General features: G+C 49.3%; 3 protein-coding genes and 2 pseudogenes across 3 annotated transcripts in view; 3 read left to right on the forward strand and 2 right to left on the reverse strand.

Annotated features, from left to right (window-relative positions):
• Thoc6 (THO complex subunit 6) overlaps positions 1-3,297 on the forward strand; it is a 5,025-nt gene extending 1,728 nt beyond the window's left edge. The window contains exons 2-13 of the mRNA XM_021149502.3: positions 982-1,097; positions 1,184-1,248; positions 1,337-1,440; positions 1,529-1,566; positions 1,648-1,696; positions 1,799-1,870; positions 1,957-2,059; positions 2,343-2,392; positions 2,466-2,528; positions 2,610-2,720; positions 2,804-2,938; positions 3,031-3,297. Coding sequence (XP_021005161.1) covers positions 982-1,097; positions 1,184-1,248; positions 1,337-1,440; positions 1,529-1,566; positions 1,648-1,696; positions 1,799-1,870; positions 1,957-2,059; positions 2,343-2,392; positions 2,466-2,528; positions 2,610-2,720; positions 2,804-2,938; positions 3,031-3,111 — 987 coding nt within the window. The 3' untranslated portion in view covers positions 3,112-3,297. The remainder of the gene's footprint in view (positions 1-981; positions 1,098-1,183; positions 1,249-1,336; positions 1,441-1,528; positions 1,567-1,647; positions 1,697-1,798; positions 1,871-1,956; positions 2,060-2,342; positions 2,393-2,465; positions 2,529-2,609; positions 2,721-2,803; positions 2,939-3,030) is intronic.
• Positions 3,298-3,375: 78 nt separating this feature from the next.
• Positions 3,376-11,200, reverse strand: Bicdl2 (BICD family like cargo adaptor 2). The gene is made up of 10 exons (XM_021149501.3): positions 11,148-11,200; positions 9,641-9,935; positions 6,309-6,524; positions 6,065-6,181; positions 5,834-5,980; positions 4,970-5,167; positions 4,707-4,856; positions 4,227-4,357; positions 3,904-4,024; positions 3,376-3,810 (listed from the first exon to the last, which is right to left on the reverse strand). The coding sequence occupies exons 2-10, from the start codon at positions 9,920-9,922 to the stop codon at positions 3,649-3,651; spliced, it is 1,524 nt and encodes a 507-aa protein (XP_021005160.1). The 5' UTR covers positions 9,923-9,935; positions 11,148-11,200; the 3' UTR covers positions 3,376-3,648.
• A 15,440-nt stretch (positions 11,201-26,640) lies between these two features.
• Mmp25 (matrix metallopeptidase 25) lies at positions 26,641-43,251 on the forward strand. Its single transcript, XM_021149881.2, has 10 exons — positions 26,641-27,260; positions 27,668-27,800; positions 31,750-31,885; positions 31,982-32,268; positions 38,697-38,873; positions 38,974-39,058; positions 39,692-39,774; positions 40,065-40,217; positions 40,297-40,554; positions 40,739-43,251. The coding sequence occupies exons 1-10, from the start codon at positions 26,997-26,999 to the stop codon at positions 41,005-41,007; spliced, it is 1,845 nt and encodes a 614-aa protein (XP_021005540.1). The 5' UTR covers positions 26,641-26,996; the 3' UTR covers positions 41,008-43,251.
• On the reverse strand, positions 28,887-29,792 carry LOC110284193 (large ribosomal subunit protein eL36-like; annotated as a pseudogene).
• A 7,442-nt stretch (positions 43,252-50,693) lies between the features above and the next one.
• LOC110283959 (calcium-binding protein 39-like pseudogene) lies at positions 50,694-52,414 on the forward strand (annotated as a pseudogene).
• Positions 52,415-52,617: the final 203 nt, after the last annotated feature.

Consider the following 52,617-nt stretch of genomic DNA (forward strand, 5'->3'; position numbering starts at 1 on the left):
TCCAGGAGGTCCAACACTCGACACGCGCACAAACACACACACACACACACATACACACATACATACACACGTACACGCACAAGGCAGGAGCAAGAAGATCTCTCTGGGACCAGCCTAATCTACATAGCGAGTTCTGGGCCAGAGAGGTGAGAACCAGGGGTGGGGTGGAGAAAGAGAGAGACACACACAGAGACAGAAAGAGAGAGACAGAGAGGAAAGGGGAGAGGGGGAGAAAGGAGAGAGAGGTGCAGTAGAGGAAGGGGGCTGGGCCCTCCTGGAACTGAGGTGCAGGTGGTTGTGATCTGCTGCCATGTGGGTGCTTTGGGGATCCTCTGCAAGAGTGGCGCACACTTCCCTGCTGAGCCATCTTCCAGACCTCCTCCCCCGCACCCCCCGTTTTTTAAAGATTGATTATTTTGAGTCACTTAGATTTTTGAGATAGGGTCTGAGATATTTCAGGCAGGCCTGAGGTTTGTCACGTAGTGGAATGTGTCCTTCTGCTTGTACCTTCAGAGTGCTGGGATCACAGGCTACATGCGTGTGCTTGCTTTATGCAGCGTGCCATCTGTCTGTTCAGCCAATGGGAGAGGAGGCTTGGTCTTGCTCAAAGTCTTAGGCATGGCTCCTCATTTTTGTTTTTGTTTTTGTTTTTGAGACAGGGTTTCTCTGTATAGCTCTGGCTGTCCTGGAACTCACTTTGTAGACCAGGCTGGCCTCAAACTCAGAAATCCTCCTGCCTCTGCCTCCCAAGTGCTGGGATTAAAGGCGTGCGCCACCACCGCCTGGCAAGCTGTGGCTCCTCGGTTCTTTTTTCTACTCTCTTCCTGGAGTCACTCTGTATGGGCTGATGTCTGTCATCTTGGCTGAGATGGGCTGAGAAGCCTGGGCGGGGGTGGGGGTGGAGATGGGGGTGGGGTAAGCAGAAGTCTGTAGGAGGTGGCCCCAGACTTCTTAGACTCTCTTGATCACCCTTTTCCACAGGCTGAGGTATTTCAGGCCCTGCAGCGACTGCACATGACCATCTTTTCCCAGAGTGTCTCCCCCTGTGGGAAGTTTCTGGCAGCTGGCAACAATTATGGGCAGATTGCCATCTTCAGGTACCCTCAACCCTGATTCCCACCACACAGGAGCCCTGGCACTTGTGCCTCCTTGGCTTTGACTTGGCTCCCTACCTCTCTTTCAGTTTGTCTGCAGCCTTAAGTTCAGAGGCCAAAGAAGAAAGCAAAAAACCGGTGGTGGTCTTCCATGGTGGGTATAGCTGTTGAGAGTGGTTCAGGTGACCTCAGGAGCGAGAAGGGCTCACAGGGGCTAATGAGAGTTTTCTGTGTCTCTCTAGCCCATGACGGGCCTGTCTACAGCATGGTCTCCACAGATCGACACCTACTCAGTGCTGGAGATGGAGAGGTCAAGGGTTGGCTTTGGGCAGAAATTCTCAAGAAGGTAAGAAGTCTGGAGCCTAGGGCAGGGCTGGGCTTCCCCACTTCAGAGGTGTGGGGATCAGGGTTTCCTCCTGTGTTTCTCCTTGAAGGGCTGTAAGGAACTATGGCGTCGCCAGCCTCCATACAGGTGAGCCAGGACCACGGTGGGGGAGGCAGGTGAGGACACAGATACTTTCTGTGATTTTGACCCTTCTCTTCCTCCACCTAGGACCAGTCTGGAAGTACCCGAAATCAATGCCTTGCTGCTTGTCCCCAAGGTCTGAGCTCTTTATGACCATTCAAGAACAAACATTGATTCTTTACCTATTCCCTACCCTGATGGACAGGGGCTTTCAGCTCCCTCCTGTTTCCCTCCACAGGAGAATTCGCTCATCCTGGCTGGGGGAGATTGTCAGCTGCACAGTATGGATCTGGAAACTGGGGCCTTCACAGTGAGTGGAGGTCTGCGGCCAGGGCAAGTCTGGGCCTGCCCTGTGTTTCCTGCATCTCCTGAGCCATCCACCCCTCTTCCCTGCAGCGGGCCCTCCGGGGCCACACAGACTACATCCATTGCCTGGCACTGAGGGAGCGCAGCCCTGAGGTATTGTCCGGTGGTGAGGATGGAGCTGTACGGCTTTGGGGTAAGGAAAATTCCAAATACAGGGAACGAAAGTAAGCCAGGCCTAGTGGCTCAAGCCTTTAATCCCAGCACTTGGGAGGCAGAGGCAGGTGGATCTCTGTGATTCTGAGGCAGGCTGGTGTACATACTGAGTTCCAGGACAGCCTGAGCTATGTAGAGACCTTGTCTAGAAAAATTAAAAAAAAAAAAAAAAAAAAGACAAAAAATGAGAAAGTGGGGGTGGGGTTAGGAGGGTCTCAGGCTTGTGGCTCACCAGGAGCCTTGGTGGTTTTATTTCCTCACAGATCTCCGTATAGCCAAAGAAGTCCAGACCATCGAAGTCTACAAGCATGAGGTGAGGAGAGAGTGCGCCCTTGTCCCCTTCCTCATCCGTCCTCAGACGCCCTCACGTCTTTCCTCCTTTGCAGGAGTGCTCGAGGCCCCATAATGGGCGCTGGATTGGCTGCTTGGCCACTGACTCAGACTGGATGGTAAGCTGGGCAGAGTGTCGGGTGGAGTGGCCACTGAAGGTCCATGGCTCACAGTGACCGGAGCCTACCACCTCTCTGCAGGTCTGTGGAGGGGGCCCAGCCCTCACCCTCTGGCACCTCAGGTCTTCCACACCCACTACTGTCTTTCCTATTCGAGCACCACAGAAGCACGTCACCTTCTACCAGGACCTGGTGAGACCCCATCTTGATCCTGTCCCACTATCCAGTGCCCCCACCTAGACCTGACCCCTGCACCTCCTCTTTGTCCTCCACAGATCCTGTCTGCTGGCCAGGGTTGTTGTGTCAATCACTGGCAACTGAGCGGGGAGCTTAAGGCCCAGGTGCCCGGCTCCTCCCCAGGGCTGCTCAGCCTGAGCCTCAACCAGCAGCCAGCAGCCCCAGAATGCAAGGTGGGTCTTGGAATGGCTGTGGGGGGGGGGGTCTCTCGGGGCCTGTAGGATGGGCGACTTAGCCAGGTATGTCTTGTCTTCTTTACCTTTAGGTCCTGACTGCATCGGGCAACAGCTGTCGAGTAGATGTCTTTACCAACCTGGGCTACCGAGCCTTCTCTTTGTCCTTTTGACATCATGACCCTGTATTTCAGGAGCTAGAGTGATGCTTGTGTTTTGGGATGGGGTTTTAAACTTTAGCTCAGGCTGGCCTGGAACTCATTGGCTTAGCTTGATCTCAAACTCCTGTATGAGATTTAGCTCTGTGAAGCGTTACATTCAGCTTTTGTTTTCCTGTCAAAATAAAATTTTAGGCTTTTCTTGTTTGCATTTTATTCCCCAAAAATGGAGACCAATTAAGTATAGTGATATATATATATATCTGACTTATCCTTACACATAAATACCCATCCCCACCCCTCTTGTACAGATGTGGCAGGACCTGGCGCTTAGAAAAGATAGATCTATTTAGATTCAAAAAATAAACAGCTCTGCCCCCGCCACCCACCTGGGGCACCTGCCCCAAAGCTGGCCCCTGCACCCAAAGTGCCTCTGTCCACCTCTTGGGGCATGGAAGACTTCCCTTGGAAGTCATTTTAGACCCCATGGCTCCATTGGCTGTTAGGAAATTGAGCTCCAGAGTGAGAAAAGGTAGCCCTGGCCCCCAACCCTCAGGTCCTTCGGAAGAGGTTGCTCAGAAAGCCTCCACTCTGCCCGGATCCCAGGCGCAGTGAAAAGCGGGTCTTCGCACGTCTTGGGGCAGCTGCAGCCTCACTGAGCTCTTTCTGGCGCTGGGAGCGCAGCTGCTGTCCAATCACTACCTGCATGTCGTCCTGAAGGTAGGAGGCAAAGCAGGGTGAGTATGGGGGTGGGATGAGGTCAGGATACCTGTCCACCAGTCCTCCTCAGGGTCTGCCCTCTCTTACCTGCCAAGCCTCGAGCTCCTGCGTCAGCGCCACCTTCTGGCGGATGGCGCGCAGCAGTTCCCGGGACAGAGAATCCCGCTCTAGGGAGACACGACTGAGCTCCAGTGACAGCTTCATGGCCCTGAGAATCAAAGGGGTAGAGAACGTGGTCCGGGGGGGTGCTGGGGCCTCCTGGACCTTGGTGAAAGGGGGGGGGGCTGAAGCTTCTGAGTCAAGATGAAGGCTATACTCCTGTCAGGATGGTGGAAATCAGGGACCCTGAAGGATCAGACAGAGTACAAGCCCCGCCGAGGCAGTGGGGGAGAAGAGAATGCCAGGCTCACTTGTTCACTGCTTCATCCCGGTCAGAGAGCGCACAGCTCAGGGCTTCCTCTGGATTGTCCTGCGCTCTCAGCTCCTTTTGTCTCTGCAGCTCATCCCGCAGCGTCTGTAGCTCTGTGCGGTGCAGCGTGATCTACAGGCCAGGAAGAGGGCAAACTGGTACAAAAGCCTTGAAGGACAACCTGCCCTCCCACAACCTGGGACTGCGTTATAAACACCGCAGGCAACTCAGCCTGTGTTCAAACTCAGAGTGAATCCTTTGAATCAGGCTGGTGGGGGTGGCGCAGTAAAGGAGAGGTAGGGTTAGCCTTCAACAGGACAGATGCAGGGAGAAGTTTAGGGAGCAGTAGAGCCCCTGAGGCTTCCAGGGGGTACAGACTAGCTCAGAAAGACTACAAATTCATGGAGGAGGGGGCTTGACAGAGGAGATGGCAAAGAAGTGGACACCTGGGGGCTTTGTGTGCAGTACCATGCTCTCCCACCTCATCCTGCAGCCTGGCCACTTCTGCCTCCTTCTCCTCCAGTATTTCCACTGGGCTCAGGGATGCTCGTTTCTTGGGTGGCTCCAGGATCTCTTCCTGTATTGAAGGCTGGGGACTGGATGTCTCTTGAGTCTCAGGGGACAATATGGCCTGTTTGTCAAAGGAATTGGTCAGTGATGTATGTTACCTCTGGGAAAAGGAGGAGTAGAGCCTGCATCCTTCATAAATGATTTGAATGTGGGGCTGGTAGGCTGCAAGCTCACCTGAGAGCCTCCACATTCATTGACTTGCTGGTCTTGGTCTTGGTCACTGTCAAGGCTGTGGGCGAGCTCGGTCTGCAGGGAGGCGCCCGATATCTCGGTGTCTTGGAGTCGCGACTCCTCCTCCAGCTCTGACACCCGCCGCTGCAGCCCCCTCAGCGTTCTCAGCGCCTCTCCAGCCTCGAAGCGGGCGCGTTCCAGCTGCAGGTCATACAGATCCGTCCAGCTGTCAGCAGGAAGCTGGCCCTCTGTGGTGGGCCCACGGGGCTCCCGAGGGCAATGCCCGGGTCTGCACCCCGGTGGAGTAGGCCTGCTCTCTCTCCTGAATCACAGTTACCTAGAACACACCTCCCTTTTGCAGGCACCAATTTCCTCAGCTATAAAGCAGGGTGTGCCTGGCATAGTCCTCTGCCCAGGTCTGGCCTCATCAGGTCATCTCACAGAGTAGGTCCCCTCCCCTGAGCAGTCTTCCTTCTAATTCACTAAATGCTTTGATCTAGCATTTATTGATTCTCCTGAGTCCTACAGTCTCACCACAGTCCTTTGAGGTGTATGATACCACCCCATTTCACAAATGGGGAAACTGAGGCAGGGTGTGGCTAAGAAGCCAAGCCATCTGAATTCAGACTGTCCTTCTTTTTCACTCCTTTCCACCGGATCCACAGCCCCAGACTTTTCTGTCCTGAGTTCTGGCCTTGGCCTTCTTCCTGACCTGCCAGGCTGTCTGATGCACTTTAAAAGTGCCTGTCCTTTGCTCTATACACTTTCTTGGGTCCCACTTGCCCTCAGCGTCCTGTCCCACATCTCCCAGACAGTCCCAAGGTCCTTGCCCAGCTGGCTGGCCCCTCCCCCAGCCCCTCTGATCACCTCCAGCTTGTGTTCTTTTCTCTCTCTACGAAGCAGCAGCAACTCCTCATGGGTGGTCTGTAGCCTGCTCTGCCCTTTGTCCACTTCTTCACGAAGGCCTCGGATCTGGGCCTCCAGGTCCTGCCTGCGGTCTTGCAGCATCTGGTTCTGGGGTCAGATGTCAAAGATAAGGCAGAGGTTGGGGCACGGGGTTGCCTGGGCCAGTCTCAGGGAGCTCCGGCGGCTACTCACCTCTGCCTGTAGACTCTCCAGCCTCGCTCCCAGCTCTGCCCCTGCCAGGGCCTGTGTCTGACACCGCTCTCGAAGGGTGTCCAGCTCCCGCTGAAGCTCCTGCTCAGTCCTGGAGGCCTGGGAAGGGGGCTGACAATGGAGCCATCCGACGGTCTGGAGTCGACACCAACCCAGCCTATCCACTGACCTGTCCCCCAACTGAGGACAGCAATCCCCATCTCTCCAGGGGCCAGGGCCATCCCACCTGGGCCAGCTGCTGGCTCAGCCTGAGGTTTTGCTCGCTGAGTTCACCAAGGGCCCTCGCCCGCTCTCGACCACTGTCTTGCCGCTCTGACCGCTGTTCGCCAAGCTGGGCCCGCAGGGCTTCCACATCTCCCTCCAGTTCCACAGCTCTGGCCTCCCACTCAGCACCCCGGGCAGCCAGTCCTCGACGGAGCTCATGATTCTCCTGCTGTAGCCTCTGTGTGGAGGGGAAAGAACGAAGCCACCTAAGATGGGAACAGACTCGGAGACAGAGATGGAGGGAGGGACACCCAGATCATCTGTGAAAGAGGCTTGTCTGTCTAAGGCAGACAAGAAAGCAAAAAAAGCAAGTCAGTGAGAGGCAGGAGTGAAATGAAATCCAGAGAGAGCTAGGAAGATGACTCCAGGCCAAATAGGTAGGCTCACACAGGCAGTGTTGGTAGCCATAGCCCTGGTGTCTACTCACCTCCTGCCGCCGCCTGCGCTTCTGGACCCGAAGTTGTAACCGACTTTTGCGTCTGAGCCTGCTAGAATTTAAGCCCCGGCCCATGGCCTCTCGCACGTTGAAGTCTCCTGCAACTTCTGTGGGCCAGCTTGGCCCAGCCCCTCTTCCCATCTCCCTCTAATTAATCCTGGGCTGTCTCACCCAGAGGCCCACCCCTCAATCTGCCCTTCCCCAAACCTGTTTGACCAGGCATAAGGAAGGGGGCGGGGCGGGGGGACGAACACTTTACACACTAAGGTGCCCAGCACGAGAAGAGAGACAAGTCTGGGAGGCTCACTGTCTCTTGAGGCCTTACAGCAGGAAGGGATGGGCCAAGTGACTCTGACCACAGTTGCTAATTATGAGCAGGTGTTCTGCCAGGTACTTTGCTGGCTCTCTATCTGCATTACTTCATTTCAGCCACTAGAGGGAGAACATCAACATCCTCAAACGAGGAAACTGGGTCAGAAGCTGGAAGCGTGGGACCCCAAGCTAGGTAGCCAAACTCTTACTCAATATTGCTAGGGCAATAAGAGACTGCTTGGTGCTTGGTTCTGCTACCGCTATATGGTTTTGACAAGTCCTTTTAATATCTTGCAAGTCCCTTTAACACCTCCAAGCCCTTTGTCCTTCAACTCCTACAGACATGTATCATCCCTAGTCAACATTTCCCTTGTTCCTTCTATTCTAGGGTCTGGCTCTTATGAGCTGAAGGAGACCTTCAGTGCCAGAGGGTCACAAGTAATGGACACATATCTGAATCAGGAGAGAGAGACATAGAGGAAGAGCTATGGAAGACTCAGGAAAGTGAGAGAAGGGGGAAGCAGAACAGGGGTTCACTTAAGGAGGCGCTGATGTTTACATTGGCCCCTGCAGAGCAAGGGAGGCCAACCAGAAAGGGGGTGGCAAGCAGAACAGCCAGTGCAAACCAGGAGCAAAGGCATACATCTGCAGTCTCAACATCTGGGAAACTAAAGGTTGGAGGACGATGGGTTTAAGGCCAGCCCTGAGTTGCATAGCAAACTTGACTCAGAAGTGGGGCAGGCAGGCAAATGTAAAAGCTCTAAGGAGCAGGCCTGGGTCACTGGAGGAACTGAAAAAGACCCTGTCAAAAGAGGGATGGTGTCACTGACACTAGAGACCACAAGTTCCCTGGACTTTTAGCCATGGTGAGGAATTTCAGTTCTCTGATGACAGCTGTGGTTCAGGAATTAAGTCATAAGCAATATGATTACTTTTTCTTTTCTTTTTTCCTTTTCTTTTTTTTCTTTCTTTCTTTCTTTTTTTTTTTTCTTTTTTTGAGACAGGTTTTTGTGTGTATCCCTAGCTGTCCTGGAACTTGCTTCATAGATCTGGCTGGTCTTGGATTCACAGGGATCCACCCACCTCTGCCTTCCAAGTACTGGAATTAAAGGCGTGCACTGCCGTGCCCAGCCTGACTGCACTTTTAATGTTCATCGGCTACTAGAATCACAGATCCAGGAAAGCTGTGACCAGGGTGGGGATACTGCAGAGTCTGAGGCAGAGCCATGGCCACTGTCACCAGTATTGAAGCTACAAAGTGTGAAATATGGGATGAGAAATTCGGAACCAGGTGTAGAAGATTCAAAGAGGCTTACAGGTGTGCACAGAGACCTGTGCACCATTTATGTGCACATCTGGTTGGTGGCCTGGTGGGGATGGTACAGGGCAGTTGGCTACCAAGGTCAGCTGAGAGCAGAGTGCCAGGTCTACAATGTGGGTACAGGAGGGCACTTACAAATGCAGGTGTGAGCCCCAGGGTGAGAGTGGGGCTGACAACAGACCAGGCAGAGGGAAGACCTGACCCTGCAACCCAGAGTTAGACAAGAATAAAGCGAGGGGTGCATAGGAGTCCTTAGCTGTGCGCAGGCTGGTGGTGGCTCCCACATTGCTGTGGATGAGCGTGCCTTTAGATTTAGAGAGGACCAACACTGTACCAGGGTCCCAGAGACAGACAGGGATCTGAACACAGTTCCTGTTTGTCCTTAAATTGTTTATCTGTTATTGAGACGGGGGTCTCATTAATGGTCCTGGAAGGTCTGGGGCTTATGCAGATCAGCTTTGCTTCACATACCTGCCGGCCCCTGCCTCCTGGGATCCTGGTATTAAGGTGTGTTCTATCACATTCAGCCTGAGATATTTATTTATGATGCATTGCTGTGCTTGGGACCGAACCCAAGACCCTGCATGGGTTACAAAAATGCCTTGCTACTGAACTACACCTCCAGTTTAGAGTTCTTGCTGGCTTTCTTTCTTTTTGGGGGGTCTCATGTAGCCGAAGATGGATTCAAACTCAATATGTAGCCAAGTATGGCCTTGATCCCTACTGAACTTCCTGCTTCCACTTTCCAAGGGCTGGATACAAGTTTGTGTTTACTTGGCAAGAATTCTACCATCATACCAAGTCCCCAGCCTGCTCTTCTCTTTTTAATTTTTTTTTTTAATTAGTATGTGTGTGTGTGAGTCCTCTCTGTATGTGTTTTCTCTTTCTTCTTTTCTTCCTTCTCTTTTTCTTTTCTTTTTTTGAGACAGGGTTTTACTATGTAGACTAGGCTGGCCTTGAACCCACAGAGATCTAGATCTTCCTGCCTCTGCCTCCCAAGCCATGCCTGGATCTTTTTCTCTGGGGACAGGTCTTGTTATGTAGCCTTTCTCGGACCCTAGAGTGCTGGGACTACAGGCTTCCATGTATACTTCCCATGGATTCCCTGCCTCGATCTGTTTGAAAGGCATCACTCTGCCCACATGTCTCTCGCCTCTCCTTGCTTGGGTCTCATTCCTGTTCACCCCAGCGCTGCCCACCCCCCATCTTCCCCAGGCCAACTCACTTCTTCATGCTCCAAGTGCTGAGTGTTCAGTGTCTCCAGCTGCCTCCGAAGCTCCTCGTTGCGTTCCAGAAGCATCTTGCCAAGTTCAGCAGCCAGCAACAGGTCCTTTTCTTTCTGTTGCAGCTGCAGGGCTAGGTCCTCTGGTTCTTCTGGCCCTGGCCCTCCTCCCAGGAAGGAGTCTCGTCGCTCCAGCACAAAGGGAAAGAATCCTTCATCGCCACTAGGAGAAGCACCCCCTGAGAGCAGCCCGGAAGGGAAGCTTGGCTCACCAGGGGAGTCCATGGTGCCTTCACATCTGTGAAGATAGGTTGCTGCTGAAACATAGCCATTCGGCAGCAGCCCCCGGGCACGCCCCCTAGTGGCCCTTCAATCCTGCAGCCTGGGCCGACAAGGGTTAATGATCCATGTTGGCCACCCAGCTCCGTTAATGACCTCAGGGTAGACTGAGGCTGGAGGCAGAATGAAACCAACCATCTTGCCCTTCACCTCCTGCCTTTCTCACACATTCTTTGCCCTAGGGAAGATTTGTCCCAGCACTCTGGTGCCACGAGCAACCCAATGACAGACCTTGTTCCTCGTCCCAGTCCCTCACCACCTGGGCACTAATCCTACCTAGAATGGCAGGGTCAAGTAGACTCAGTCTTAGGGATGAAACCAACTTCCTATCCGGAGAGTGCAGGCTCTCATCAGTGGGGACAGCTGTGTCTTGACCCTTTAGCCACGGGGATCCAACTTCTTCCCGTTCCAGAAACTCAGATTTCTAGCTCTTTGCCTTCCCATATCCTGGTCTCCTTTCTCAGGACCCAAGTGCGTTAGACTTGATTTAGCCTTGTCAGCCTTGATGGGAATCGCGTCCCTCTCCTGGACTCCAAGTGGAATCTCCGGAATCCTAATTTTATCAAGACTCAGGTATTCCTGCCTTTACCCCTCCTGACTTAGGAGCCTTCATCCGCAGACCCCCATTTTCCCTGAGCCCTGGCGCTGACCCAGCTCAGGGCGAGGTAACAGGTTGTGCCAGCCAGCGCGCCACAGCCTCCACTTCGGGTTTCTGTTTACTTCCCGGCCCGCCCCTGGGGATGGGAGCCCTGTGCTTTACGAAGGCCGCCCAGGGAGAAGGGTTCAGGGGCTCAGGAGAAAAGGCCTGACACTCTGGTTTCTCCATGCCAACCCCGGGAGGGTCCCCGCCCCCTACTCACCCCGGAGCCCACGCGCACCTGTTCCCCTCCCCTCGACAGGTGCCAAGTACGGCTGGGCCGGAAAACCCCAGGTGTTACACATGTCCCAGTCTAGTTGTCCTAGGGCTAGACCCAGTGGGTTCTCCGACCCGTTCCTATCGCAAGGGCAAGCATGATAATCACTCTTTGCGGCAGGTGTCCGGCATCCCGGAGTTACTTCCAGAGTCCCTAGAGGCTGTTCCCGATCTCCTTCATCGTACCGTTCCGACCGGTCCTCTCCAACCATGTCCAAAACCTGAGTGTCCCGCCCTCATCACCCCCTAGGCTCTCACCTGTCGCCACCAGGCTCCCTCCGAGGTTCCCCGATCCCCAAGTCCTCTTCCGGAGGCGGTGCCAGGTGCAAGCTTGCACAGGTGAGGGGGCGGTGCCGCGGGAGGGGTTGGGACGCCCCCTGGTGGTGGGAATGACTAGGCACTGTCAAAGGAATGTCACATCCATTCTCTTAAAGATCCATCTTGCTTCCTACTGGGAACATTAATTGAACACCTACTATGTGCCGATCTACAGGCTGAGCAAAGAAGTCAGCTTCTTATTCTTCATGCTTGCCCTTGTGATAGGAAATTATTAGTAAGGATACCGTGGTAAGCCCTCTACTAAGAAAGCCCTTTTATAGTAATTTTTTTCTTTTGTAACACCCTAAGGAAGCAGCATCTACTGACACACTATTTTATAGAAGGGCAAGCTGAGGTTCAGGGAAGCCACCGGCTTTGTTTGGGGTACAAGTCTGTTATTGTCTTAATTACTTTTCTATTGCCATGACAAAGCATCATGACCAAGGCAACCTATAAAAGAAAGCATTTATTTTGGGGACTCATGGCTCCAGAGGGTTAGAGACCATGATCATGGCAGCAGGCAGGCAGGCTTTGTACTGGAGCAGTAGCTGAGAGCTTACCTCTGATACATGGGCAGGAAGGGGAGCAAGAATGAGAGCAAGGACCTGGCATGGGCTTTTAAAATTTCAAAGCTTACCTCCAGTGGCACATGTCTTCCAAAAAAGTTTGACTTCCTAATCCTTCCCAAACAGTTCAACCAACTGGGGACAAAGCATTCAAATGTATGAACCTACGGGGCGGGGGGAAGCATTCTCATTTGAACCCCCACAGTTATGAACAGTGAATGTGTGCGGTGCCATTTTTGGGATGTGTGTGTGACAGGGTCTCATGTGTCAAAGGATGGCCTCAAACTTACTAAAGAACAGAGGACCTTGAGCTTCCAGATGCTCCTGGCTCCACCTCCTGGTCGTAGGATGACAGGCTTGTACCACCCCACACTCAGCCTATGCTGTGCTGGGGTTTGAATCCGTGCCTGGAGTGTGCTAGGTAAGTACTGGACCTGCTGACTGTATCACCAGCCCTAGCATCATCATCATCTTCTCCTTCTCCTTCTCCTTCTCCTTCTCCTTCTTCTTCTTGTTTTGTTTTTTTTTTTCCAGACACGGTTTCTCTTTATAGCCCTGGCTGTCCTGGAACTCACTTTGTAGACCAGGCTGGCCTCAAACTCAGAAATCCGCCTGCCTCTGCCTCCCGAGTGCTGGGATTAAAGGCGTGCGCCACCACGCCCAGCTGAGACCAACTCAGTTTTTGAAAAACCAAAAACCAAAAAAAAAAAAAAACCCCAAACCAAAACCAAACCAAACCAAACCAAAAAACCCCCAACCCCCCTCGCCAAAAAACACCCCAAAACCAAAACCAAGACTGGCAGGTGGTGGCCTGAGAGGCAGAGGCAGGAGGATCTATCTCTGTGTGTTCAAGGCCTTGCTTGTGTACCTGACCCTTTTGAAAATCAAGCAAAGTGTCCCCTCCAATGGCCAGTCTCTTGGACCCGGCCCAGCACACCCCACTCAGCTGACTTTGGCAAAGGCCTTCCAGTTAGGCAGGTGCTGAGCTCATCTGGACAAGATGAGACTACAGCCCTCCCTCTGGGAGGCTCACAGCACACCGCGGATGTGGGAGGGAGCATGGATCTATGAACTGGAAACAAACCAATAAAACAGTAGAACAAAGGATCTCAGTTCATGGGTGCTGACATCACGTGGCTTCAGTTCTAATTCCAGTTTGGCTGTTGGCCAGATGTGTGTGTCTGTGTCATTCATCTGACTAACCCCTGCGGCCCTCAGTTTCCTTATCTGCAAGTAGGGACTACAACAGTTCTTGGCTTGCAGGAGTGTAAAGATTCAGTGACAATGAAGAACTGTGCTTGGTGACTCATCTGTGTATTCCATTTTCTCTCGCCCTCAGAACAAACTTATGAGGTCACCACAGGGATAGGTGAGGAGCCCAGATGTGAGATGTAAAGTCAACTGTTTGTGGGTACCTATAGACCTCACACTAGATAGTCTAGCACTGGGTCCCATACGTGCTTTTTCTTATTCTTTTTCTTTTTCTTTTTCTTTTTCTTTTTCTTTTTCTTTTTCTTTTTCTTTTTCTTTTTCTTTTTCTCTTTCTCTTTCTCTTCCTCTTCCTCTTCCTCTTTCTCTTTCTCTTTCTTTTTCTTTTCCTTTTTCCTTTTTCCTTTTTCTTTTCCTTTTCCTTTCCCTTTCCCTTTTCCTTTTCCGTTTTTCTTTTTCTTTTACTTTTTTTAAGGTGGAATCTTCCTATATCACCCAGACTAGCCTTGAATTCTCAATTCTCCTATTTTAGCCTCTACAGCACCAGAGTTGTATACTTCTGAATGTAGTTCCTACCTCTGCACCTAGCTATGGCCCCCCTACATTTGGAGACTTCCAGTTCTACCCCCACTTTTCCTACTCATCTGGAAGAAGCAGGGCAGTAGGGATGAAGTGTCCCCAGGAAGACCCTGGGGTAGCTGGAGTAGCTGGAGATGAGGGACTATTCAGCAGTCCTCCGGTGCTCTTCAGTGGTGCTCATAATCAAGCCAGCTTCCTGGAGGTCCAGGCCCAGCTTCTATCCTATTCTCGCCTCCTCTCCATCTAACTAGCTCCTAATGGATGGAGTGGACGGAGGGAGTCTCCTTCTTGGGGAAGCCTTCTCAGAGCTTACAGTGCCTTGGTCAAGCTCTGCTGGCACCTAGAGGCCAGGCGAGTCTTGAGACATCCTTTCTCTTCACATGGGCAACTGGACAGGGAGGGCATTGGTTCCAAACCTTGGTCCAAAAGCCTTCAGGCGTTTATGACATGTATGGAATCTATGAATGATGAGTATATTGTGGCGAGAACTTAAAACCTTTGTATGAAATATTTCACACTGAAGGCACTGATAATTTATTCTTAAAAATTACTTAGATGCTTTCAGAGTGTCAAGAAAGTAGCTGCAATATATTTTTGCAATTATAGAGTAGTATTTAGCTAACACAATGACATCATATATCTTATATCAAAGACAAGGAGATGAAAGGAATGCTGTCTCTCTATATAGCTAATTTGCTCCATATGTCCACAAGAACCTGTTTCAAAGCCTGCCCCTGAGAGGCAGACATTATAGAATAGTGATCTTGAGTCCAGCCTGATCTATATAGCAAGACCCTGACTCAGACCCCAAGACTTACAAGTTTCTGCAGCCTTGCATTTCACCTTTTTTCTTAGAAGAGGGAAGTTATTTTTGGGCAGAGCGGCGCATGCCTATAGTACACACACTCAGCAGCTGAACTCAGTCCAGCTTGGCCTACATAGGAAGTTCTAGGCTATCCTGGGCTACAACATGAGGCTCAACCTCAAAATCCTGGGCAGGGGAGAAGAGCGAGTTGTGTTGTGATGGGAGAGATGCTTTATAGACAAGGGAGAAATCCTTCTAAACCCAAGTTGTCCATCATCCTCTTGCTCTTTCCAACTTTGACTCCTACTCCAAGTTTTTCTTTAACTCCATGTACAATAATATCATTTTCCTATATTCACTTCTGTTCAACAGACTGTTTTTTTTAGTACTAGAGATTGAATTCAGGGTCTCACAAATAGTAGGCAAGAGTCTCTCGACTATTGAGTTAATGTTGCTAGCACCCTTCAAAAATTATTTTAAGCCAGGTATGATGGTATATACACCTTTCATTCTAGCACTTGGGAGGCAGGGGCCAGTGGGTCTCTGTGATTTTGAGGCCAGCCTTTTCTACAGATTGAGTTTCAGGACAGCCAGGGTTGTTCCATAGAGAAATGCTGTCCTGGTACGGGAAAAAGTATTTTGAGGAATCCCAGTGCTCAGGAGGTAGAGGCAGGAGGATCTTTGGAAGTTTGAGACCAGCCTGTTCTATATAGCAAGTTTCAGGATAGCAGGAGCTGCATAGTGAACCACTGTCTCAAAACAAGCAAGCAAGCAAAAAAAGAAACAAAAAACCCAATAATACATCATCATCAACAACAACAAAGCATAACTTTTTGCCTGCTTGCATTCATTCTTGCTGGCAGCTTCATCTGTCCTCTTGCTGAGGCAATCCTTCACCAATATTAGAACAAGCTTCTGGGTTCTAACGTAAACTAAAGATCGGCTGCTGTGTAGAAATCCCTCAGGCCAATGGAGTACTACTCAGCTATTAAAAAGAATGAATTTATGAAATTCCTAGGCAAATGGTTGGATCTGGAGGGCATCATCCTGAGTGAGGTAACACAATCACAAAAGAACTCAAATGATATGTACTCACTGATAAGTGGATATTAGCTCAGACACTTAGTATACCTGAGATATAAGATACAATTTGCAAAACACATGAAACTGAAGAAGAACGAAGACCAAAGTGTGGACACTTTGCCCCTTCTTAGAATTGGGAACAAAACACCATGGAAGGAGTTACAGAGACAAAGTTTGGAGCTGAGACAAAAGGATGGACCATCTAGAGACTGCCATATCCAGGAATCCATCCCATAATCAGCCTCCAAACGATGACACCATTGTATACACTAGCAAGATTTTGCTGAAAGGACCCTGATATAGCTGTCTCTTGTGAGACTATGCCGGGGCCTAGCAAACACATAAGTGGATGCTCACAGTCAGCTATTGCATGGATCACAGGGCCTCCAATGGAGGAGCTAGAGAAAGTATCCAAGGAGTTAAATGCATCTGCAACCCTATAGGTGGAACAACATGTTGAACTAACCAGTACCCCGGAGCTCTTGTCTCTAGCTGCATATGTATCAAAAGATGGCCTAGTCGGCCATCACTGGAAAGAGAGGCCCATTGGACATGCAAACTTTATATGCCCCAGTACAGGGGAATGCCAGGGCCAAAAAGTGGGAGTGGGTGGGTAGGGGAGTGGGGGGGGGGGAGGGTATGGGTGACTTTTGGGATAGCATTGGAAATGTAATTGAGGAAAATACCTAATAAAAATATTAAAAAAAAAAGAAAAAAAAAAAAAAAGAAAGAAAAAGAAAACCCTCAGGCCTTCAGTACCAGGTTGGGACTGCTGAGACATCCAGCCTCCTGGACTGAATGATTTCCAGACCTTCTAGACCTTTCCAGTGTGAGCAGCCATTGTTGGACTACGCAGATTACACCTTGCTTCCTCCTGCTTTGGATACCTCACACATCTTCAGTTCCTTTCAACTTTGGATAATTTCATTGTAAAATGGGTCTAAGATCAAAGTACCAGATGGGTAGGGCCTTCTGCTACAGTTAGCCCCTATTTTCTTTTCTTTTTTTCTTTTTTAAGATTTATTTATTTAGCCAGGCATGGTGGCACACACCTTTAATCCCAGCACTCGGGAGGCAGAGGCAGGCGGATTTCTGAGTTCTAGGCCAGCCTGGTCTACAAAGTGAGTTCCAGGACAGCCAAGGCTATACAGAGAAACCCTGTCTTGAAAAAACAAAAACAAAACCAAAAAGTTTTATTTATTTATTATATGTAAGTTCACTGTAGCTGTCTTCAGACACCCCAGAAGAGGGCATCAGGTCTCAACAGATGGTTGTGAGTCACCATGTGGTTGCTGGGATTTGAATTCAGGACCTTCGGAAGGGCATTCAATGCTCTTAACCACTGAGCCATCTCACCAGCCCCTTATTTTCCCCATCCTTGTCCAGGATGTGTCAGGGTGGACAGAACCATCTACTCAGGAAGAGTGTGCAGATGGGACTCTGGAGTCTTTTGGGATCTCATGCCTATGTCTGTCACCTGCTGTCAGAGAGATGCCATAGCACAGCAGGTCCTCTGTGTGAGGGAGGCCTGGGACTCTGAGGGCCAGAGCCTGTAATTCTGAGAGGTTCAGGTGCCCAGGCACTCCCTTTGTACTCAAAGCTGGGCCACTTCTCTGATGACAGTTGGAACTTGGGCAAGGAGCTGATGGTGGGCCCTGAGGTTTCTTGACTTGGGGCACAAACCCAGAGAGCTTCCTGAAGCAGTAGGAAGGACACCCTGGCTGGGTTCCTAAACTTGAAACCCAGAAGTTGCCACAGGCATCTCCAGGAAGGCTGAGTCCCTCCAGCCTGTCTACCCAGAGCCAGTTGGCAGAGCTCTGCTCTTTCAGATCTCTGGGCTCCAGATAAAGACTGCTAGAGTCTGAGTGAGAAACCCAGCCCTGGTGATTTAGAGTAATGCCTTTGCCTGCCTCAGGTCAGTCATCATTGAGTGTAGCCAGAGTCTTGTCAATGGCCAACCCCACTCCAGTAACAGTGGAGCCCCAGCTTCGTTCTTCACCTTCCTTAGCCAGGCGTGGTGGCATAACCTGTAATCCCAGCACCTGCAGAGGTGGAAGCAGGAGGAGCCGTAGTTCAAAGCCACGCCAGGGCGACAGGAAACCCTGACTCAGAAGAAAACTCAACAAAGCCTTTCTCAGTGCATTCAGATCCTTTTTATTTCCCCTTTTGGAGAAATATAGGTTTCCATTTCTCTTTCATGAGGGCTTTTTCCAGTTAGGCCATCATTTTTTTTTTTTTCTCATTTGCAGATACACTCTCCTACTTAGAATGCTTAGAGTCCTCCAAGAAAGCACATCCCACAATTCTAGCACATGGGAGGTAGAGGCATGAGCTTCAGGGTGCTCAAGAGCAGCCTCAGCTACACAAGTTCAAGGTCAGCCTGGGTGGAAAGAAGAAAGAAAAGGAGGGAGGGAAGGTGGGAAGCAGGGAGAGAGAGACTGGGAGCAGGGAGAGAGATGGGAAAGGACACATACACAGAGAGACAGAAACTGTGATTTCTGGTCACTTCCTGTGCCTCTCCGGGAAATGTGCACCAACAAGGCCTGTGGTGACATCAGCCTCTGCTTGCCTCAGCTTTTTTGGAATTTTCCTTGCCTGTGTTCATCTATTTACTTCAGAGCACCACCTAGTGCCTGCCTGGTTCTCAGGACCCTTACCATTCTCTATAGTGCTTAGCACATTGCTTTTTTTCCCCCTTCAATGTGTGTGTGTGCCTGAGTATAATATGTATGTGCACCACAAGTGTGCAGGAGCCCATAGAAGTCAGAAAAGCAGAAAAGGGCATCACATCCTATGAAACTGACTTATAGGCAGTCAGGAGCCATCATGGGAACTGAAACTGAGTCCTCTTTGAGATTAAGAAGAGCCATGCCCAACTTTTTTTTTTTTTTTTTTTTTTTTTTTTGAGACAGGGTTTCTCTGTATAGCCCTGGCTGTCCTGGAACTCACTCTGTAGACCAGGCTGGCCTCAAACTCAGAAATCTGCCTGTCTCTGCCTCCCAAGTGCTGGGATTAAAGGTGTGTGCCACCACCGTCCGGCAACCACCAGAACACCAGAAGAGAGCATCAGATCCAATTACAGATGGTTGTGAGTGACCATGTGGTTGCTGGGAATTGGACTCGACCTCTGGAAGAGCAGTCAGCACTCTAAGCACTAAGCCATCTCTCCAGCCCCAAGTGAGCATTTTTTTCTAAAGATTTATTTATTATTATATGTAAATACATGGTGGCTCTCTTCAGACACACCAGAAGAGGGCATCAGATCTCATTACAGTTGGTTGCGAGCCACCATGTGGTTGCTGGGATTTGAACTTAGGACCTCTGGAAGAGCAGTCAGTGCTCTTAACCACTGAGCCAAGTGAGCATTTTAAAAGGAAGTTATAGATAGGATGTGGGCCTTTGGGCTTGACTCTCTCTGTATGTGAGTATGAACTGTGTATGCAGGTCTTTTTGTGGGTGTGTGCACATATGTATATGCACATGCATGAGCATGCGTACGGAGGCTAAAGGTCAATGTTACATGGCTTTCTTCAATCCTTTACCTTTTCTTTTTTTTAAAAAGTATTATTTATTTTTTGTATATGAGTACACTGTAGCTGTCTTCAGACACACAGACAGAAGAGGGCATCAGATGGTTGTGAGCCACCATGTGGTTGCTGGGAATTGAACTCAGGACCTCTGGAAGAGAGGTCAGTGCTCTTAACCGGTGAGCCATCCCTCCAGCCCCCTTACCTTTTCTAAAAACATTCTTATTATTTACTTACATGTATGTGTGTATGTGTACGTGCACATGAATGAGAGTAGTACCTGAAGAGGCAAAAGAGGGTATTGGATGTCTTGGAGCTCAAGTTACAGGTGATTGTGAACTGCTTAGCGTGACTTCTGGGAACTGAACTCTAATCCTCTGCAAAAGCAGCAAGTGCCCCTAACCACTGAGCCAACCCTCCAGCTCCTAACCACTGAGCCAACCCTCCGGTTCCTAACCACTGAGCCATCTCTCCAGCTCCTAACCACTGAGTCATCTCTCCAGCCCCTAACCACTGAGCCATCTCTCCAGCTCCTAACCACTGAGCCATCTCTCCAGCCCCTAACCACTGAGCCATCTCTCCAGCTCCTAACCACTGAGCCATCTCTCCAGCCCCTAACCACTGAGCCATCTCTCCAGCTCCTAACCACTGAGCCATCTCTCCAGCTCCTTCATCTTTTCTTTCATTTGTATTTTTGTTTTTAGTGGGTATTTTGTTTAGTTTTAAGGGGCGCGGGGGTCTCACTGTGTAGCCTTGACTGGCCTGGGACTTGATTTATAGAGCAGGCTGGTCTCTAACGCACAGAGACCCACCTGTGTCTGTCTCCCAAGTGCTGTGATGCAAGTCTGTATCAGCACACCGGGATTCATCTTTAGTTTTTGTGACAAGGTCTCTAGCCAAACCGGAAGTTCCCCGGTTCCACGAGCTTCGGGGATGTACTTATGTCTGCCCAGCATCCATCACTGACTTTACAGATGTGGCACTTTAGGCCCCGCTTTTTCCATGAATGTGCACTTTACTGAATGAGCTATGACTCAGGCTGGCCTCTTGAACAGACTAGGATGCTCTAACACTCATGCTTGTTGCATGCATCAGTAGGTTTGAAAATCCTCAAATTTAAGAGGCTGTGGAATTGTGCAATGGAGTCTACCTCTTCCCTCAGACCAGGAACAGTGTATCCTGTGCTCACACCATTCTGGGTAGACCACTGTCTGCTTTAGCTCATTTCTCCAGAGGACAAAGATTTATTCCTCTCTGCCTCTCTCTTTTTCTGTCTGTCTCCCTCCCTCCTCACCACTCTGTGTGTGCGCGTGCACGCACATGCATGTCTGTCTCTCTGTGTGTCTCTCTCTGTCTCCTCTCTCTCTTTGTTTTTTCAAGACAGGGTTTCTAATGTGTAACAGCCCTGGCTGTCCTGGAACTTCCTTTGTAGACCAGACTGGCCTCAAACTCACAGAATCTGTCTGCCTCTTCCTTCCAGTGCTGGAATTAAAGATGTGAATCTTGGCTAAGACCCTCTTCCTAATCATGCTCTCAGAACACCTGACAGACTGAACCCTGATTAAATGAATACCATATCTTACCTAACATGCAGTCAGTCTTCAAATGGTCCCAGGAATGTCAGGTCTGCAAATTTCCTGACAGGCACAAAGGCAGGAGCCTGAAGTACCATTCCAAATTTCAAGATCTTTCTTCCTCCTCCTCTTCTTCCTCCTTCTCCATTTTCCCCTCCCCCTCTCCTTTCCCCCTCCCCCTCCCTCCCCATCCCTCTTCCCCTCTCCCTTTCTCTTCCTCTAGATTCAGAGTGATCCATTTGGATTTACTTTGTGTCTATCAGTGGCTGGGCAGAGGTACACAGTGTTTAAGATTCGGTTTATTTATCGGTTCTTCTACCGTTGAACAGGCAGTTTTCCTTATGCTTGCCTCCCTCCCTTCCTCCCTCCCTCCCTCCCTTTCTTTCTTTCTTTCTTTCTTTCTTTCTTTCTTTCTTTCTTTCTTTCTTTCTTTCTTTCTTTCTTTCTGTCTCTCTCTCTCTCTTCCTTCCTTCCTTCCTTCCTTTCTTTTTTAGATCTATTTATTTGTTTGTTTGTTTGTTTACTTATTTAATGTGTATGGGTACACTGTAGCTTTACTGATGGTTGTGAGCCTTTATGTGGTTGCTGGGCATTTGAATTCAGGACCTCTGATCTCTCTGGTCAAGCCGGCTCCCTCTGGTTCAACTTGCTCTGGCCCCCCTCGCTCTGGTCTAAAGATTTATTTATTATTATATGTAAGTACACTGTACCTGTCTTCAGACACCCCAGAAGAGGATGTCAAATCTCAATACAGATGGTTGTAAGCTACCATGTGGTTGCTGGAATTTGAACTCAGGACCTTCAGAAGAGCAGTCACTTAACCACTGAGCCATCTCTCCAGCCCCTTTTCTTTCTTTTTTGAAGCAGGGTCTCAGTAGCCTGGAAATGACTATGCAGATGAATCTGGCATCCCTCTGTCCCCTGGGTGCTGGGTTCTTCATATTTTCAATAATTTAAACATATATGCTTAACTATATACTAGGTCCTGGGTTCTGTTCCCAGCACTGCATAAAATCAGCCGTGGGAGCACAGGCCTGTAATACTAGCACCTGAGAGGAGAGGCAGGTGGATCAGGAGCCACCCTTGGATCCATGGTGAATTTGAGCCCGGCCTAGTCTTCAAGAACCCTTGTGTCAAAAACAAAGACAATAGCTGGGTGGTCATGGTTCTATACCTTTAGCCCCATTACAGGGGAGACAGGCAGAGAGTTTGAGGCCAGCCTGGTCTACAGAGCTAGTGCCAGGACAGCCAGGGCTACATTCTAGAAATCAAAAACAAAAACCCAAAGACAATAATTAGTGGCCATCTCTATAGACACACAGGAGGGAGTTTCACTGTGTCTTATACACAAAGGTGGAGTTAAGGGGCGGGGAGGGAGGGCTCCAGGATCCCCTGCTGCACAGTAATTATCTCACCACCTAGATGCTCAACAACCGTTCTTTCTCTTCCTTTCTTCCTTTTTTAGGGTATGGTGCAAAGCTTTTCATACGATAGGCAAATCACACCTAGAGTCCTAGTGTGCCACCACTGCCTGGCCCCTGTGTAGTCTTGAGTAGCTTAGAAAGAACTATGTAGATGAAGCTGGCCTTGAACTCACAGAGATCTGCTTGTCTCTGCCTTTTAAGTGCTAAAATTATAGATGCCACCATGCCTAGCCTACCCTTTTTGAAGATTTGCTTTATTTTTATTATTATTTTGTGTGTGCGTGCCTATGTTGTAGTGGGGTGCCCACTGAGGGCAACAGGGCATCAGATTTCCTGGCAGTGGTGGTAATGGTGGTAGTGGCAAAAGCCTTTACTCATAGCACTCTGCAGGCAGATCTCTGAGTTTGGGACCAACCAGGTCTACAGGGTAAACCTGGGCTACATAAAGAAACCCTGTCTTGAAAAGCCAAACAAACAAAAACCTTAAATTTTACTTGGTAGCCTACTCTGTAATAGATCTTGAGCTCATAGCAATCCTCCTGCCTGAGCTTCTGGACCATCAAGATTACACGTGTGCACCACTATACCCATCAAGGAATGGCTTTTATTGAACCTAGGTGGTGAGGCTGTGACAGGAGTACTCTGACTTTGAGGAGAGGTGACCAGCCACGTGGCACTCATAGAAATGAATAAACGGGTTATTTAAGTTACAAGCTCATCAGAGAATGAGACAAAGTCTGTGGCCTAGGAATTTATTATAATAAGTCTCAGAGTCATTATTTCAGGAACAGGGAAGTGGATGGGAAAGTCCACAGATATAGTGAGGAAGGCACAAAGTTTTTTTTTGTTTTTTTTTTTTTTTTTTTTTTTTTTGGTTTTTCGAGACAGGGTTTCTCTGTGTAGCCCAGCTGTCCCGGAACTCACTTTGTAGACCAGGCTGGCCTCGAACTCAGAAATCCGCCTGCCTCTGCCTCCCAAGTGCTGGGATTAAAGGCGTGCGCCACCACGCCCGGCCGGCACAAAGTTTTAAAGCTATCAGCAAATAAATATTTTAGTTTTTGGATGTGATCTTAGACTTTAACAGCTGAGCCATCTCTCCAGTCCTCAACTAAACATTTTTTTTTTTAAAGGCGCTCAAGGTAAGTAGGTATTGTCCAGCACACCTGTATTCCCAATACTAAAAGTGGGAGGCAGACTAATCAAAAGTTCAAGTCAGGGCTGGAGAGATAAGGATGCTCCCCCATAATTCAAAAACTCTGTAGGTGGAGATCAGAAGTTCATTCCCAGCTCTATGTCCAGTTAGAGGTCAGCCTGGGCCATGTGAAACCCTGCCTCAGGTCAGAACAAGCTACAATCAAACACAACAGAGTCGGGATCTGTATTGCAGGGTGAGAATGGAGCCCTGTGCTCAGGAGTTATTTTGTGGTTGATATTAGACAGCTCTGAAGAGTCAGCCATCTTTTTAAAATTATTTTATTTTATTTTTTTAAAGTTTTATTTATTTATTATATGTAAGTACACTGTAGCTGTCTTCAGACACTCCAGAAGAGGGAGTCAGATTTCATTATGGATGGTTGTGAGCCACCATGTGGTTGCTGGGATTTGAACTCAGGACCTTCAGAAGAGCAGTCAGTGCTCTTACCCGCTGAGCCATCTCTCCAGCCCGGAGTCAGCCATCTTGAAGATGAAAGACAGCTGCCAGCTCCTTGCCACTTAAGAGGTGGCATCTAATCATCACCCTGTACTGATCTAGCCAGTCAGCCCAGACAGCAGGTGTGGGTATGGAGAAAACTTCCATTGAGTTTGCCACAAACACCACCCCCACCCCCCCAGCACAATCTGCCTGCAAGTTCATCAAGGCAGATCTGCCAATCTCACAACTGTGAGAGAGAGGTTTTTAAGAACCATTGATCTAGGCCGGGTAGTGGTGTCAAACGCCTTTAGTCCCAGGACTTGGGAGGCAGAGGCAGGCGGGTTTCTGAGTTCGAGGCCAGCCTGGTCTACAAAGTGAGTTCCAGGACAGCCAGAGCTACACAGAGAAACCCTGTCTCGAAAAACAAAAAACAACAACAAAAAGACTACACAGGGAGATCCTGTCTCAAAAAAAAAAAAAAAAAAAAAAAAAAAAAAAAAAAAGACCAGCCAGCCACCAGGAGGCATGGGCGGGCTGTAGACTCCCAGTGGCCCACCAGCCTCCACACCATGAGGTTCAGGAGAGTGGGAGTCTCCCAGAGGCCAGCCCACTGATGTGCTAAGAGGCAAGGATGAGTGGTAGATGCCCTGAGGCCGGCCAGTCACCGTGCAGCATGGGCGGGCTGTAGGTACCCACAGTCTCACTAGCTTCCTTGCCACGTGGCATGGGTAAATGGAGGACACCCCGAGGCTCTTCAGCAGCCATGACAAATGGTGTAGGCAGACAGAGGACACCCAAAGGCCCACCTGCTGCACGGCTTATCCACTTATTCCACTCTGTGGAAGTACATGGTGGCTAGATGGGAGAGAAAGAGAAGAGGAGCAGCTGTACGTTATGAAGAGAGGTAGAGCTGCCGACTCGAGGGTGGAGAGAGGCAGCCTGATATGAGTAGCTTGCCCTTCCATCTGAGACCACAGTGAAGTCACGGATGGCTCCTGCTGCTGCGGACGGCCACGTCTGCATCTGTAGCCATGTAGCATCAGGGGTCTGTGTTGATGTCTATGGTTCATATTACTATTAGAGACAATTTGGATGCCCCTGGTCTGGGGTGCCGCCTGGGACCATGTGGATGTTCAAGGGCTGGGCAGAGCTGGCCCCACCCCTCATTGGTTGAGGAACTCTGAGAGCGGGCCCTTCATTTTGCCTGGCTCTGGTGGCAGTGGCTCAGGGGAGCCAGTTCCAGTGCATGAGAACAGCAGAGCAATCTCTGCCCATTGCCCATACTGGGCGAGGTAGCCAGGACAGTGCTGGAGAGCTCACCCTGGAGGAGGTGTGGGAGAACTGGCTAGCTCAGCTGCCACCTAGGCCCAGATCCAGGGCTTGGAGTTGGCCCATCTCAACATCTACCTCATCTATGAACTGCTGGAGTGCATGACGGGGCCAAACCTGCAGATCCAAAGCTGCAGGATCTCCATGACACAGGACTATAACAGGATGTCTCAGAAAAGTCCCAGTGAGGATCTGGTATTGATGGTGTAGCAGCAGCCAGGGGCCTTGAATCAAAGCAAGCACTCATTGCAATGAACACTTGCAATGTGTGGACAAAAGGGTATATTGTGAGAAAACAGTGGCACACTACAGCTTTCTCAACGAGTTTTTTTTTTTCCATACATTTTTTTGTTGTTGTTTTGGTTTGGTTTTTGTTTTCTTTTGAGGGTAGGTTGCAAAGGTGGAGGGCAGATATGAAGGAACGGGGAGATGAGTGGGATTTGGTACACGATGTGAAACTCCACAGAGAATCAATAAAAGGTTAAAAAAATAAAAATAAATAAAGTTAGAGGATGTCCTATATATTTTTATGCTGAATCTCTAATTCTCATTGCTTGGGAATGTGTTTACTTCAAGGTCTGGGGAAGACATACCAGGGGTGTCATGAACCAGATATGACCATGTGAAGAGAGGTGGCCTAGAGGTCTCAGGAGAAACCGAGTGCTGGCTCCTGGACCTTCCAGGACTGTGAGAAAATGAATTTTTGTATTAAGTCACCCAGACTGCGGTATTTGTCCACAGCTCTGCAGAAGAATACAGGATACCAAGTTACATCTGCAGCTTCTACATCCTGCCCACGATTTATTTTGTCTAAGATGCAAATGGAGCTCCTCCTGCGGCTCTAGGCACCGAGCAGTCAACACATTCCATTCACCACTTTCCTTCCATTCTGACCCGCAGCCTGAAGCCTGATTACTCCTGAGTGCTCTCAACCGTTCTTCACCTAAATCGGATCTCCTACTCTGCGTTTCTCGAGCTGGAGAGGAGGCTCTGCGGGTCCTCAACTTTTCCTCAGTGATTGCCTTTTTTTTTTTTTTTCATTTGCTTTTCTCCTGGCGTGCAGATTTTGGATTTAAAAAGCTTAGTCTGGCCGGGCGTGGTGGTGCACGCCTTTAATCCCAGCACTGGGGAGGCAGAGGCAGGCGGATCTCTGAGTTCGAGGCCAGCCTGGCCTACAAAGTGAGTTCCAGCCAGGGTTAAACAGAGAAACCCTGTCTCGAAAAACACACACACACACACACACACACACACACACACACACACAAAGAAAACAAAACAAAACAAAAAAACCCAAAACCAAACAAACACTTCCCCAAACGCTACCCCCCCCAAAAAAAAAAAACCTAAACTTAGTCCGGGGAGAGGTGGGGGGACTTTGAGATGGGAACAGGATCTGAATTTAGAGTCTAGAGGTGCCAGAGCTCTGTGCTCAAAACAGAGGCTCATACATCTGGGTGGGTTGGAACAATGGTTCGGGGCAACCATACTGCGCACAGCTGGGCCAGGCTAGGATCCCGCGGCGAAAGGAAGCTACGGAGCTCAGAGGGCCGGCAGCCTGGGGTCCCCCCGGCAGGGCGGCAGGATGCGTGGGGGAGGGGAGCTCCGGCCACCCCGCCCCCGGCCCGCGGTCCTGAGGAAGCAGAAGAGAGCCCTGCGACAGAGCATGGATCTGGGAACAGAAACTTTTAGACTGAGACGGCGGAGTAGAGGACTTGTCAGCCGGCTTGCCCCACTGTAGCTGGCCCTTAAGCTCATAGGAGAGTCCCTGCGTGCCGGTGGGGAACAGGGAGAGCCCCTGACCCTCCTCTTGGACACTGACGTTGGAAGATTGGGCTACTTCCCCTACCGCGCCCTTAACGCTTCTCTGGGTGAGCCCCGCCTCATCCAGGCTCCCACTAACATATTGGGCAGTTGGCGCCTCGCCCAGGCTGGACCTGGAGGAGACAGGAGTAGGGGACCTCTTTGCCGGACCTCTGTCCCCTCCTGAGCCTTCTCCACGCTCTCAGGACTCCCACTCCCCAGCGCCACCTGGACCCTCGATTATCGCCGTTCAGCCCGTGATGTGCCTCCCAGGATCCCAGATCTCTCCTGCCCGTCTCTACTACCCTGTGTCGGCTCCCTGGATCCGCACCGGGGCCCTGACCTCCTCGAGACTTCCACGGCGGCGGGAGTCAGGGCCTCTTCGCGTGCCTCCGCGGTCCGTCCAAGCTGAACGCATCCTGAGGCTGCCGGCTTTCGGTCTCCCGTTGCTGGCGCTTCTGTTGGTTCTGCTGCTGCCAGTGCGCGCTCAGAATCCCGATGCGAAGGTCGTGAGCATGGGCGTGGTGAGCTGGGGTCCACCGGCAACTGGGATCACACAGAACCTGTAAAAAGAAAGGGGAGGGCGGACTTCTGGTCTGAAGGGAAGAGGGGGTTGGCTTCAAATGTTCTGAAGAGTGACTGAGGGTGGGCTCTTGGAGCCCTGGAATACTGTCTCTATCAGGAGGTTTGGTGGCTGGGATTCAGAAGTTTGAAAAGGAGCTAAAATGGGAAGCTGGGGCCTCATCTGCTGGTTCTATAAAGGTGGCAAACTCAGGGCTGGGGGATAGGGGCCATGATTGTGTGTATAAGGGAGATAGGTTCTATCATTCAGGGCTAGGAGCTGAGGTTCTGGCTACCCTGAAGGGCAGGACTTTCAAATAGGGAAAGCCCCATCCTTTTAGAGTTTCATCAATCCTATCCTATGACCTAGGAATGGCTGACTCGCTATGGCTACCTGCCACCAGCGGATCCTGTCCACGCCCAGATGCAGAGTCTTGAGAAACTGCAGGATGCAATCAAAGTCATGCAGAGATTTGCGGGACTACCTGAGACTGGACAAATGGGTAAGTAGCCCACCACGCCGCGGGACAAGCCTGCCTCTATGATTGGCCCGGAGTCTTTTTTTTTTTTCCAAGACAGGGTTTCTCTGTATAGCCCTGGCTGTCCTGAAACTCACTTTGTAGACCAGGCTGGCCTCGAACTCAGAAATCCACCTGCCTCTGCCTCCGGAGTGCTGGGATTAAAGGCGTGCGTGCGCCACTACTGCCCAGCATGGCCCGGAGTCTTTAAACCGCAGGGAGTGCCTAAATTTCAAGAGGTTAAAGATGTTGGTCTCAGCCGGGCGTGGTGGCGCACGCCTTTAATCCCAGCACTCGGGAGGCAGAGGCAGGCGGATTTCTGAGTTCCAGGCCAGCCTGGTCTACAAAGTGAGTTCCAGGACAGCCAAGGCTACACAGAGAAACCCTGTCTCGAAAAACCAAAAAAAAATAAAATAAAAAATGTTGGTCTCAGGTTCCAGCCCAGACCTTGGAATCTCACTGGCCAGGCTTTGTCAGGCTCCAGTGCAGCAGGGACCAAACAAATCTGGATCCCCATTCGAAATAAAGAAAAAACATCAATATGCAAAATTACATCAGATGAGATGTAAGAGCTAGATGCTAAGAGCTACTAGTCTGATTAAGGTAAACGGCCATTTTGTTTTTGTTGACAGTCTTCCTAAGTAGCACAGATTAGCCTAACACTCTATACCCACCTGCCTCAGCCTGAGCTGGAATCCCAGGTCTGTACTACTGTGTCCAGCTGAGCAGGCCTCTCTGAAATATGTCCCATGAGCTTATAAACTGCGATCACAAATAGGAGGACACAGCCACAGGAAAACATCTCAGTAGCTGCAGAAGAACTGTGACAGGCACAAGGCACAAGTTCATCTGCCTGGAGTGAAAGGGGGTGGGGTGCCTAAATCTCAAGAGGGGCTTAGGCAAGAACTTGGTCAGGTGACCTGGGAAGAGGTTTGTTCCAAAGAAACCAGGCAAGGGGGGCTCAAAGGTGGAGAGCAACTTCATCTGAGTTGCAGGGTGCAGGGTTTGTTTTTAGTTTTTGTTTTTTTTTTTAAAACTGTAGAAATGATCTTTTATTGGGGGGAGGGTTCATCAATTCTTCTTGGCCGCCGTCTTCCTCATGGCTGCCAACACGTTGCTCAGCTCCTCCCACTTTCTCTTGGCGTGTATGTGCATGCTTGAAAGACCTCAGAAGAGAAACCCTTACTTAAGTCTTGGGATAATAGCAGACCCCCAAGAACTCACGAGGGACCAAGCTTGATGCAAACCACTTGAGGCTTTATTCAAGGAAAGCCAGAGCTCTGGGGACGACTCATATCCCACGCAGGGGTAGAGGAGTCGACCCCGAGGGAAAAGGGGTCCCAGTTTTTATAGGCCCTCACGGGGGAAAGGAGAAGAAGGGAGTAGGGGATTTCCAGATCTAAACAATATCTATTCTCAAGAAATGGGTATGGGAGGGGTACAAGGAAAGAGTCTGGTGCAGGTGCAGCAACTCCAGATTGGCCGGGCTGTGGTTGCTGGGGAGATTTTCCGACTCTATCCCATCAACCAATATCACAAACACCTGGCAATGGGCTTCATCAGTGGGCACACACCTGGGTTCAAGGAAAGGTCAGAACATTGGCAGACACACGGGTTCAAGGAGCGGCCAGAGCATTGTGCACCTCTATTTTTCTAAATCAGTGAAGCTAGTTCTGCTGACAGTGAAATCTATTTTGCCAATTTCAGGGCTTCTGTGACCTTTTACATTCTGTCAGGATCTTTCATGCTCACCGTCTTCTTGATGAACTTGAGTGCGCGCTTGTCCTTGGACACTTTGACCAACTCCATGGCTCACCGCTTGTAGGGCGTGAAGCCGCACACCTCCCGGATCATGTCCCGCTCGAACTTGGTGTGCTTGGTGAGGTGCCTGTGGTGCCTGCTGTGTCTCGTCTTGCTAACACAGGTCACCTTGTGGCCCTTGTTGAGGTCCACGGCCATGGGGTAGTGCAGGGCCATGGCTGCTGCTCTCCGATGGCGGTCAGGACAGGAAGATTGTTGTTAGTTTTTATTGTGAGGGTGAGCATTCCACTCTGTTGCTTAGGCTGGCCTTGAACATGTGGTCCTCCTGCTTTAGCCCCATTGAGTAGATGGGATACAGTTGCCAGGCCTTCGTGCTCAGCTCTGGTTTGGTCTTAAACTTCCTTCATTTGCTGCATGTGGTGCAGGGGAGACAGGGTGGGGATGTGGCAGTAGCCGAGCTCAGGGAGTATTCTGAGGGCTCCCCTCTGGAGTTAACTAAGAAGGCAGAGGGAGCTTGGAGAATCTTCAGTAGCTACAAGGAAAAGAACGTCCCCCTGCCCGTTCATTCTCAAACAGCCTAGAAGAGAGTCTGAGATCACTGTATTCTGAGTTATTGTTTGTTATTGCTACCCGTGAGATGTGGTTTGACCTCGTTTGAAGAAATGATTTCTGAAAATGGGTGGTGCTAGAAAAGGGGTTTATAGATAGCGCTGATTTGAATAATGGATGGTTATCTACTGGGGACTAAGACTCCTGCTGGTCTTTAGACTTTGATCAACATCCCATGAAGACTTAAACCAGGTAGGGTGGTGGTGGCATACTCTTTAATCCCAGCACTCAGAAGGCAGAGGCAGGCTGATCTTCAGAGTGAGTTCCAGGACACCATGGTCTACACAGAGTAACCAGGAAGAAAAAAAAGTGATGGACAGCTTTTAGGGGAGAAGCCAGCTTAGTGGAGCTCTGGCCTTAAAAGGAAGGGGGAAAGCTGGGCAGTGGTGGTGCACACCTTTAATCCCAGCACTTGGGAGGCACAGGCAGACAGACGGATTTCTGAGTTTGAGGCCAGCCTGGTCTACAAAGTGGCTTCCAGGACAGCCAGGGCTATAAAGAGAAACCCTGTCTCGAAAAACAAAACAAACAAACAAGCAAAAAAAAAAAAAAAAAAAAAAAGGAAAGGGGAGGTGGCCGAGTTGGTAGTAAAGTCCTGGCCTTGCAAGCGTGAGGGCTTGAGTTTGATCTCTAGAACCCAGCTAGAAAGGGACCTGATGGCACGCTTGTAATCCCAACTGTATCTGGGGAGACAGAGACAGATCCTCAGGGCTCACTGCCCAGTCTAACCTAGTGGGGAGCTCTGGACCAAGTAAGAGATCCTGTCTCAACCCCAAACTAACGGCAGCCCTTAAGGCATGACAGCCAAGGCTGAGCTCTGGCCTCCACACTCACAGGTGCACAAGTGTACCCCACATACATCCGTGTACAATCCATTTCACCTTTCTCCAGCATCCACCCATTGAGTCTAGTGAACTGGTACAAGAGACCCTGCTTAAGCCTCTAAGTGCCTCGGATAGTGGCCAGTCCACTCATGGCCTAGTAGAGAGTGTGACTGGCTTGAGCCACCTTTCACAGTGACTATCTAGGTTCCAAATCAGGTCGTGAAGCTGTACCCAACTTCTTTCTTGTTTTTTGTTTTTTTTTGTTTTTGTTTTGTTTTGTTTTAATTAAAAAAAAAGATTTATTTATTTATCTTATGTATGTGAATACTCTGTCATTGTCTTCGGAAATGCCAGAAGAGGGCATCGGATCCCATTACAGATGTTTGTGAGCCACCATGTGGTTGCTGAGAACTGAACTCAGGACCGGTGGAAGAGCAGTCAGTGCTCTTAACCGCTGAGCCATCTCTCCAGCCCCCCAACTTCTTTCTTAAAGATTTATTTACTGTTATCTTTTATATTTGGGTATTTGGTCTGTGCATCATGGCGGTCAGAAGAGGGTGTCCCGTCCCCTGAAACTGAAGTTAGAGACCATCGTGAGCCACCGTATGAGTGCTGAGATGCAAACTTGGATCTTCAAGAAGAGTAGCCAGTGGTCTTTACTGTTGGGTCGATTTCTTGGTTGGTTAGTACCACCCTTCCAGACTGTCCAGTTGTTCACCTTGCCTTCCTGTCTCCCGCAGACCCAATGACAATAAAGACCATGCGCAAGCCCAGGTGCTCCCTGCCTGATGTCCTGGGTGCAGCTGGGCTGGTCAGACGCCGACGTCGCTATTCTCTGAGTGGCAGTGTGTGGAAGAAACGCACCCTGACATGGAGGTAGGCCTTGGTCTGTCCCTCCCTTGGCCTGGTGACTACACTTTGCCTGGCTGGCCATTTCCTCCACAGCCACTGGCTCTCCTTCTCTCTCCTCAGTATCCGGTCCTTCTCTCAGAAATCCCAGTTGAGCCCGCAGATTGTTCGGACCCTACTAAGCTATGCCTTGGCTGTCTGGGCTGCTGAGTCAGGCCTTACATTCCAGGAGGTGAATTCTCAGGAGGAGCCTGACATCATTATCCATTTTGCCCGGGCCTACCACCAGGACAGTTACCCCTTTGATGGGGCTGGTGGCACGTTGGCTCACGCCTTCTTCCCTGGGGAGCACCCTATCTCTGGAGACACGCACTTTGATGATGAAGAGACCTGGACTTTTGGGTCAACAGGTAAAACTTTCCATTTTCAGAGGGGCTGCCTCTTCAGATCTGTCTGTGCTGAAGAATGAGGTCTGAATTAATTAATTGATGGAAGCTGTGTTGGTTGGTCAGGGATCCCCAGAGGAGTGGGAAGGGTAGACTACAGGGGGATTCTGCTTGTATAGCATGTATGGGTTCAGCCCCATGTGGACATGCACACACACACGCACACACAGCTCAGCATGGTAATAGATAGCTTTAGTCCCAGCACTCAGGAGACAGAGTCAGGTGGCTGGTTAGCCTGGTCTACATAGTGAGCCCAGTCAGGGTTACACAGTGAGAGTCTACACCCCCAATAAATAAACAAGCAACAACTTAAAAAAAAAACTTATTAATGGTATGTGTATGGATGTTTCGTCTGTAAGTGTGTCTGTGTACCATGTGCATTGCCTGGTTCTGTGGAAGCCATAAGGGGATATGGAACTGGTATCACCTAGGAGTGTGACCATGTGGGTGCTGGAAATTGAACCTGGAAGAGCAGCCAGTGCTAACTACTAAGCCACCTCTCCAGTTCCTAGCCTCCTCTGCATTCCCCACCCTACCCCGGGGGATGGTGGGGGGGGGGGATTTTTTTAAAAGAGTATTTTTGAGACCTGGTCTCATTATTGTAGCCCAGGCTGGCTTTGCATTCACTGTTTATTCTAGGCTATCCAGAAAGAGATTTACTTTAAGGAATTGGCTCATGGGGGTTATGGCCAAATTTTGTAAGGCAGAATGAAAACTCAGACAGATTTTTGCTTCAGTCTTGAGACAGAATTCCTTCCCTCCTAGATCCCTGAGTATCTGCTGTCAGAGCCTTTTTGGATTTGGTCCGTCTACACTGGGGTGACTTGCTCCACTGAAAGTAGATGGCAGTCAAGTCTGAGACACCTTCACAGCAACATCTGGACTAGTGTTTGGCCAGTCCACGGAGGCACAACCAAATCAACTTAAAATTACCACTATAGAGGCCTTTCAAGTGCCTGCCTCAAAGCTGGGCTGGTGTGAAACATTCCAGCATCTCCCTGCCCATCAGTTGAGGCAGAAGCTTGACTGGTACTTACTGTGCACACAGAGACAGTTGCCAGAAATCACAACAGAAAGTTCTCAGCTTAAGTGTCCTGAAGAGGCAGCAGTCTAGTGCTCTTGGATAGGGTGGTGGTGTCTCTTTCTGCTCAAATACACACCAAGTGACCAAGTGCCAGATGCAGTGGGACCAAGGGTAATGGCACATGCCTGCAATCACAGTACTTGAAAAGATGAGGCAGGAGGATTGTGAGATTGAGACCAGCTGAAGATCTATAGCCAGACTCAACTCAAGACAAACATTTTTATTTTAAAACACAGGGTTCCAAGCAGGTGTGTAGAGTGTGCACCTGTAATCCTAGTATGTGGAAGGCTAAATCAGGTTTGTAGCAAGTGTGAGGGCTACATAGTAGGATGAGGGCTAGCCTAGGCTACAGAGAATGATCCTGTCTCAAACAGGACAGAACAAAAAATGCTGAGTACCAGATACCACCGGCCAGATGGACCAAGTCTTATTCATCTCAAGTACAAAGGTACAGGGACACTCAGGGAAAGCACACAAGCCAGTGAGTGGAGTGCCATGTAGTCAGGTGGGAGGAGCCACTGAGGGGGGACACTGTCTGTGACATCCATGGCTAGAAAGTTGTGTCCTCAGTGGGGACGTCACACATGAGTGGACCCTATGTTGGAAAAGGTTTTGGGAAGTAAGCAGAATTTAAAACAACAGGTTTTGGAGAGCACTGAGGACACAACTGCATCCTAGAAATGGTCCTGGATGCATGAGGAGATGGAGTGGAGAGAGGCAAAGTGGTGGGAGTAGACAAAGAGTCTAGGGAAGAGAATATGGGGGTGATGGCGGAGGGCTAGATCTGAGGGAGGTTGGAGCAGGCCCAGATTGTGATCTCTAGATCGCCTGGTGCCAGGGAGGATGAGATGGTCCAGGTTCAGCTCAGCATCCTACAAGATTGATACTATTAGATAGGGTCGTAGGGAGGAAGCAGTAGGTGGGCAGAAAGTGCAGGTAGCACAGAGCGTAAACATCCTCTTTAGAACCTGCATCCCTGGGGCTGGTGAGGTGGTGCAGAGGTTAAGAACACTGGCTTCTCTTTTATAGGACCTGGGTTCAATTCCTAGCACCCACATGGCAGCTCATAACTTTGTGTAACTTTATTTGCCAACACTCTCACCCAGACACACATGCAGAACTTGGACTCCTAGTTCTGTCCCTGCTCAGGTTTCCCAGAAGTTGAGGTTCAGTTGGAAATTATTTTCTTCCCTTGTCCTCTCTGATTCCTGCACTGAACCCCCATTTTCCCTCTTGTATTTTTTGTTTCCAGACAGAAAAATTCCTTCCTTCCTTCCTTCCTTCCTTCCTTCCTTCCTTCCTTCCTTCCTTCCTCCCTCCCTCCCTTCTTTCCTCCCTCCCTCTCCCTCCCTCTCCCTTCCTCTCCCTCCCTTGAGACAGGGTTTCTCTACCTAGCCCTGGCTGTTCTACTCTCTGAGACCAGACTAGGCTTGAACTCAGAGATCCACATGTCTCTGCCTCCTTGCCAGATAGAAATTCTTTTTTTTTTTTTTTTAAGATTTATTTATTTATTATATGTAAGTACGCTGTAGCTGTCTTCAGACATTCCAGAAGAGGGCGCCAGATCTCGTTGCGGATGGTTGTGAGCCACCATGTGGTTGCTGGGATTTGAACTCTGGACCTTTGGAAGAACAGTCGGGTGCTCTTACCCATTGAGCCATCTCACCAGCCCCAGATAGAAATTCTTAAGCAAGTAATTTCTCAGGGCAAGGGTAGCAGGAGAGAGAAATGATACAGCTGAGCAAGGGTGTGGGCCAGCTCTTCTCAGTTCTGTCCAGTCGGTCGTGTGCTGTGTTGGGGTAGGAGGACGGGGAGGAGACAGCTAGGTCTGGTGCCCAGGTTCTGTGGAGCACTTGCTGTAAGGAAGTAGTATCCAGCAACACTGTGAGGCTCGGGATGCAGGCTATGCAGACCTGGCAAGTGCTCTGTTACTGAGCCACACACATCTCCAGTGCAAATAGGTCAGCTTCGAAGCTGACTCAGTTCAGCTTCCGCCACTGCGATAAGTGCAGATGACATTGCCTTCTTGCACTGTTTCCTCAGCTAGAGATGAAGTAAGGAGAGTGTCCGGTGGCTTGTTTCCTTCTTACTTGTGCACACTGGTCTGGGGACAGGGATCAGCAAGGCTGCCCAGAAGAAATGGGAGAATTTGAAAGTCAAGAAAAGAGCAATGGAGAGCCTCAAAGTTAAGAAGTAGTGGCACTGAAGGCAAAGGCAGGGTGATCTATACAGGTGACCAGACAGTGAGCAATCTCGAGAGTTCTGGGCCACCAAGAAAGAGACACTGTCTAGAAAAATACCCTAAACCTAAAACAATGGAGGTAGGGAGAAAACAGGAAGTAGTTAGACATTGCTACACCACAAACAAATATTAACTGGCTAGGATTTGGTTATGTGGGGACAAGTGACCTTTCTGCGCCTGTAAATCACATCTCCATGGATGTGAGGATCCCAAAGTAGAATTTCGTGTGAGAAGAATCGAGAAAGTGGAGGCTGTGATCACTGAATGGCCAAGAAGCAAGGGCAGAACCTAGTGTGGCTAGAATCCTCGCAGCCAGGTCCAAAGAGTGTTTCAGGATATTGTGTTTAAGCATCTACCACTGAGTCTGATGAAAGAAGGATGGATGTGGAGGCATATAGAGAAAGAGAGTGCACGGGTGATGCAAACTTTTACTCCCAGCATTTGGCAGGCAGATCTCTGTGTGGTGACAATTTTGAAATTTTTTTAAAAAAGAAAAACACAGAAATAATATAAGAACATGTTTCCGTTTTATGGGGCTGCTTCAGACTGTCCACAGCAGTTCACCATGGTTTGCCTCCTGCTCTAGCACACTGGTCTTGTGCACCAGATAGTTTCTGGGATTGTATGATGTTTGGAATTCTGGGGACTTTTCAGAGGGTTGGTGATGGTGGGTGGGTGGGTTGGTTGGTTGGTGGTTGTGGTTTGTTAAGTAGTTATGTAAAAAGAAGAAACAACAACAAGAAGAAATTAGGTATCCTGACAGCGAAGATCAAGCTTGCCCTGAGGAACTTGCTGTCCTTACTCAGCAGGCAGCCGTCTGTAAGGACATCGCCCCTCTCCAACCCCTGACTTTATTCAGGGATCTCTTTCCTTCCTCTTTATCCCTTCTTCTCTCTTATCTAGTGTTAGGGGCTTGAAAGGGTGGAAGAAAAGGGGTGGAGAAGGGGTAGAAGAAGAAGAACCCACAAAGTAGCCAAAGACAGCTAAGCTACTACATCTGTGAGCTAAGGGTTACCTTCAATTCCTGGGGATCAAACACTCCACCAACTAAGCCACATCCCAGCTCTGCCTGTCCTGAGGAAATAAGAAGGACACTTGCCAGCATGTGTCACATGGACGTCGGGACTGAGTCTGGGTCCCATCGTTGAAGGGTTATGAACCTAGAATACAGGTTGAGAGATCAAAAGAACCATCTGCTAGATCAAAGACAAGAAAGGCAGGTGGTGACAGGGACCTGAGCATTGTCCACCAGGGCTCTCAGGGTGTCTGCATGGTGTGAGAAAGACCAGGAAGGGACTCCTGGCCCGGAAGCCCCAAGTTGCCCCAAGAGAGGTGAGATAAGGAAGGGGAAAAGAGAGCACCCCTGTTGAGACACCGAACTTCCTCTGATTTCTCAGTAAAAGGACTCACAACAGTAAGCTGACCTGTAGCCAACATGGAAGTTCAAACAGGTTCACCTGAAGATGTGACCTGTCGAAAAGAAAGCCAGGGGCAGAGCCTGGGCACGGAGAGCATCCATCCCAGCTCCCCTGCTGACTTTGCTGATTCTTCCCGCTTTGAAATGATAAAAGATGGAGGTCTAAGATGTACAGAAGCCTAGCATTAGCTGTTCTTACAATATGCCGAGTAGAGTGGCTCATACCAGTGGTACCTGTGCTTAGGAGGCAGAGGCAGGAGGATTACATCACGGTCAAGGCCTGACTGGTCTGAATAGTGAATTAAAGTCTAGCCAGGGCTACACAATGAGACCCAGGCTTTAAAGAAAAGAAAAGAAAAACAAAAACATTTTTTTCCCTGTTATTTTGCTTATAGACTCGGCAGCTGAGGGCAAATGCTCTTCAGTTTATCAGTGAGTCCCAATAACCTCACTTTCATTAAACTGGTTAGAAACAAGGAGGCGGACCTGACATTCAGAAACCTGGGCCAAGTGGAGTGGTCCCCTGACTCAGTCCCTTCCGAGCAGGCCTTATGCAATGAAGTCAGAGATCGATGAAACCAAGTCTGAAGAGGCTCTGTTCTGACCAGGGTGGTGTCCCCAGAGAAGAAGTGCTGCGGTGGGAAGAGGCTGGGAGTGAGACAGGGCGCCAGAGCAGTAGAGCTGCGGGCTGTGGTCTGAGAGTGCTTGCTAGTGGGAGCTCTGAGCTCTGTCTGGTCCCACCATTAAGAGAGCTTCGAGTGGGAGGGGCAAGGGCCCTGGGGAGGAAGAAAAGGTGGAGAAGGGAGTGGTGAGGTCTGAGAACTGACCTGGAAATGCGGATCCAGGGACAGGAGGGAATGGAATGAAAGAGACCCTGGGCTGGAGATGGTGGGAGGGTAGGGGTTGGAATGTCTGTCTGTTGGTCTTGAGACACAGTCTCTCTATGTAGTCCTGTCTAGATTTTAATTCACTATGTGGACCAGGCTGGCCTCAAACTCAGACTTGCCTGCCTCTGCCCTGCCTTGTGAATGGTGAAATTGAAGGTGTACACCACACACCCAGCAGAGTGGGGTTGTTGTTGTTGTTTGTTTGTTTTCTTTGCTAAGGCAGGATTTCTCTGTGTAGACCTTGTTGTCCTAGAACTTGCTCTGTGGACCAGGCTGGCCTTGAAACTCAGAGGTCTGCCTGCCTCTGCTTCCTCAGTGCTGGGACTAAAGATGTGCACCATACCCTACCCCACCCTACCCCACCCCCAGCTAGAGTGAGAGTTTCTAACCACAGGTTGAAATTGGGCAAGGATGCTCCAAGTACCGGATACCCCAATTTCCTGCCCCTAAGTTTCTGTATGCACCGTTTCCTTCCAGGGTGAGGGGGACCCCTTCTGTCTTTCTTTTGGGTTTCTTTCATCCCATATCCCAATGTCGCTACTCAAAAGTATTCACTGACTCAGTGGTTGAAGATTCAAATATTCAGTGGTTGCAGGAATGTGGGACCGATGGTACCATTCAGGAAGGGATGGGTGGAGCAGAGGGAGATCCCACTCCAGGGCCTCCTGAGTTTTCCTTCCCCTTGACCACTGGGTTAAATCCTCGTGTTCTCTTCCCAATGTGGGGTGGCCTCAGCTTCAGCCCTTGGTCCTCTCTTTCCAGATGATAACGGAATCGACCTATTTGCAGTAGCAGTTCATGAATTTGGCCACGCCCTAGGCCTTGGCCACTCTTCTGCACCCAACTCTATTATGCGGCCCTTCTACCAGGGCCCGGTGGGTGACCCTGCCACATACCGTTTGCCCCAGGATGACCGTGACGGACTACAGCAGCTCTATGGTAGGGGGAAGGGGATACCCTGAGCCAGCCCCAGGTGTGGCTTCCTTGTGGCCCATACAGCAGATCCAGGGAACCCATATCGGTCTGACTTTTCCCATAGGGAGAGTGTCCCAAAATCCAAATGCCAGGCCCACAAGGAAACCCCTGGTTCCGCCTCCCCAGCCTCCAGCCATGCCCCCTGACAGGTAAGTGTGTGACCTACCCAGCTTCCAGCCATGCCCCCTGACAGGTAAGTGTGTCCTCCCCAGGCTCCAGCCATGCCCCCTGACAGGTAAGTGTGTGGCCAGCTCCCTTGCTCAATGTCCTCCATTAAAAGGGGCTGGAAGTGCTGGAGCGATGGTTCAGTGTTTAAGAGCACTTGCTGCTCTAGTGGAGGACCTATTTCAAGAGGCCACAACCACCTGTAACTCCAGCGCTGGAGCATCTGACACTTGTGACCCTCTCACGCCCACATACAGGTGGCAGACACAAACACAGTTTTAAAAAGAAAGACTGGAAAGATGACCCATGGGCAAGCCAGAGGTGTGGGTCCGTAATCTCATCACTCAGGGAGGCCGAGGCAGGCAGATCTCTGTGAGTTCAAGATCTGCCTGGCCTACAAGTTCCAGGATAGCCAGGACTGCACAAGGTGAACAACAATGGAGGAAGATGGGTTTTGTCAACCTTTGACTCACACACATACAGATGCACGTGCACCATGCACGATCCACACAGGCACATGAGAGGCATCGGTGGGAAGCATCCTTCCCCTGCTGGACAGTAGTCAAGAGCAAGGCACAGGGAGCCCCGCCTCCTGCTTACTCCCCTGTCCTCCCCAGCCCCTCCACACCTGTGCCTGACCGCTGTGAGGGCAACTTTGATGCCGTTGCCAACATCCGAGGGGAAATTTTCCTCTTCAAAGGTAAGCCACTTTGGATGGCCTTTGGATCTGCATACTTCTGGTGACATACCTAGGCTACAAAGTTACCTGAGAGGTGGGATTGCTGGGGGTGGAGGTGGGGTATCCCAGGCAAGCCATAAAATGGTCATCATATATATGGTAATTTGATATATAGAGTCCCCCTGCATATATCTTATGGGACAGGAAGATGCAGCCCCTTGCCCAGCCACTCACTGGGTCAGACAGAGGGACATTAGGGAGGGGAAAAGATCCCTTACCATCTCCATCCCTTATACTTTCTTCCCCTACAGGCCCATGGTTTTGGCGCCTCCAACCCTCAGGACAGCTGGTATCACCCCGCCCTGCTGGGTTGCACCGCTTTTGGGAGGGGCTGCCAACCCACGTGAAAGTCATCCAGGCTGCCTATGCCCGACCCCTAGATGGCCGAATCATCCTCTTCAGCGGTGGGTAAGGGTCATGGGTACTGGATAGGGCAGGTCTAGGGAGCTCTCCCTGTCCCCTTACCAATATGCCTTCTTCCAGGCCCGCAGTTCTGGGTGTTCCAGGAACGACAGCTTGAGGGTGCAGCGCGGCCACTGGTAGAGTTTGGGCTGCCCCCAGGAGAAGACGTGGATGCTGTGTTCTCATGGCCTCACAATGGCAAGACATACCTGATCCGAGGCCAAAAGTACTGGCGGTATGACGAGGTGGCCGCCCGCCCAGACCCTGGCTACCCACGTCCCTTGAGTCTCTGGGAGGGGGCGCCCTTTGCCCCAGATGATGTCACCATCAGCAACACAGGTGTGGAGAGTCGTTTGCAAATTGTGATCCCTGGGAGAGAAAAAGGAGGGGGGGGGGAGATGAAGCCGAGGGGATGGCAGATGGGGTGGGGTGGGGTGGGCATCCTGGGAGTTGGAATGAAAAAAGGAACATTGGCTTTGGGGCAAGTCTAGACCAAGACTCTGAGGCGTCTCCTCCCTTACAGGTGACACTTACTTTTTCAAGGGCACCCATTTCTGGCGCTTTGCGGAGGGCAGTGTCAAAGCTGAGTCAGATTCCCCCCAGCCCATTGGGCCCAAGTGGCTGGACTGCCCTGCCCCCAACTCTGACCCTCGAGTCACCAGTCCCCCGAAAACGACATCCAAAACCCGAAGCTGTGATTGTCACTGCGAGCTCAATCAAGCCTCAGAGCAGCTGTTGCCTCTCCTGCTGCCTTTCCTACCCCTAGTGGCTGGAGCGGTCTTTTCTTACTGAAACCTGGCCCTTCCTTGTGGACTTCCTATATAAAAGGAAGACGGAGTCTCCCGCAGCGGGGCCTAGTGTAGGGTCGTGAAACGCCGCGGAGCCTCACCATCTGTGCTCCGCGTCCCTCATCCCACGTGCATAGAGCTGAGAGATTCCTAGTAGAAGCCCGGGGACGCCTCCAGTGTTGCTGAGTCTGCTTTCTGTTAGGGTGCAGGGAGCCGTGGCCATAGTGAGGGTGACCGCCAGGGGGCGGTATGCACCCTCTCCATCGCCGAGAGGGGTGTGCCTGCTGTAGCTACTAGAACTGGAAACCCAGCAGAATTGCAGCTCCTCAAACCAGAATTGCTCCTCAAACCAGGGTTATGTGCTGCCTTCTGCTGAGCTAACTGGCTTTCTGGGAATCCCCACTCCTCTGATTCTCCACAACTAGTCCTACTGATCACAGTGGGATGGTGACTGTTCCCTGACAGATGCGTTAAACAGGACCAGGACATTGAACCCCAGCGGCTCCTTTAGCCGCTGAATGTTCCCGAATCTTCTTACCATAATCTACTCTCTCCATGTCCCTTCACAGTCACTACCACAGGGTAGGGACTTAGGCCAAGCACTGCCACCTCCTCTAGGTTGTGCGTCAAGTCTTGGCTGACAACAGTGTTGATGTGAATGTAATTTCTCCATGTTTGGCCCTGCTGATCTCCTTTTACATCACCCTCATCCCAGAACACAGCCTAGGGTCATCACCCTGAACTCAGGATTGCCCGATTCATTTGGAAGGGATCTTATGATTCCTGTCTTTGTCACCAACTGAAGTAGCCATAGACCCAATGATTGCTGTCCTAGCCCTCCCAGGGTGCCCAATGAGACACGGTGAGCAGTGAAAAAAATCTGAGGTAGCTTCCTTCAAACCAACTTCCTCATAGATTCAGGACCTGCTTCTATGCAGAACCTCATGGGAATTTTTTTTTTCCAAGACAGGGTTTCTCTGTATAGCCCTGGCTGTCCTTAAACTCATACTGTAGACCAGGCTGGCCTCGAACTCAGAGATCCGGGGCCTCTTCCTACTGAGTGCTGGGATTAAAGGTGTGCACCACCACTATCCAGCATCTCATGGGTATTCAAGAATAAAGATCTTGTTCCCTTGCCCTGAATCCTCATTCTGGGGAGGGGGCCAGGAATCTGTATTTAGGAATGAATGCATAGACAGCTTGAGTAGTTTACTTAGTAAGGCAAAAGAACCAAGTTTGGGATAGAGAGATGGCTCAGTGGTTAAGGCTGCTCTTCCAGAGGTTCTGAGTTCAATTCCCAGCAACCACTTGGTGGCTCACAACCATCTGTAATGGGATCCAATGCCCTCTTTTAATGTGTCTGAAGACAGAACTACAGTGTACTCATATACATAAACTAAATACATCTTAAAAAAAAAAATGAGATAGCAAAGCACTCTGAAGAGAGGTTAAGTAGACTCCCCAAGGTGGGGAAGAGGCCTAACGGAGGACTGACTACCCCAAGGTGTGTGTGTGGGGGGGGGGGGCTAACAGACCGCTTCCAATGAGGGGTTTTATGAATATGAGGTAGGTGGAATATTTATTGGGCAATGTGCCCTTATTTTCATCTCAAACCATGGTGGACCAGATCTTTCATTGTTAGGTCCACAAAAGGGGAGGACTGCAGAAGCATTAGGAACTTTTGTGATATATATGATATTTCGATATTATATATATCTCAAAATATAATATTGAAATATGTATTCAGCATATATTGAATGGTCAGTATTATATATATTGAAGGTATGTAGGTTGAATGTCCTTGTGGTTTAGTTTCTTGTATTGTGGAGACAATGTAACTGCAGTTTCAGGGAAGCACAGGTGCCAGGGGTAGTCTGACAACCAGGGGACAGCCACCAATTTGCAGCTGTCCTCACCTCTCTAGTTCCTTGGCTACTGGATGGTCTCTGCTGGAACCTCAAGGATTTCTGAGAAGCCATTTTACCCACCACTGAGTCTGTTACGTGAGCTAGGAGAGTGTGTGAAAGGTGTGTGAGTCCCTCACAGCCCTCATCAGTTAGGATCAGAGCCTGACTGAGACTGTAGTTACTGGCTTTTCTGTAGAGCCGCATGCTTCCGAGTCTGTCAGCTTTGCTGTTTCATATCCAATTACAAACTCTATTATTTTTCGCCTTCAGTGTTTTAAGACCAGGATGGTCTCATAACAGAGATAGTCTGGCCTCTGCCTCTGGAGTGCTGGGATTAAAGGTCTGTGCCACCACAATGGGCTCTAAAGTGTTCTTTATCTCCACAACTTCATCAAATTAATTCACTTTAACTCACACATTTGCTTTTTACCATAATGGGGGGAGGGGCTGGGAACTAAGCCTGACTCAGGAAGAGAACAAAATGGGATTGGAGTGGCTGGAGAAGTGCTCTCTAGACTTGCAGAGGATTCTGTTTTGTTTCCCAGCATCGGAATGGCGGTAACTCCAGTCCCAGGGGATCTGATGCCCTTTTCTGACCTCTGTAGGTGTGTGGTACACTTGCAAGCGAAACACTCATGTACGTAAAGAGTCAATCGTTTTAAAAGGGTAGTCAGAGAAAGCCTTTCATTTCTTGTGAGCGTGATGGATCTGGGGCAGCAAGAATAAGATGTCAGTCACTGTGCACCGCAGGGAAGCAGCAGGCTTGGGTGAGGAGGGGGTGGGGGATTGGTTTTAAAAGGAATGGGGGACCCAGCTGTTATGAGGTTACAGGAGTCTTAAAAGGTGAGGGAGGAGTGTTGTGAGGTCAGTAGTTTCCAGCCTCCTGGAAAAGTTATTTTGCTCCAAGAAAACTGGTTAGTTCTGTACAACAGCAAAGAGACTGTCTTGGAGCCCTGAAGCCTCAAGTCCTCGCCTCTTTCAAAGAACATTCTAGAGTTTACTTTGCCCCCTTACTCAGGCTATGTGCACTTGCTTTGACTCTATCCTCAGGCTCCCTGTATCTTCACCCTGATTCTTTTCCTGATCTCTCCAGTCACTCTGGTTCTGTTCTGTTTCCTTGGGGTCAGTGCGCCAGAGCTGTGGTTGTCTGGTGGGCAAAGCTGTACCCCAGGGATCTGGGGCTTGTAAATTCGAAAGAGTTATCCACCTGTGCTGGTGCCAAAGGACGGAGGGTCATGGAGAGCTGCTGAGGCCTGGGACCTGCTGAAAGAATCGGAGTCCCTGAGGAGAGGTGAAGTTATAGCCTCAGTCATAGATCCTAGGATGTATTTATTGACCAGACTGATGTAAAAGTTTTGATGAGGGGCTGGAGAGATGGCTCAGCGGTTAAGAGCCCTTGAGTTCAAATTCCAGCAACCACATGGTGGCTCACAACCATCCATAATGAGATCTGACTCCCTCTTCTGGTGCGTCTGAAGACAGCTACAGTGTACTTACAGATAATAATAAATAAATCTTTTTAAAAAATGTTTTGAAGGCCTGAGGAGAAGGCTAAATTGGTAAAATGCTTTCCTGACAAGCTGAAGAAGTTGACTTTGCTTCCTAGAATTCATGAAAGGAAGCTGAGAGATGACCCAAATGAATAAAGCACTAGATGCACAAGAGAGAGAATTGGAGGTTAGAGTCCCCAGCATCGGGAATGGAGTGTGGGAGCTGCCTGTCATCCATTTACTTCAGAGGCAATTTCATAGCAAGCTGGCTGCTGAGACTAGCTGAGTCCGTGAGCTCTGGCTTTAATTGAGAGACCTTGCTTTGACAAATAAAGTGAAGGGTGACCAGGGAAGACATTTAATGTCAAATTTGGGCCTCTACATGCACACATGTACAGTCACATGCAAATACACATGCATACACTCTCCCAAACACAAATAATGTCTTCAAGGTACTGGAGAACACACTAAGATGCAGACCCACAACCAAAGGATGGACCTAGCTGGGCAGAGCACAGTGCCCTCCCGAGCCAACTGCTACACACACAGTTGGGATGTGTGCATGTAACATGGATGCACACGGAACATGGATAGACAGAGCTACTTTGAGATTCCCTTTCTTTTACTTTAAGACAGGGTGTCTTTGTTTAGCCCTGGCAGTCCTGGAACTCTGTAGACCAGGCTGGCCTTGAACTCACAGAAATCCTGCCTCTACCTCCTGAGTGCTGGGATCAAAGGCGTGTGCCATCACTGCCCAGTGATATTCTCCTGTGGTCATATCTCCCCCAAAACATTAAATTCCAACTGGAACCAAAAATCAGAAGCCACAAAGACCTTTGACCCTTATTACTGCAACACATTTCGATTCTAGCTAACGAGAAACCATGCTCTTACAATGAAGCTTGGTCCAGTATTGTTCACACCAAAGTCAACCGCTTCATAAACATACCGTAAGTCTAATTGTTCTCTGCTCCAAACAGCAGATAACGACCTCAGTGTTGGTCCTCTTACCTTATAGCATTCCTTTCAGGTAACTGACTGGCTTGGACTTTCAAAGTATACCCGGAGGTATACTTCCTCTAGAAAGGCTGCATGCTTGCTTGCACTAACAGGGCCACTGCATGGATAAAATGCATTAGTTGTTCACTCCGAGGCACAAATGCATCAGTGTCTCATTAAGGAAGGAAATCAACGCTCTTCTCCCTTGGTGTTTTTTTCAACCATGAGTGAGTCCAGGTTTGAATTCTCTACTTCATGCTGCTGTGCCTTCCATCCCCTGTCCATGAGTCTAAATCTGCACCTGTCTGAGGCCTGTCTTGTAAATCTGTCTCCAAGTCTATGCTTAACAAAGGGCTTCTATCTATCTATCTTCTATCCATCATCTATCAGCTATTTAGTTATCTATCATCTGTCATTTATCTATATATCTTTTATTTATTTATTATTTCTGAAATTGTATTTTAATTACAATATTTCTCCCTTCCCTTTCCTAGTTCCAAACACTCCCATATACCCTCCCTCCTCTCCTTCAAATTCATGGCCTCTTTTTTTTTAATCAATTGTTATTGCATATGTATATGTATTGTATTTGAACATATACATATATGTGCATATATTTATTTATAGATGCATATATATCGTCCTAAATATAACCTGCTGAGTCTGTATAATGTTACTTGAATGTGTTTTCAGGGCCGACTGGCACTGGAGAACTAGCTGCTGTGCTCTTCCTTGGGGAGGCCTGTCTCTCCTGCTCCCAGTTTTACTGCCTATAGCTCTTGTGGAGGGCTGAGGCCTCATGGGCTGTATGCCCTGTAGTTTGGCATTTTCATTAGTGTCTTCATTTTTCAGCTCATTTTGGCAGTCATGATGATGAGGCTTCATGGGTGTAGCTCTGATGTTACTACATCTCAAAGAAATCTCGCAGCAAGGTCCTTGATCCTCTGGCTTAAAAAAAATGATTAAGTCAATTTATTAAAATAGTTGACTTAGGCCGGGCAGGGTGGTACACGCCTTTAATCCCAGCACTTGGGAGGCAGAGGCAGGTGGATTTCTGAGTTTGAGGCTAGCCTGGTCTACAAAGTGAGTTCCAGGACAGCCAGGGCTATACAGAGAAACCCTGTCTTGATGTCTTGAACCCCACCCCCACCCCCAAATAGTTGACTTAGACATCTGCAATAGTGACTTCAACCTCCTCTCCTGGCTCACTACTGAAGGAAATTATATTTCGCAATCTCAGAAGGACTGTGTAAGTCAACAAGTCTCTTGGGGATGCTCATTTGGAAATGATCCCATGTCTTGAAACCTCACCACAAGGTGTTTCTCCCTAACATAGTATTTTTCATTAATTATTTGGAAAATGCATACAATGTAGCTCAATCAACTCACTCCCATTCCTTCTAGGCCCATCCTTCCACACACACACAAAACCAAAAAACACAACCCCATACCAAGTCGGGTTTGTGTTGCTAATATACTCAATGAAGCATGGTCAAACTCCCAGTGGCCAGAATCTTAAAGACAACGGAGTCCTTCCCTGCCTACCCCAGTTATCAGCCGTTAACCGCGAAGAGCTACATACACTTACTTCAGCATCCCTATCAGAAAATCCTTTCTTTCTTTCTTTCTTTCTTTCTTTCTTTCTTTCTTTCTTTCTTTCTTTCTTTCTTTCTTTCTTTCTTTCTTTCTTTTGTTTCTTTTGAGACAGGGTTTCTCTGTGTAGCCCTGGCTGTCCTGGAACTCACTTTGTAGACCAGGCTGGCCTCGAACTCAGAAATCCACCTGCCTCTGCCTCCCGAGTGCTGGGATTAAAGGCGTGCGCCACCATGCCCGGCCTGTCGCAGAATCTTTTAATCCCTCTCTTTCTCAGCTATGAGACTGCAGTCATGGCTGCCAGGGCATAAGAAGCTCCCTTGCCCATGGATGGCAGCATGGGCTTCCGTCTGCATCGTGGACATTAACCTGGTCTCCTCTCCGGTGGCAACATGGATCACGAAAGTAGAGCAAGGTTCCAGTGACAGCACTGATCATTGGACATCCACAGGGCCTCCCATGGCAGCATGGGACATAGATCATGTATGACTTCTGGCTGCAGCACTGACCATGGAAATACCTCGAGGAAATTCAGTTCAGAAAGTGAACCTCTCTCCATCTCAGACATTCTGTTGCTGCTCAGAGTCAGGGTGATGGTGGGGTTGGGCAGGGTGATGTTTGGTGACAGGACCCATGAGGGCTCCAGGCTGTTGCGTATCACCCTAACAGTACTCCAAGCATCGCCATCCCGTTTGCATTCCTTGGCCCCAGCTCTCCTCCCCTGCACGTGCACAGTTGCTGGTAACTGGAGCCTCCTGGCAGAGCCCCATTCTGTAACAACATGCTCCGTTGTCTGCTGTGGTCTTGCTCCCCTACCTGTCACAGCTGCTGTGTCAAGGTTTTTTTTTTTTTTTCTTGTAGCGATTCTCAGTGTCTTGTAGGCATGTGCACTGGTCCTTTCAGGTTCTTTCCTTGCGCCTCCGATCAAGTTCACATACTCTAACAACTTCACATCACAGCTGGTGAGCGTGATTCAGATGCAGCGCATCTTCTCCTTAGTTCCCACAGGTGTCTTTCCAGGATCTTTAAGATTACGGCTCTGGTGCAGCTTTCTGACTGACTTGTTGATGAGTCAGGACGGAAGACGACTGAGCAGAGCTCTCATCCATGCACGAACCACCACATCTTAGAACAAGGCTCAGATGCATGCGTGAACCACCTCATCTTAGAAAGCTTCTGGCTCTTAAAGTCTGAGTTTGAAGCCAGTGTGGTCCACATAGTTGGCTGTTCCTGTGTGTGTGTGTGTGTGTGTGTTGGGGGAGAATCTTTTAATTTAGGACAAAATCTTAATTTACTATGCAAAATTCCCTTCTTTTTTCTTTTAATATTATATTTTGCACATTGATTTAAAAAAATTGCTGGGCATAGTGGTGCACGCCTTTAATCCCAGCACAAAATTTACTTGTTTTATGTATATGAGAGGGCACCAGATCCCACTACAGACGGTTGTGAGCCACTATGTAGTTGCTGGGAATTGAACTCAGGACCTCTGTTAGAGAGGTCAGTGCTCCTAATTGCTGAGTTATCACTCCAGCCCCTAAATTCCTGGAGTGGAGAAATGGCAGCAGTTAAGACTGAGTTCAGTTCCCAGCACCTACCCAGTGGCTCACTACCAACCTATAACTGCGATCCCAGAGCATGGGCCAGCCTCTTCTGATCTCTGCAGGTACCAGGCAAGTATGTGGTTCACTTGCATACATTCAGGCAAAATACTCTTACACATAAAATAATAAAATAGATAAACTCTAAATATTTTTAAAAGTTTTCTATTTTTTTTTTAGCCTTCTTCATCAAAAATACATTTACTCCAAAAACTTCACATTGCTTCTTGTTTAAATGACTTTTAATACTTTTTATATTGTATGCATGGGTATTTTGCTTGCAAGTATGTCTGTGTCCTGTGTATGTGTCTGGTGCCTGTGGAAGCCATAGAGGGTATCCGATCCCCTGGAACTGGAGTTACAGATGTTGTAAGACCTCATGTGGGTGCTGTGAACTGAACACAGGTCTCCTGCAAGAGCACAGTGCTCTTACCTGCTGAGCCATCTCTTCAGCCCTGAAGTTTTTTTAAAACTATTTTTTACTTATGTATATTAGGGTGTCAGCCTGTCTGTCTGTGCATTGGGTATGGAGAGGTGCCTGTGCCGTGTGTGTGTGTGTGTGTGTGTGTGTGTGTGTGTGTGTGTTTGCTTGATCCCCTAGAACAGAAGCTTCAGGCTGTTGTGAGCCACCATGCGAGTGCTGTGAATGGAGACTGGGACCTCTGGAAGAGCAGCAAGTGCTCTTAACCACTGAGCCGACTCTCCATCACCTACCCTCTCAACCTCTTCCTCCCTTCACTCCAAATGCCACCCCTTCCTTCTTCAAGTCCTCTCCTTTTATTTTTTTATTTATTTATTTATTTTTGGTTTTTCGAGACAGGGTTTCTCTGTATAGCCCTGGCTGTCCTGGAACTCACTTTGTAGACCAGGCTGGCCTCGAACTCAGAAATCCGCCTGCCTCTGCCTCCCAAGTGCTGGGATTAAAGGCGTGCGCCACCACCGCCCGGCGTCCTCTCCTTTTAATTGATTGATTGATTAGTTTTTATTTTGTAACACCTTTAGTCCAGTTAGTATTGTCTGTTGGGCAACTGGGCATGCTCTGGAGGACTTAGTGGGCAGGGGAATGGGGCAGGAAAAGGGATCTAATCTGGATGTTCCTGGTACTGCAGGCCTGGTGAAGGCAGGCAGAGAGGTGGCCTGACAATGGAGCTTGGGGAGGTAGGGGACAGCATGCGGCTCAGAGCATTCTCGTGTCTTCTAAAGCACTAATAACAATAGTCTTGTGCCTCTGCTCTCACTGGCTTGACCTTGCACTTTTGCGGATGAGTGGAGCTACAGTGAACTCATCTGTGCAGTGGCCGTGTGCAGAAGCCAGCCTTTCGCAGCTCTCTTTCCCCTTCTTCTGCTCCTCCCTTCTTTCCATCCCTCTTCCTCAGTGCTCCCCGAGCCTTAGTCCGGGGCTAGGGAGGAGCACACTTGAGTCTCAGCATTAACGGCTGCCCACTGTACTGGGAAGCTTCTTGGGATGATGAGAGCAGCCCAGGCCTGTGAGTTAACAGTATTGTTTTCTTCTCTCTGGCCTATGGGTTCCTGAGCCATGGGCTTTTAACACCAGATTTATGGGCGTAGTGGTGCAGCACTTTCCTCCGATAAACATCCGCCGCCGTGAAGAAGAAAGAACATCAGGAGCTAAGGTTTAGTTTAAACCTGTAGTGGCTGCTTGGAAAATGAAGATGCTCTTGAAAAAACAAGAAGAAAAAAAAAAAAAGAAAGAAAGAAAAGAAAAGAAAAGAAAAGGAAGATGCAGACTCCAGATTGGAGGCTTATGTGTTCGTCATGCAAGGGCAACATACTAAAGGAGAGACATGACTGCCCTGAGCAGTGACTGAAAACTGCAAGCCCTGGAACAGATTTGTGGAAGACAAGGGACATCCAAGCATTCCATATTGGAAGAAGAGACTTTGTTTTTGTTTTTGTTTTTGTTTGTTTTTTTGAGACAGGGTTTCTGTGCATATCCCTGGCTGTCCTGGAACTCACTCTGTAGACCAGACTGGCCTCAAACTCAGAAATCCGCCTGCCTCTGCCTCCCAAGTGCTGGGATTAAAGGCGTGCACCACCAAGCCAGGCCTAAGAAGAGACTTTTATACATGAAAAAAAAAAATGCCTTTGTTTAGTAAATCACACAAAAATCCAGCAGAAATTGTCAAAATTCTGAAAGACAACCTGGCCATTTTGGAAAAGCAAGACAAAAAGACAGATAAGGCTTCATCAGAAGTGACAAAATCTCTGTAAGCAATGAAGGAAATTCTGTGTGGAATAAATGTCAAGGACCCCATCCCCACCCCCAGAATCAGTGGCTCAGCTGGCACAGGAGCTCCACAGCAGTGGGTTGCTGGTGGCACCAAAAAAAGATGTGACCCAGATATTCAACACCATCCTGAGAAGACAGATTGGTACCTGGTGTCCTACTGTGGAGTGCATCAGTTCTCATCTTCACATCCTGTTTATGCTTCTCAAAGTCTGTAAAGGCCCACAGGTTGCCTTACAGTGTGGTTACGCAGAGAGAGTGTTTTCTTTTTTTTTTTTTTTTTTTTTTTTAAAAGATTTATTTATTTATTATATGTAAGTACACTGTAGCTGTCTTCAGACACTCCAGAAGAGGGCGCCAGATCTCATTACGGATGGTTGTGAGCCACCATGTGGTTGCTGGGATTTGAACTCTGGACCTTTGGAAGAGCAGTCGGGTGCTCTTACCCACTGAGCCATCTCACCAGCCCGAGAGAGTGTTTTCAACATGAGCCACTTGCCAAATCGTCCTCTTCTCTAATCAGTCAGAGACTTCTTCAAGTGTGTGGCGCTGTCCACATCTGATATTGCTTCAGATGCCTTCGCTACTCTCAAGGATTTGTTAACCAGATACAAAGTGATGGTAGCAGACTTCTTAGAAGAATTATGACACTAGTTTTGAAGATGACGAGAAACTGCTGCAATCTGAGAACCACGTGACAAAGAGACAATCTTTAAAGTTGCTAGTTGAGCTGATCCTGAACCGCCACAATTTCACCATTATGACCCAGGTATATCAACAAGCTGGAGAACCTGAGACTGATGATGAACCTGCTTCTAGACAAAAGTCCAAACCTCCGATTAGAAGCCTTTCATGTCTTTAAGGTGTTTGTGGCCCTCACAAAACGCAGCCTATTGAGGAGATTCTGTTAAAAAGTCAGCCCAAACTCAATGAGTTTCTGAGCAGCTTCCAGAAAGAAAGGACAGATGGTGGGAAGTTGGCTGATGAGAAGCACTACCTGATTAAACAGATTTGAGACTTGAAGAGAGCAGCCCTGCAAGGATGGCCCTACCCTGACAGCCATTTGTCTCCCCTGTCCAGTGTGTACAGTGCTGTTTCAAAGTCTCTGTTCTTGGGAACGCTTTGGAGGTCCTGTCTTTCTCAATTGATTATTCAAGGTAGATGAAATAAAAACATTTGAGTGGAAAAAAAAATATCAGCCTAAAATAATATATTCATTTTAATCAAGTCTGTGATTGCTCATGGTCAACCATTATGTTAACCATTGATCAAAATCAGTGTAAGTCCAGAGCTGGACCCTGTGTCACCCAGGACATCAAGTCAAGGAACAGGCAATGAGAGGGGACCCATCTGCTTTTGTTCATTTAGACAGGCTTTTTCAGGCACTGAAGAGATGGGAGACAGGACTGCATTCTCTGCTCGGTGTGCACCTTCCTTCCCTGCCTCTGCCTCCCAGGTAGTAAGTGGTACCTGACTTATGTAAGTGGCAACAGGTGCCCACCATGTCTGACCTATGACCCATGCCCATTCCAACTCTTGAGGGCTAGTCTGGGAGCAGCTGAGAGCCAACTGAGATCAATAGAGGTTACAGAGACAGAGAACATCCATGGGCTGTGACTCTCTCAGAGGAGGACTGCAAATAGGTGGCTGTAATCAGCAGTGCTCTGACGGCATCTCTGGAGGGTCAATGAGTGTGAAGATATTTCACTAATAGCTGTTGTTATGGAAAGAATGCTTCATGGTGACTGTTTTGAGAGGTGGGTCACAGTAGGTACA

This window comes from Mus caroli, unplaced genomic scaffold (assembly GCF_978045245.1).
Source record: "Mus caroli unplaced genomic scaffold, Mus_caroli_1 scaffold_18, whole genome shotgun sequence".
Classification (NCBI taxonomy): Eukaryota; Metazoa; Chordata; class Mammalia; order Rodentia; family Muridae; genus Mus; species Mus caroli.

Excerpts from the sequence above, each read along its gene's own strand:
- Bicdl2 (XM_021149501.3), bottom strand. The coding sequence starts at position 9,922 with ATGGACTCCCCTGGTGAGCCAAGCTTCCCTTCCGGGCTGCTCTCAGGG. Across the intron at positions 6,525-9,640 it reads AGCACTTGGAGCATGAAGAA|AGGCTACAGCAGGAGAATCA; the intron begins GTGAGTTGGCCT and ends CCCTCCACACAG. Across the intron at positions 5,168-5,833 it reads GAAAAGAACACAAGCTGGAG|CTGGAACGCGCCCGCTTCGA; the intron begins GTGATCAGAGGG and ends TATGACCTGCAG.
- Mmp25 (XM_021149881.2), top strand. The coding sequence starts at position 26,997 with ATGTGCCTCCCAGGATCCCAGATCTCTCCTGCCCGTCTCTACTACCCT. Across the intron at positions 38,874-38,973 it reads CGGACTACAGCAGCTCTATG|GGAGAGTGTCCCAAAATCCA; the intron begins GTAGGGGGAAGG and ends CTTTTCCCATAG. Across the intron at positions 40,555-40,738 it reads TGTCACCATCAGCAACACAG|GTGACACTTACTTTTTCAAG; the intron begins GTGTGGAGAGTC and ends CCTCCCTTACAG.